At 49.1% G+C, this 71,427-nt stretch overlaps 1 protein-coding gene across 1 annotated transcript; it reads left to right on the top strand.

The window, feature by feature from the left end:
• Window positions 1-22,341: 22,341 nt before the first annotated feature.
• On the top strand, window positions 22,342-52,340 carry LOC141975324 (gametocyte-specific factor 1-like). Its single transcript, XM_074935614.1, has 8 exons — window positions 22,342-22,377; window positions 36,254-36,347; window positions 42,236-42,336; window positions 45,500-45,626; window positions 47,003-47,089; window positions 47,550-47,613; window positions 52,037-52,163; window positions 52,281-52,340. The coding sequence occupies exons 1-8, from the start codon at window positions 22,342-22,344 to the stop codon at window positions 52,338-52,340; spliced, it is 696 nt and encodes a 231-aa protein (XP_074791715.1).
• Window positions 52,341-71,427: the final 19,087 nt, after the last annotated feature.

The following is a 71,427-nucleotide window of genomic DNA, read 5'->3' as shown; positions in this document are numbered from 1 at the left end:
CAGTCGAGAAACTCTGCTTTTTCCCTGGGCATCATGCTTTCTACACCATAGTGCTCCACACATAGGGGATAGGCCGCACGTCATTTTGATTTTTGAAAGTGTTCAAAAAATGTGGAAAATACCCTTTGCACCCTTCAAACCCCATCACCTGCGGGAGCTTACCAAGCTTCATGGGCAAGAAGTTTAAAGAGTCTAGAAAACGAATGCCCAGAGCCTTAACTTCCACACACATTAGTTTACTACCCTGAGTGATCAGTTCTAGGCACATCTTTTCCTTCAGTAACTGTCTAATGATGAAGTATGCATCGTAACCTTTGGAATTGTGCGCCTGGAACGTGTAGACCCGGAACTCTTTGCCAATAAAGGTCTGAACAAACATAGAAAGACACTCATCACCCTTAAATTCCCAGGACTTTTCCGGCTTGAGGGACATAGCAAAAATGTAATTGGGAGTGTGCAACCCAGTCTCCTTTGTGTATTCGGAATCATAACAAATACACTTTTCTGAGGATTCGGGCTTTCTAAGGCTGTCTATAAAACCGAGGTGACCGTCTACATCACCAGCGATCAAACCCTGACCCTGCTTACAGCGCCTCCCTTTACACCTGTGCCGCTTGTCCACGTAAGACTGACCCTTATCGCACAATGTTTTAGACAGGCATTCAGCTTGTTCTGTCGATTCCCAGTCGATGTGTCTGTCTAAACGCTCTCTGGACTGACAATACAGTCTACGGCGAGGACACCTCAGCTGCACGTCCACGCTGTCTGAGCATGTTACGCTCAAGCAGAGGCAGCAGCTGGACCTGCAAGAGTGGCCGTGACTGTGCACTGTGGGGCAAAACTCACCATAATTTTTTGCTCCGAACAACTTTTTCACAACCAGAATCCCATAGTAATGCTCATCATGCAACAGGATGAAATAAGTCTTGGGGTAAACTGCCCCCCCGTTTAAAAAAAGCCCCTTTCGCCGCATACAGCACCACCTGTATGTTGACTCCTAAATGCTGTTCAGACATTGCTACGTCACTGAGCATAATCTTTTTTTGATCTGACCAGCCCAGTTTCTCATGCAACTTTCTCGCCCCCACTAACGATTCCGTGTCCGTAGGTTTATGGTCGGACATGACGGCCAAGAGCCCACGCGCAAAACACAGATTGGTAGCCGTGTAAGTCAGGTCTACTAAACATTGTCTCTTTTTTATGGATGATTTGACTACTGAGGATAGAATTTAAAACTCTACGAGCGGCCCCCACCCCTGCTTTTTTACAACTGTCACAACGAGGTGCAATGTCCCATTGACATGCAACTCTATTGCTCTGTGGCAGCTTTGAGGTCTGATTGAAGAAATCCTCAGCAGACAGCTCATCCCTAGTTCTTCAGACCGAAAATAATGGGTTAGTTAAATTACGGCTCTCTAAATGTAACTGAACATAATCATCAGTGCCTACCCTACCATTAACGTCATGGAGAACTAACTGTATCCCCCTGTGTATGGCTTCAACAACCTGCTGAGCTGAATTTATTCGCTCAAGATTGACAAAATGAAATTCCTCACAATACACCGACCCCCCCCAAATCTAGGTAATTCACGTTGCCAACTTCTCACTCTCTCCATACACACCTGTGCATTTTCAGGGTTACTTGGGGGTTCCTCTACGGGACCATCTACATCAGATGCTATTTGAGAGTCAGACTGTGAGGCGCTTCCGTGAGGGTCATCGGGAGGAGATGGGGACCCATCATTCTAGAGAGCCCTCTGGGGAATTTTCGAAACCAGACTCTGTGTGAGAGTCTGATTCCACCTCCCCATTTTCAGACATGCCAGTTTGTGAGCCTCCAGTCGAGGGCATCTCTTTTTGTCCCCCCTCTCCATTACCTCTTTAGCCCTTTTTAAAATTTTTACAACGACCCTGGCCTGGAACTTTTTGGCAGCCATTTGTTTGTCCCCCCTTTTGTTTACACCTGAGCTGATGTGTATCCTTGAGGGTGCCCCTTTTACCCAGGCCCCTTTCCACGACTAGTCACGCCTGCGCAGAGCCAAAAATTGAAGTATTTTTCAAAAAGTCACCCACCAAAGCTTTTGCTTTGTTGATGTGCTTTCCAGCCCTCCTTTCTTTTAGACCCCCTGAAGATACACCGTTCACCGGTATTCTGAACGAAGCATCATATTTTCCCCAAACCTTTTTAGAATACCGTTCTTTTAGAACCCCCGAGGATACAGCGTCCCTCAGTCTTCTGAAGGAAGCATCGTAGGTGGGCGTTTTCACTCACGGTTTTCTCAGGGCTTGGTGTGGAGGTGGCCGCTGAGGAACTGGAGTTGTGTTTGCGTGGTTGGTTTTTACCAGAGTCTTTGGTTTTGTCCTTGGGTTTGACGTATTTGAGGTTTGGACTGCCCTGATGCTTCATCTGCACTCTTGGGCTGTTTTGAGTTGTTAAAGGTCTCAAAGCAGATTTCTGGTTCTTTGGCTGGTCTGGTGGAGGTGTCCCTGTAGCTCTGACTACAGCATTGTCAGGAGAACTGCACATACCCGATTAGGGGGGAAGGAACATATAACAAAACTTAACTTTACCATCTTTCTCACCCACACCGATGTATTTACTTAAAATACAAAACCTCATAACCTCACAAACACAGTATATTTACTGGGCTTCATCCATCCATCTGGTGAATTTTTCTTTTCAGCTGTCTCTTTTCTTTTTCTTTTAAGCTTGTTTACCCTCTGGTCTAAGGGTCTCTCATGTTTTGACCTTACTCTGGAGCAGACAATATTATTATTATTATTATTATTATTGTAAATTACATGAAACTGTCTTGTAAACTTAAAAATAAAATATTCATTAGGGTGTTTTTCTATTTAAAAAGTCAGAGCTTTAAAACAAAATAATCCATTTCAGGCTGTACAACAAAGAGGAGTTTTGAGTTTATTTCTACCACTTTAAAACAAAAAACAACAAACCTGCAAACATTTTTTTAAATACACCTCATTTTGCAAAATAAAAACCAAACTGCTTTTAAAATCAACTTTTAAAATCCAGTTTAAAACACATTTTGCACAGTAAAAAAACACCCTGTTAGTTTGAAATACACCATTACCATCAGTTTGCAGCCATATACTTTAAAAAAAAACCACCTATGTTTTTTTACAGAGAGAGAGAGAGAGAGAGTTTAAAACACAGTTTGCAACAAAATACTTTTCAATAAACCCACATGCATTTAAAAGCCAATTGCAGAAAGTTACGCCCCCCCCCCACCCCACCCCCATGTGTGTTTGGGCCTTTGGATTAAAGAACAAGCAAAAATGTTAGTTAGTATTACCCCCAAATCCCTATCCAACCTGTGTAATACCTGAAGTTATTAAGCAAAACTCCAGTTAAAATAGTTTTTACCTTGGCCCGGTGATGAAATGCAGTTTAAAGTGACTGGTTCCATGCAAAACAGATCACACTGCAAGAAACATAGGCACCATTATTTACTAAGACAGCATGGCCAACGAGTGATAGAATAGAATATATATTTTCAGAGTTAAAAACAGGGAGCATGGCTCCTTTTGCAGTCCAGCAGCCATTCAAGAGAGTTTCTGTTGAAAGAGTCTCCAAAATACCTGAGGTTTTTACACCATCCTAAGCCTTTGTTTCAAACAGACTTGAAAATAGGAGCTAGCAGGTTGATTTGATCGCTACAACTCTCAAATAATAGCTACTTCAGGACGTTAGGCACCCCTCCCTAACATTCCCTTTTGTGATCTGGGGTGGGGGAATTTGTTATACCAATAAAATAAAAACCAGCAGGATCTTATTAAAAGGGAAAAGGCAAAATGCCACATTTATTGTGAATACAGAAAGAATCATAGTAAGCAGTTAGTTATAGCTATAACATTCCATTCAATTTCATATTTATTCACACATTCATTCATACACACACACACACACACACACAGAGAGGTTCTGCAAGGTTGTTATCAGAGTTACCAGCCTTAGAGTTGCTCATGCCAAGCCACTGGCCAGGTGGCCTGGAGACGAGGAGGGAGCAGGGCCTTTTCAGATGCACATCTGACGCTCCTGGAAGTTGGTTTGCAGAATCAGACCCCAAAGTTTTCCGTTTCTAGAGTCCATTTTTATAGGAATTTATTCCTATGCCAGCCTATGGGAATTGCTTCATCATGCTGTTGCTGAATCAATCAGCAGATGGCACATTCCTGACGGCTCCATCTTGTTCTTCGGTTCTCCCATCCTTGAGGCTGTTGGGTGGATTCCAGTCTGCCCTCCGGGGGTCCTCTGGTTGACGCCTTCTTTGGCCGACGGACACTGGATTCTTAGGCTGGCACCTCCCTGATCATTCAGTTATTATCCACACCAAGCATCCATCCACATACATCCTCTATCTCTATTTTAAAGCACAATCGTTAACAAAGCCAGATAAATACAACAAAAGGGCGGGGAGTCTCTGTGTGCTGTTTCTGTTGTTACAAAGTATTGCTTTGAGAACAGACTCCGTCTAGGATGTACTAACACAATTAGCAGCTTGCAACTTTCACCCGGCGAGGGAGAGAAACAGTACCAAAACCCAAGAGACCTCTTAATTAGTAATACCCTGGAATTTAAACTATGGGGAATCAAACTCATTTGTGATTTTAATACAGAACTTCTTTAGTATGATCCAACAAATTAAGCTGTCTGCACAACCGAGCTGCTTTTGGCCACATTTTTTTCCTTTTAGTTAAAATGCATTTTTCTGTAGGGCCTTCTTACAGTATTAAACAGTAAATCACCAATCCGTAATGTAACTGTACCCATTTCCAAGTGGGGACCCTTTGCAGATCTCAGTAAATGTCTTTGGGGCTTGTTTTTTAAACATGTTTCTTTCATGCTTAAAGTTTAGGGTGGGGGGTTGAAATAAAATGGTTGTATCACAACCATAATAAGCACCCACAGCTTTTAAAAATTTGTCTTTCGAGCAAATGATTGTTCTAAAGCATGGTGAAGATTTGTGAACCCTTCAAACATTTCAGTTTGGGGTTAGACCCGTGTGTGTGTGTGTGTGTGTGTGTGGTGGGATTTTTTGGTTGGTTGTTTTGGGTTTTTTGGGTAAATATAGTATTTTAAACTTTTAATGGCTTTGAATTGCTAGAAAGAGTGACCCATAGCATTCAAACAACTCCTGGGTCATATTTAAACTGTCCAGTAGAGTTCTGCCAGTTCCTGGGTCATTTTCACTGTCCAGTAGTGCTCTACCAACTCCAGGGATTATATTTAAACTGCCCAATAGCATCTGCGAATTCCTGAGGTTTTATTTCATTTCATATTAATCCGAACTCACCCACCCACCTCCCTTACTATGGGTGCACACCCATCAAATTTATCCCTATAGCAACAAGGGTAAGGAATCACAGTTACCTTCGCTATTCAGTGGGGGTGTGGTTAAAACCATTCAGTTCAACAGGATGAGTCAACTCTATTGTACTCAAACACATGTCTGAACCATCCCTGTTTTGTTTTCGTGTTGTAAGCAGAGGCAGGATGAGCTCTACCCTGACATCTGGTGGTGAGTTGTGGAAAAGGACTTCAGGAGCTGATCTCCTTTGCACAGGACACTCACCCCACCTAGCATGAGCCCACAGGAGCCCAAATGGTCACTTTGGCTGCTGTGGGATCCCCAGTTTCTCTGTTCTTGGGGCAGGAAGAATAAAGTGTTGTTATCCTGATGATGTGAATCAAGGACAGTGGAACTGTCCTTGGCCTTTTATGACGGAGGGACTCGCCATCAACTAAGTAGCACTCGCTAGGCAAGGGACAAGGATTCCAAAAGCCAGTGAATTGAGAGAGTTTGGAGGTTTGTGCCTAGTGGTGTGAGCTTTCTTCTGAGGGCTCCAAACACCAGTTACACTTTCTCTCCATTGTGTAATGTCAGAGGTAATTTTGATTCTATTAGGAGTTGGTTACAGACTGCAGAGCTGAATTCACTTTGGGTTCAAGGTGCCCCAGCTCTGAGGCCCCCCTACTACTTAACACAGTATTCAGTGATTTCAACTTGTTGTAGGGGAGCTTCAGTGCCCCACTGGTGGGGGCTTGACCCGGTTTTGCGTCATGTTACTGGAATGGAACTCCTAGATACTGAACCCAGCCCCTGTTGTGGCCAACTCTGATGGGCAGAAGGGTTACACTGTAAACACATTTTTAGGATTTGTTCCCCTCCCACTTCACAGCTTTTTGCTATAAATGGGTCTCTTTTACACAAAGACACAAGACCTAGGTTCTCACAAACCATTTTTTTAAATTTAAAAATCATACAGCTTCTTGAAAACAAACCCAGATGCTCCATTAAAACTTTTAGCTCACTTAAGGGCCAGAGACCTTCTAAGAGAAACACAGATAATCACAAAGCCCTTTTCATTCAATTTTTTAAAATGTACAGTGACCAAGTTTTATATTGCATGTTTGTCCCCTCATCATTCTCTCAATTAATCCTTTTAGATTTCTTACAAATAGTCTTTTTCTTAAGCAGGGTTCTGTCCCTTTTTGTGTGGACCAGGCAGTCAATGTAACGCTGTAAGCAGGCATCTTCCGGTTTGGACATTTTCTTTAAAACACGGTCAGGGTCTCCACTGAATTGCACAGCATTTCTCAAGGTCACCCCTTGCGCTAAATGTTCTTGGGTTAGGCACAGACGTTGCATAACATAACCTATGGCAATAATAGTCTTCAATAAGCTTTCCAAACACAGCTCAGCACACAGGCCCCAGAACTTGCAGTTTCTAGCCATTGAAGTCCAAGTCACAGTCATGGTGCCATTGGGCTGGGGCATCTATGACACAGCCCTCACAATTTTCAAAAAGCTTTTCCCTAAGACAGTGATGAAGAACAGCATAAACAGCAACGCGTACAATAGTCCGCATAACATTTTTACGCTCGTGACGTGGCACTGGCTCAGCGAGTTCCATGCCAGGCCTCCTCCTAAACTCCTCCTAGCCGTCCTCCTCGGAGTCATCTTCCACAATTTCTAGCGGCGTTGAGCAAAAAGAAGACGGGCCTGGTTCACCTTTCCTGCTTGATGCAACGCCGTCCAGGGCCTCCGGGTCCTCTAGAAAGGCATCGTCAAGCTGTCGAGAGATTTTCAGACAAGAAACAAGCGTAAGTGCCCACTGCTTGTTTTTAGATTTACACAACCCCTGGTTCCTAACCCCATTACACCCAATCATCGACCGTCGCTTCTTAATCATTCATTTACCTGAGCTACGTCTTTTCCATTCACCTTGTCTGCCAGTGCCTCCCCCAAGCCATGATCGCCTTCCTCCTCCAGGGTGGCGGATGACGAGAGGCCACCATGCTCATCGGGGTGTCTCATGAGCGGTTGGGCTTCAGGGTCGGATTCTGGCATATCCATCAATGGCTGGGCCAAAGGAATCCCCTTGGCTTCTCTCTCATCCTCTTCAGAACTGTCGCTGCTGTAGCGCTTTCTCCACACAACTCCAAAGGTCCTCGGGGCTAAAACAAAGTCTGAAGTTCTCACAGGGGTGGTAAAGGAGTCCACGTTTCCTCTCAGCCTTTCCACAATTTCTAAACCACGTCTTCTTGGTAAGAGATGGCCTCCTCTTCCCAGCGCTCGGACTTATGAGGTGATGGTGCTGCACTCTGATTGGCAGAGGGTGTTGGAAGGAGTCCTTAGAGGGGTCACACGACCCTCTTCTGGGCGGTTGACCCCATCCCAGAACCCACCCTATTTTGGTTGAATCTCCTTTTGGGGCTGTCCAATGTGGCCAAAACCCATCGTGATTGGTAGAGGGTGGTGGGAGGAGCTCTTAGAGGGGTCACACAAGCCACTTCCTGACGGGTCACCCCGCCCCAGAATTCCCCCCAATTGGACAAATCTCCTCTCGGGGTGGTCCCCAGCGGCTGAAAACCCTCCTGATTGGTAGAGGGCAGTGGGAGGAGTTCTTAGAGGGGGTCACACAAACCCCGGAACTCCCCCTGATTGGTCAAATCTTCTCTCGAGGCGTTCCTGTGGGGGCAAAATCCATCCTGATCAGCAGAGGACAGTGGGAGGAGTTCTTACAGGGGTCACATGACACACCTTGCTTCCGGACATGTGTCCGCCTTGACCCTGGAAGTAATACTCCCATGAGGTGGGTCTTCCAGTGACCCGTGTGCAGGGCTTACGGGGCCAAGGGGTGGGGTTAACGTTCGATTGATGGTAGGGCCCTTATACTACTCGCTCCCGCTACCCAAAATTGGAACAAGAGAGACTATAATACTGGAGAGAAAGAAAGGAATGTTTTAAATGTTTTAAATTCTTGTACTGTGCTGTAAATTCTTTTCCCTAAATTAATTCAAAACATTAATTTGTATTTTTTATTTTTCTATTTTTTGTTGTTGTTTTATAACACAATACAGCAACTAGAATACTGGCCAGTATTATACTTTTATAAATAGAATAAAACAACCATAACGCTGGCCCATATTAGCCATTCTCCTACTGCTCAGATGCTGTAAGGGAGAGAAGGATCAGGCCCTGTAAAGTAGGCTGGGTTGATTTTTTATGACTCGAAGTGTTTTTATTACACATCAGGACATCTAGTCATTCTGATGGACGTGCAGCCTCTGGACACGCTCAGTGATAAGCATGTACATTACACTGCTTGCTCAGGGGTCATTACTATAGAAACAGCCAAGTACTGGCCCAGATCCTCAAATACACCTGAGCTTTAGACTCTGGGTTGTTCTAAATTACGCTGTCTTGTAACAGCCATTGCTGTACGGGAGATTGCTGTAGCACCGGGGTCAGCAACGTTTGGCATGCAGCCCCCCAGGGTTACCCCGGGGCGGGCCGGGCCAGTTTTTTTACCTGCCGTGTCCGCAGGTTTGGCCGATCGCGGATCCCACTGGCCGCGGTTCCCCACTGCAGGCCAACGGGGGCTGCAGGAAGCCGAGGCCAGCACATCCCTCGCCCCGCGCTGCTTCCCGCAGTAAAACAGAAGGTTTATTAGACGACAGGAACATGGTCTAATACAGAGCTTGTAGGTGCAGAGAACCGGACCCTTCAGCTGGGGGGGTTCCATTTTGGGGGGCAGTGAGCCAGACAACCACATCTGCCTTTCACTCCATGTCCCAGCCAGCCCCAAACTGAAACTCCCTCCAGCCCCTCCTCCTCTGGGCTTTGTCCCTTTCCCCGGCCAGGAGGGCACCTGATTCCTTTGTTCTCCAACCCTTTAGCTCTCACCTTGCAGGGGGGAGGGGCCCAGGCCATCAGTTGCCAGGAAACAGGGTGTCGGCCATTCTCTGTGTCCAGACCCCTGCACACACCTGCCCTCTAGGGCTCTGCAACGATCATACACCCTTACCCCACCACCTAGATCCTTAAGAACTGCCTGGGGAAACCGAGGCACCCCCACACTATTCAGAGGAAACATTAAGAACAGTCCCACTTCGTCACACTGGGTATGAGATTTTGCTGTTTGTGCAGGGAGCTGGGAGCCCCAGGGCGCCCTGTTTAACCCTGGGACTTGGTGCCTCACCAAGAGGCCCTGCAATGAGTGTTGGGCTGAAACCCAGCCAGCTTGGTTTACATCCGGCCCACAACAGCGTCAGGTGGAGCGAACAGGCCAAAGTGAAAGCAGAGCCACTCCCCAAGCCTCTGGGAAAGACTGACCTGCCTTGAGGGGCGGGTGTGCAATTCCTAGCTTCTCCCTCCCTCCCGCCTGCTGTTAACGGGAGGCAAACAGAGACTGCAATAAACCCCTCTGATAGGAACGAGCCTGCGCTGCTGGGGAACGGAGCCACTCGGAGCGGATTAAAAGCCCTAGTCCCAGAGCCAGGGCAAGCGCTCTCCTCTGGACAGCGGTTGGGGACGTCATACAGGGCGGCTTTCGGGCCCAGGGTTCATCCTGGCGCTTCAGCTGCTAGTGACCTAGGGCCTCCTGTTCTGCAGCGCTGAGTCCCACAGCTGCACTGAAGTCACTGGGGCAGATCCACTGCTCGTGTCAGTGACCACGGCTCCAGGAACGGGGCTGGAGAATGTGCTGTGCCCCTGAACAGGGCTGGGACAAACTGCCCCAGCCGAGGTCTGCCCCGATGGGAGCTGTGGGGAGCCCAGTGTACTGGAAGCTGCTGCTGCCCCGGGGTTTGTGATGGAGAATGTGGGGTGACGGGGGGGGAGCAATTCAGCACAAACAGCTCCTTTCGATTTCCTCCCAGCCACCCCAGCATGCCTGGGGACTCCCCTCCCCAATCAATCAAAGCCCAAGACGGGGATCTGAAGCTCGATATGAAGTTAATCCTCCGCCAGCTGACGTAACCCATGCGCCTTCTGGGTGTGGTGTTGTGTCCCATCGAGTGGCACCAAGACCATTCGAGAGAGAGAGAAGATGAGTCTGCTCTGCAGCCGTCGCTAACAGCCAGGGGGCTTTTAGCTCATGCAATAGAGGCTCATGCACTAAGCTCCAGAGGCCCCAGGTTGGATCCCCACCCACCGACGACCAGGGTCTGTGGGTGTGACGCTGGCGTGGCTGGCAAGGGGCAGCAGGAAGGGTTTCCACTGAGCGTTAAGGGAAAGGAACTTGCTGGCTGTGGCACGGTGCAGCCGTCTGGTTGGCACACCGGGAAAGGAACATGGAGAAGAGCTCCAGCCCTGGCTGCGTCCCCAGCTCTTGTCTTGGCCTTGTAAAAGGCTAACGCTAACAGTAGTGTGAGGTATGAAAGCGAACAGACTATGTTCTGGGCCTGGAGCAGCGGCTGGGAAGCGTTCCCAATAAAAAACTGCCCCAGGATTCCTGTAATCCGCACCAGAGTGCAGGGGGAGGGGAGGGAGCTGGAGGGCCTTTGAAAACACAGACAGCTTGATGCCAGCCTTCCCTGGCTGCATGAAGCTATCCTCCAGAACCATGCCACCAAGGGCCCAGTACTGCAGCGGGACAGCCGGAGGGTTGGTGTCGCTATCCTCCCGTTCTACAGAGTGGGAAACTGAGGCACAGAGCTGGGCCACGTCAGGGCGCAGCTGGGGATGGAGCCCGTCAGATCCTCATGAGCTGCTGTGCGGCGCTAGCGCTTGTGTCTGCACCAGGTATAAACACAGGCCCCCTTGTGCAGGCCCAGCCGTCCGTCCCCTGGCGGGCAGCAGTGCCCATGCAGGAGCACCCACGCAGCCCCCCACCGCCCTCGGCTGTAAAGCAGCCCCAGCCCCACGGCAGGGTTACGTTCTCCTCCCCTGCCCTGTGTTCTGGCTCCTCCAGGACCCTTCACGAGGCTGGCAGGGGAGCGCTGAGCTTGGAGCCTGGCCAGGCTGGAGCTGGCCCAAAGGAAACACCTCCACAGTCTTTCCAGGTGCCACCCAGTCCCCCAGCGCCTGCAGGAAGGTTTGGGGTAATCACACACACGCTGGGTCTCCCAGTCACCAACGCTTTGCCCGGAGCTTGGCTCGGAGGGAAGCGCAGACCCAGTCCAGCCAGCCTTGACGTCCCTCTCCGCGGAGCTGGGAGCGCGCCTGGAGCTGCCAGCCCAGTCCCGTCTAGTCAGCGAACGGCTTGCTGCTGCTCTTTCCCGGGTCTCCTCCTCCCTCCCCAGCCCTGGAGCCAGACGAACACCCACACACAGGCCTACTGTGCCCATGGCTGTACAGCGGCTGCAGGGCTGCAGCCATCGCGTCCTGGACATATTCACGGGGAGCCCGATGGGATTGGCCAGGCAAGGAGTGTTATACCAATAAATTAAAAACCAGCAGGATCTTATTAAAGGGAAAAAGGCAAAATACCACATTTATTGTGAATACAGAAAGAATCATAGTAAGCAGTTAGTTATAGCTATAACATTCCATTCAATCTCATATTTATTCACACACACACACACACACAGAGGTTCTGCAAGGTTGTCATCATAGTTACCAGCCTTAGAGTTGCTCATGCCAAGCCACTGGCCAGGTGGCCTGGACATGAGGAGGGAGCAGGGCCTTGTCAGATGCTCATCTGATGCTCCTGGAAGTTGGTTTGCAGAATCAGACCCCAAAGTTCTCACTTTTTAGAGTCTCTTTTTATAGGAATTTCTTCCTAGGCCAGTCTGTGGGAATTGCTTCATCATGCTGTTGCTGAATCAATCAGCAGATGGCACATTCCTGACGGCTCCGTGCTGCTAGATGTTATCTTGTTCTTTGGTTCTCCCATTCTTGAGGCTGTTGGGTGGATTCCAGTCTGCCCTCCGGGGGTCCTCTGGTTATTTCCACTTGACGCCTTCTTCAGCCGATGGACACTGGATTCTTAGGCTGGCACCTCCCTGATCATTCAGTTCTTATCCACACCAAGCATCCATCCACATCCATCCTCTATCTCTATTTTAATCACAGTTGTTAATACAACAAAAGGGCGGGGAGTCTCTGGGTGCTGTGTCTGTTGTTAGAGTATTGCTTTGAGTCTCTCTCTGTGAATTGCTTTGAGAACAGACTCTGTCTTAGAATGTACTAACGCAATTAGCAGCTTGCAAGTTTCACATACAGAGGGAGAGAAACAGTACCAAAAACCAAGAGACCTCTTAATTAGTAATACCCTGGAATTTAAACTATGGGGAATCAAACTCATTTGTGATTTTAATACAGAACTTCTTTAATATGATCCAACATAATCCCCCTTTTGACACTAAGATTTATAATCGTCAGTGTCACTTTCTATGTAGCCAATTCAAGAGAAGGTACTGTGAGGCAATTTGAGTTTGTGATTCCAATTCATGCCACATACACGATCCTAGTGATGTATCTTTACTACAAGGTTCTGGGGCAACAGGCAAGGTGAGGCACACCCACTTTTGAGGAGTCCATTCGGTACAACCTCTAGTGTCCAATAGCTTCCCTCCCTCCCCAGCCCACTGGCTCGAGGTCCAGGGTAGCCAGAAGGATCCCATGTGTAATATGGGGAGTGGGCTAACCTTCAATACCTTTGCCTCCAGGGACTGTTGGTGTGCAATTTTGACAACAATTTCTCCCATTAACAAGTCTGGTTTTACAATACTGGAAACATATTGAATCCATTCATATTGATAAGTGTCAAACAATGATCTCTTTCTTTTTTAACAAATGCATCAAACCCTTAATATTTCCCAATATGACCCAGAACATTTCGTGTTCCAAAGTAGCTAGTGCAAGTATCTGCATTTCAGTGCATCCCATAGCTATGGCTGTGTGGTTTCCTATTTCTAATATTTTTTTTTCTTATGCATAAGCCATGTGGTAGTATTAAGCCATTGCCAAAGATTCCATCGGGCTTTTAGGTTACCCAGACCAATTTGGACCAAGTCTACATTGGCATGTACTTGTTTTTGTGTCAGGCTGTCCTGTAGCTGGGTCAGAGAGCTTAATTTATTTTTAAGTACCTGCAGGTCTTTAGTATTTTTTTTTTTTTTTTAACACACAACAGTGCTAGCAACAAGACAAAACACAAGACAAAACATAGAACACAAAACACAATTTCTATTGTGACAGTAGATTCATGGTATTGGGTTACTTTTCAGCTGGCATCAGCTTTTCCTGATTTTTCTGAAAGACAAAAAGAACATGTTTCTACCCCTTTTGGGGTGGCAGATTATTGCTTAAAATATTTCTTTTACAAATACCCTTGCTGATTGCAGGCAAAACAGAGGAATTGCCCCCACATTTTCCTGTTTTTGTTCTATAGGTGGGCCAGGTTTCAATGGCTTTTATCTTTTAAGGGTTATGGGGAAATTATCCCACTGTTTAGTCATTAAATCCCTGAGTTTTCCTTCTTATACAGCAGACCAAGTTTATAATGTTTTTCCTGCTGTGTTAAGCTTTAAGTTTTATTTACAGGTAATAACTGAGAAGCATCATTACCATACGACCTTAAAGGGTTTTTCCAAAAATCATACACACTATACGTTGTTACAGGGATACTTATTATCATTAAATTTATTAAAATTATCTTGTTATCCCATGTCTTTTATTTAGACAATTTGTTTGCTGACCAGGTGTGTCCTTTATCTGCAGCTCCTTTGTGCTGCTAGTTCTTTCCTTCCTTTATCATTTAGGTAATTTGCATTTTCACAGACACTTCCTGCTTTTGGATTTAAAGCCATCAGCAGCTCAGAGACTCTATCTTAAAAGGGACACAATCAACTTTCACCAGAGTTTTGATTACTTTTAACTTCTGCTTCCAAAACACACAGCAATCTGAAAAAGAAAACCCAACCTATTGTGGCTCCCTTTGGAGCCCTAATAGCATTTTAATTAAGTAGCATGGTACGTTTGCATTTCTTTTGCCCCTTCTACAATATACCCTGCGCATGTTCTGGGGCAAATGCACATTCCTTCCATAGTTTAACTTCTATAACATTATCCATATCAATTTTTACATAAGGTGTAACTATTTCTTTTTTTTTGCTTACAGAGTTTTCATGTACCTTTATCAAAGTGACAGTCTGATTACTCAGAGCCATTTTAAGACTCAGTGTTTCTCACATTGCTTCTTTTTGTTTTGTGCACCTCACCCCTGCTGTTGCTTCAGAGAGGCACTGTTTTTTTTTAATTTTTTTTTCTACAACTCTCATCTGTTATTTTGTTACAAAAAACAAAACAAACAAACAAAAAGAATCGAGAAAATTTTTTTTTTTTATATTCTCCTGATTTTGACTGCCCAGCTGCAGCCACAACTTAAAAACATTTTAAATTTTGTAAAGCATTGAGTTACCTTTTAAGGGTTGAATGCCAAATCCCAAAGCCAAACAGCACTAATTACCTGTGTCTAGCAAAAAGGTCTGTCAGTTTTGCAACTTTGAATTAAAGAGTCAAATGGATTTTTAGTGGCATTATTTAAAACAAAAACAAAACCAACTGGTCCTTAGAACTTTACATATTTACACACACACAGATAGATACATACACATTTTCTTTTCTTTAACATCCCTTCCACGTTGCTCTGTTTTTTTACATCTTACATTCCCTTTATACATTTGAGGCAGTTAAGTTCCAATAGAACCCCCTTATGTTCTTTTAGCAAATTTGACTAAATTGTCCAGTCAAATGATTTTAATCAGTTTCTTTTGCCTGGCTAATTTACAGACATTCCTTTGGAAAAGGGCCCATTTTTCCCTCAGAATGGCTGCAAAGAAACCAAGAATGCTCTTTCTCTAACACTTTTTTTTCCTTTTTAACATTTTCACAAAGTTTAGCTGCTTAATTCCCTCCAGCCTCTGCAGAGTTAACTTTTTTTTTTTACTCTTTCTCTTTGTAATTATGCCTGGGGGTGCCATACATAGGACCTTCTCCCCCTTTACCTGCCTCCCTCCAGCCTCTGCAGAGTTAACTTTTTCACTCTTTTTGTATTCCTGGAGTGCCTCTTTCACTATTTTCAGCTGGCTTTGGGTATTTGTAGCCAGCACCTTCCAATTGTCTGCTCCCTTTTCCGTTTGTGCCTTTTCCTCTTTACATGAAGACAAGCGGAGGGAAGAATCCTTACATGCCTCCCACAACAACCAAATTGCTGCTGCATCTCTTTTGGCAGCACTAGAAGGTTTGTATATGAGGATATACTGAGCCAATCTATCCTCTAGGTCCGAAATAGTGCAGAGATCAGCTAGGGCTTGTTTAGTCCAAGGACTGTGCCCAAATTTTTGAAGGTTTTGTTTAAAAGGTGTAATTTCTTTAACAAAAGGTGAGGTTGGAGTTCCTTCTGACTCCATTCCTCCCTCTGGTACTGGCTTACCCTGTTTTCTTTTAAACATCTTAACATGGATATTTCAATCTCTTTGTCACTGCTGGTATTACTTAGCAAGTGACACAGCCTAGATTCTGAAATCATAGCTTAATCTATGCGTTTTTCCCCTGCTACCTTCCCGGAGGCCAGCAGGTCCCCTGCTACCTTCCCGGAGGCCAGCAGGTCTGGTTAACCTATTTCTCCCTGCTACCTTCTCGGAGGCCAGCCGGTCCGGTTAACCTGTTCTTCCCTGCTACCTTCTCGGAGGCCAGCAGGTCCCCTGCTACCTTCTCGGAGGCCAGCAGGTCTGGTTTAATCTGTTTTTCCTGCTACCTTCTCGGAGGCCAGCAGGTCTAGTTTAATCTGTTCTTCCCTGCTACCTTCTCGGAGGCCAGCAGGTCCCCTGCTACCTTCTCGGAGGCCAGCAGGTCTGGTTTAATCTGTTTTTCCTGCTACCTTCTCGGAGGCCAGCAGGTCCCCTGCTACCTTCTCGGAGGCCAGCAGGTCTGGTTTAATCTGTTTTTCCTGCTACCTTCTCGGAGGCCAGCAGGTCCCCTGCTACCTTCTCGGAGGCCAGCAGGTCTGGTTAACCTAATAGAAATGCCTAGCTCACTAGAGCTGGCGGTGTGCACACCAATATTTACAATAACTGAGGTTTTTTACCAATATTCCCCCTTTCGCAATTCTCCACCAAAATGTTATACCAATAAATTAAAAACCAGCAGGATCTTATTAAAGGGAAAAAGGCAAAATACCACATTTATTGTGAATACAGAAAGAATCATAGTAAGCAGTTAGTTATAGCTATAACATTCCATTCAATCTCATATTTATTCACACACACACACACACACAGAGGTTCTGCAAGGTTGTCATCATAGTTACCAGCCTTAGAGTTGCTCATGCCAAGCCACTGGCCAGGTGGCCTGGACATGAGGAGGGAGCAGGGCCTTGTCAGATGCTCATCTGATGCTCCTGGAAGTTGGTTTGCAGAATCAGACCCCAAAGTTCTCACTTTTTAGAGTCTCTTTTTATAGGAATTTCTTCCTAGGCCAGTCTGTGGGAATTGCTTCATCATGCTGTTGCTGAATCAATCAGCAGATGGCACATTCCTGACGGCTCCGTGCTGCTAGATGTTATCTTGTTCTTTGGTTCTCCCATTCTTGAGGCTGTTGGGTGGATTCCAGTCTGCCCTCCGGGGGTCCTCTGGTTATTTCCACTTGACGCCTTCTTCAGCCGATGGACACTGGATTCTTAGGCTGGCACCTCCCTGATCATTCAGTTCTTATCCACACCAAGCATCCATCCACATCCATCCTCTATCTCTATTTTAATCACAGTTGTTAATACAACAAAAGGGCGGGGAGTCTCTGGGTGCTGTGTCTGTTGTTAGAGTATTGCTTTGAGTCTCTCTCTGTGAATTGCTTTGAGAACAGACTCTGTCTTAGAATGTACTAACGCAATTAGCAGCTTGCAAGTTTCACATACAGAGGGAGAGAAACAGTACCAAAAACCAAGAGACCTCTTAATTAGTAATACCCTGGAATTTAAACTATGGGGAATCAAACTCATTTGTGATTTTAATACAGAACTTCTTTAATAAGATCCTGCTGGTTTTTAATTTTATTGGTACAACAAGGAGGGCATGAGCCCTGCCCAGCTAGGATGGGGCACCGTCCCCAGGCTGCTGCATCAAAGCCAGCCCTGGCTAGGAGCGATTCTGCAACCCAGGAGAGATTCTGCAACCATCCGCCTGCTGGAGAAAGACATCAAGGTGAACTTGTCCCAGCTTGGAACTCCTTGTAGCCAATGGGATACATTTGGGTTAGGAAAAAGAAAAGAAGTACTTGTGGCACCTTAGAGACTAACCAATTTATTTGAGCATAAGCTCCCAGTGTCAGCTGTGCCAGGGCCCCCAAGACCTTTGGGCCTGGATTGGGGGGATCATGACTAGGGTGGAGCTGGGACCCAGGGACAGGTGAAGCTGCACCAGGCTTGCAGAAGAGCTCATCCTGCAGAGACCTGCATGCAGACCCTGCTGGAGGGAGATTGTTTGGGGCAGAGCAGGGTGACTTGGGGGGCTTACAGGAGGGCTGGGGGGAGGCAATGGGGGTAGCAGGGAGGGGGAGAGGTTTACAGTAACTGCAAGCTGTATACAGTGGATGGGTTGAGGGGCCAACCCTGATATTCTATGATTCTATGATTCTATGATTTGGGGTGGGGAAGTGGGAGGCAGGAGGTGCGGGTGGGTGATACCCCCATGCAGCGGCAGTGCCCCCTGTAGGCAGCACGGGTGCATCCAATTGGCCCTAGAGGAAATATTGTCTAAAGATCAGAGTTCACCAAACCCAGGCTGAGCTAGCCCTGTCCCCAACCTGCCCATCCCTTGTGGGTATGGACTGCAGCCCGGTGTCCCCTGCCCTGGGCCTGGCCATGCTGGGGGCTGAGTGATCCCAGAATGATGCCCAGCGCACACCCCTTCTCCCAGGCAGGGACCCAGCATCTCGTCCCCCAGCCCTCCCCAGAGTCGGCCCCCAACCTCCAGGGATGGGTGGGGGGTGGGGAAGGCGACCGGCCTGAGCCAAGTTCACAATTATGCAACCAGCCCCTGTGATGCTGCTTATCATCTTACCACGCAGCCCAAAGCCGGCTCACCCGCCACTTTCCTGGCATTTCGTTGCCTGAAATTAAATCACATTTCCTAATTACTGGGTGGGCTCCAGCTGCTGGGCTGGGCTGGGCTTTAAGAAGGGGGCAGTGTAGTGTGATCAGCATCAGTCACAGAGACAGCCTGTTGGAGAGAACCCCCCCAAAGCCCGAGACCCCCCTCACCACAGCCAGCCCCCCAGGCTGCATCTAACGAGGCCCACTCACCTCCCTCTGCCCTGCAGGAAACTCAGCCTGGCTGGTTCCTACAGGGCCCATCCAGCCCAGTATCCCCTCTCCCTGCTGTGAGCAAACGTCAGGCCCTGCCCACTTGCTCGTTCCCAGCATCTGGCCAGCCCAGCGCTGATCGTGCAGAAACGCGCAGTCCTGGACAGTGCTCGGCACAAAGGACTCACACAAACACATTCCAGAAGCGTGGTACAAAAACCACAATATCAAGAATGGCACAAAAACATTCTCCAAGGATAACAGGAACACACTGAGCCCTCCTAAAAGATAAGGTCAAATAGCAACGTAATAAATACAAATGTTTTAATCAAACCAACATGTACAAAAAAGTGGACAATAACTAGCCAGGTCAGAGGGCAGTATCTAAGTCAGAGGGGCAGCTTGTTTGTATCAGGGTATCTCTGAGAGAATGTGTTTGTCCAGCCAAGGGGGAAATGGAAAGTCCCGCCATTCACTGAGCTGCGTCCATTGTCACAGGCATACATGTCTTAGTATCCTCGTAGAGTCTGCCAGGTGCTATTACCATGCCTTGTCAAAAATAAACCTGGCCGGGTGCCTTCGTCCCTTAACGGATCTTGTGGTCATTGGGCGGTTCACTCAAGGTCTGCTGTGCTGGCTGTCTGCGCAGAGCTGGGGCAGCACACAGGGAGAACACACACACACGCAGTGAAATATCTAACAACAGAGGCAATCAGTAAGGATGTTTCACAATGGCTCGTTTGGTTTCAAAGGGCAGGCCTAGCACTTTACACTAATTCATGCTTCTCCCCTGTTGGGGGAGTTACACAGGCCATGGCTACACTACAAAATCAAATCGCCCTGCGTGCAGCCGCCACAGTAGTTACAGCACTTGTGTGTGTGTACACCTGGCTCCTTGTGTCTGTGGTGTGTGGTATCGATTGTACTGTCAGTGTGGGGCATTGCGGGACAGTCGATGTAAGCAACGCAGTATGTACACTGACACTGCATTGACCTAACTACGCTGACTGGGGGCGGTGGCATGATTAAGTCAGCAAAGCAGGTGAGTTACATCAGCGGGAGCCAAATTTTAGTGTAGACGCAGTGTTAGGTGGACGTAAGCTGCCTTGCAAACTCAGTGGTGTAGAGCAGTTACAGAGGTTTACGATGCAAACATTCATTCTAACTTTATACCACGGGCTACAGAGGTTATGGGAGAGATCAATCCTGCAAGCAATTCCACAAGTCGAAACACTCCACACACGCTGATCAGCAGCTGTTTTCACACGGCTAACACACAGGCTGGGTCAAGCTCTGCATTTGTCCGTGTTCAGTGAGGCCTAAGGGCCTGGGCATGAGCTGGCACCTGGTCTGCTAGCGTCACAGGGCCCATCTAGCCCAGTACCCCGCCCTCTCCCTGCTGCCTCCTTCCCCAATTCAGATCAATGGGGCCAGCCACCCCAGCACCAGCTACTTCAGAGGAAGGTGCAAGAACCCCCTCCTAGTGGCTAATGATGACATAACCAGTCGTGGGAGGGGGGGAAGGGGGGCATATCCCCCTCATCCTGACAGTCAGCAGTGGCCTTGTGCCCTCTTTTCTAAATTCTGTCTTGACACCCTTGCTCCCCTACCCCCACCATCCTTGTCTGAATCCTGCCCGGCTCGCAATGTCATTGACATCTAGTGGCAGTGAGTTCCCCTGGCTAATTATGTAACTTCCCTTGACATTTGCTTTCACAGAGCGTCCCATTGCTCTTGCAACACTGGGGCAGGTGAAGGGGGGGCAAATAGGAGCACCCCCATCCTTTCATTATATTCTGTACCTATTTCAACCCTGCTTCTTTCGCTCCTCTTTAAACAAAAGCCTGAGCTTTTTTGTTGGTAAATTGGCCTTTTTCTTGACAGTGTTGTAGAAAAAATTTGCTTCTTTCTAAACATTTCAGGTTTTTGATGAGCAATTTAAAAACAGCCTTCGAAAAGTTACCCCTCCCTCCCCCATTTCTCTGCCCTTTGTCCTTTTCTCATTTGCCACTGGAAAGTGGATGGGAGGGGATGAAAAAAACCACACACACACACACGTACATTTTTGGCTTTTGAAAATTTTTTGCAAGGGGTGAAAACATAAGGGTTCCACACACACCCCCAAATTTCCAAGGCAGCTCAATTGTGGGGCTGCTGCTCTTCCTGCTGCCCTTCTAGTGCCAGGGTAGACCAACACCCTGTCACACTTTAACCCTTAAACGGCCAGCGTTGCCAACGCCCATCATTGCATGGTGAGCCCAGCAGTGGGTGGGGGGGTGAGTTGGAATGGGATCAGTCACGAAGAATCTTCGCTTTCGTTAGATAAAGTGCCCACCCTCGGCGTGGAGGAGAAGCCCCAGACCTCGCACCCTCCCAAACACAGCCATGCCAGAATGCAAACAAATATTAAAATCTTGTGATTTTTTAAGCAAATCTCATGATTTTGAGGCCTGACTAGTGACTTCTGAATGTTGGGACACAAGAGGGGCACCAAAGCTGATGGGCCCGCTCGGCCTTCGTGCCACCTGGACAGAGGCACCTGTGTGGGACCCGGGGTGGCTCGTGCCTCCCCACACTTGGGACAGACAATACTAAACATCTCATGGCTCCCCCTGGCAGTGCATGGAGGGAAAGCCGCTCCCGAGCTATGGCCACAGAGTCAAGAGAGGCAGTGTGGCCTAGTGGGTAAAGCACTGAACTGGGATGCAGCAGACTGGAGGTCTATGGCTGGCTCTGCCACTGGGTGACCTTGAGCAAATCCCTTCCCTGCCCTCTGCCTCAGTTTCCCCATGTGTACAGTGGGGATGATGACACTGACCTCCTTTGGGAAGTGTTTTGCTGGACAGTGCTATGTAAGATGAATAATAATATTCTGGGCTGGCTAGGGGGCGTCTCTCCTCTCTGGGGCACGGGTTCGAATCTGTCCCAGGGAAGCAGTGTCTGACAGTGGGTGGTGGCTGTGGAGAGGGGCTCAGTCAAGTTCCTGTTGGGACAGCACCCGCGTTGCCTGCCGGCTGTGGGACTGGCACGCTGGGGCTACAGAGCCTGAGCTCCGCTCTGCCCCTAGATGGGTCCCTTCAGGGCAGGGCCGTTGGCGTGGGGGATGGGGGTGTGACGCAAGCCTTGGGCTCTGGGGCAGTCGAGCTGGCCCTTTCCCCAGTGCTGGAGTCCCCTCCACAAGGCCCAAAGCTCCCCAGGCCTGAATCCTGGCCCCACGGAGCCCGGCTCGAGGGGAGGGGGGGCATTTCCTGCAGCCGCACTGCCTCTCCGGTACAGCCAGTGGCCTTGGCACTCTGGGGCAAGGCAAGTCACTTTCCAGCCTCCACCCCTCGTGCCACGGGGCACAGGCCAGCCCAGGGCTCTGAGGAAGATGGGGCGTGCCCTCCGCCCCTCTGATTTAAACGTCTCTCTGTCCCTTCCCCCCGCTCCATGGCCCCGTGCACAGCTCTCCTCTTTCTGCATCTTCCCCTCCTGCTCTTTAGGATCTGGCCTCCTGGGGTACCCAGGTGTCAAGGAAACCTGCTCCTGGCTGGGGAGCCATGGTTGGCTTTTGGGCCCCAGGCTTCTGCATGGCCCTGGCTAATGAGCCCCCTGGGAGGGCAGCGCTGCCCTGCGTGGGCCCTGGGGCCTCGGCAGGAGCTGCCACAGAGAGCCAGCGGCAAAGCTGCCAGTGGAGGCTTCTCCAGTGCCCTGCAGAGTGGGGGAACTGGTCTGAACTGGGGCCAGCGTCAAGGCCATGGGAGGTAGCAGCCAGGTAAGGTGCTGGGTTCCCCACTGTTGGGCCCTATGGGGGTGCTGGCTGAGGGACCCTGTGCCCATGGCGTTAGAGGGATTGCAGGGACGAGGCCCTGGGGGCTGCTGGGCGTTTGGAGAGGGGTCTGTGTTCAGCTCCCATCTCCCCACACACGCTTCTGATCCAGAATGGCCTGGGTGCGAGACTTTCCCCTGGCTGGTGCCAAATGGCCAGTGTTTGCTGGGATGCTTTGGACCCGGCAGCTGCTCCCTGCCCCTGGGGGAGGTTCATCGCTGGGGCAGTGCTGCCAGCCCAAGAGACTGAGGGCCTGGGCCCCACAGCAGATCACTCTGTACTCCACCCCTTGCCCTGCCCGAGAAGGCGGGGAGGGCACTCTTGGCCAGTCCTTGGCTGTCAGCTAATGCCCGTCAGAGCATGGACCCATCCCCCTAGGGACGGGGTTGAGACCCCCAAACTCATGTCACACATAGGCCTGCTGGGCGCTGGCAGTGGGGCAATCCCTTCCCTGCCAGGGACTGCGGGGGGAGGCTCTTGGGGCAGAGATGGGACCAGCGGGGCATCCCTGGCACAGCGAGGGAGCAGGTCTGTAGTCCTGGCCTGGAGAATCCGTTATCCACCGCTCATTACCCGCTGCCCAGTCGAGGCACCGAAAAGAAACCGTGTGATTTTAGGTGACCTATCGAGTGGCACCTAGTGCGACTCAGAGCGACATGGCTGGCACGAAGGGCTCGGTGAATGGGGGGGCTGGCTGGGAGCGGGGCACTGACTGAATCACTGGGCTCCCACGGCCAGAAGAATCTCGGCCCCAGCCTTGCACCACCCCAGGGCCCCAATCTCTGCTGAGGCCTTGCCCACCTCCCTGGCAAGAGGCCCAGCAGCTCTGCTCACTCCCAGGACTAGAGTCACTTGTATTCCAGTCACTCAGTTCATCCCTGGGGTTGAGAAGTAGCCACCTCTGGGGTGGGGTGCAGGGGCTATTTATACAGGGATCCTTTGCCCAGCACTGAGATGCAGCCACCTCTGGGGTGGGACGGAGCAGCTGTTTAACAGCCACACAGCACAGTAGATTAGGACAAGTGAAGAATCCCACATCTAGTTGCACTGCGCTGCACAGAGCATGGGGAGCTGGGCCAGGGAGCCAGGGGGGAGGGACAGCTCAGTGGTTTGAGCATTAGCCTGCTAAACCCAGGGTTGTGAGTTCAATCCTTGAGGGGGCCATTTAGGGATCTGGGGCAAAAATTGGGGATTGGCCCTGCTTTGAGCAGGGGGTTGGACTCGATGACCTCCTGAGGTCCCTTCCAACCCTGATATTCTATGATTCTATGACCAGGCTGCACTGCACATGGGCTCCTTAGTGACAAGCGCTCAGGAGCTTAGATTTACAACCCCCAAAATAGCACAAATTGAGCACTATGCTGGGGCCGGCACAGACTAGAAGGGGCGAGTGCCCCCTACTGGGTCCTCCCACCCCACTCACTGCAGCCCCTAGCACCCCATAAGCTCCATCCATGCATAGTAAGGGGACTGGCACATGGAATTGCAAGCCCAATAGCAAGGATTTCTGATGACTGTAAACTCGGGGCGGGGGAGTGGAGAATTGCTAATATAGTTCCTATTTTTAAGAAATGGAAAAAAACGTGGTCCAGGTATCTACAGGCCTTTTAATTTGACCTCAGCTCTCTGCCAGGTCTGGGGACAAATTCTGAGAGAGAAAGTAACGAAGGACAAAGGGGTGAACGGTAACTGGGATAAAATACAACCTGGTTTAACAATCGGTAGGTCCTGCCAGGCCAACCTGAGCGGTGTCTCTGCGAAGATAACTGAGGTTTCAGACAAAGGAAACGCAGTAGATCTAATCCAGTGGTTCTCAAACTTTTTGTATTGGTGACCCCTTTCGAACACCCAGCCTCTGAGTGCGACCCCCCCTTAAAAATTAAAACCACATTTTTGATATTTAACACCATGTTAAATACTAAATTTAAACCCTATTGCTTAAAATGAATTGACCTTTACTCACTGCTTTTAAATTAAGACTAAAACACAGCGGGTGGCGGGGCTCGGGGCTGACAACCCTGTGCGTGCTCCCGGCTGATAACCCTCAGCATGGCCGGGCTCCGCCTGAAACCCCATTACAGGGGTCGGGGCTCCCAGCGTCCTGGATGCCCCAGCTCAGGGCTCACAGCCCCGCTCCTGGTTGGGGTCAGGACTTGCAACCCCATGTGGCAGTCAGACTCAGGGATCACAGCCCCGCTCCTGGCCAGGGTTGGGGTCTGGGCTTGCAGCCCTGTGTGGGGGTTGGAGTCGGGGCTCGCAACCACAATTCCCTGTCGGGGTCGGGGCTCACAGCCCGGCGCAGGGGTTGGGGTCAGGACTCACAGCTGCACACCGGGGTCGGGGCTCACAGCCTGGCGCAGCGGTCGGGACTCACAGCCATGTGCGCGGGTTGGGGCTCGTAGCCCAGCAGCTCCACACAGGGGTCGGGGCTCACAGACTGGCACAGGGGTCAGGGCTCGCAACTTACAGCCACGCGCTGGGGTCGGGGCTCGTGACCTCCCCACTTAACTGGGTTGTGACCACCCAAGGGGTCATGGCCCCCAGTTTGAGAACCAACGATCTAATCTACCTGGTTGTCAGTGAGGCATTTGACACAATTGGGAAATTATTAGTTCAATTGGAGAAGATGGGGTTTAATATGAGAACTGAAAGGTGGATAAGGAACTGGTGAAAAGGACCTGCAGAAAAGGACCTGGGGTTACAGCAGATGAGAAGCTGGAGATGAGTCAGCAGTGTGCCCGTGTTGCCAGAAAGGCTAACAGCATATTGGGCTGCATTAATAGGAGCATTGCCCACAGATCGAGGGAAGTGATTATTCCCCTCTATTCAGCACTGGTGAGGGCCTCATCTGGAGCATTGCGTCCAGTTTTGGGCCCCCACTACAGAAAGGATGCGGACAAATTGGAGAGAGTCCAGCGGAGGGCAATGAAAATGAGTAGGGAGCTGGGGCACGTGACTTATGGGGAGAGGCTGAGGGAACTGTGGTTATTTTGTCTGCAGAAGAGAAGAGTGAGGGGGGATTTGATCGCTGTCATGGAGTCCCCGGGCGATGCTCTGGAACTGCTCCCCATGAAGCCAGTCAGGACTCTGGGGAAGTCTCCTGTCTGTGAGCAGACTGTCTGCAGGACACACGGCTCACACAGCTTCCTGGGTCTGACCTCGGAGCATTCAGCATCCTCTGCCCCTCCGTGCGCTTCCCACAGCGAGTCCGCTCAGGCAGGGCTCCTGGGGAAGCCAGAGGGTCCTGCCCCCCAACTTCACAGTCAGATGTGACTCTCAGCCAGCCAGTAAAACAGAGGTTTATTAAATGACAGGAACATGGTCTAAAACAGAGCTTGTAGGTGCAGAGAACAGGACCCCTCAGCTGGGTCCATTTTGGGGGGCAGTGAGCCAGACAACCACGTCTGCCCTTCACTCCATGTCCCAGCCAGCCCCAAATTGAAACTCCCTCCAGCCCCTCCTCCTCTGGGCTTTGTCCCTTTCCCCGGCCAGGAGGTCACCTGATTCCCTTGTTCTCCAACCCTTTAGCTCTCACCTTGCAGGGGGGAAGGGGCCAGGCCATCAGTGGCCAGGAAACAGGGTGTCGGCCATTCTCTGTGTCCAGACTCCTGCACACACCTGCCCTCTAGGGCTCTGCAGTGATCAGACACCCTTATCCCACCACCTAGATCCTTAAGAACTGCATAGGTGAAACTGAGGCACCCCCACACTATTCAGAGGAAACATTAAGAACAGTCCCACTTCGTCACATCAGCGCCCCCACAACTTGTCTAGGATTTTATCGGTGGTAGGCATCGGACACGGTGATGGCACTGAACTTCCCATATCCACACAGAACCGGATCAACCCATCCTTCTTGGGGACCAGCACCATGGAAGAGGCCCAGGGGCTGGAGGATGGCTGGATCACCCCTAAAGCCCGCATGTCTCCAACCTCTCTCTCCAGGTCCTGGGCTGTTTTTCTAGTGACCCTGAATGGGGAACACCTGATGGGAAGATTGGCTCCTGTTTCCACCCGGTGAACAGCCAGGTTAGTGAGCCCAGGCCGGCTGGAGAACAGCTGCCGGTGTGAAGGCAGCACCTCTCTGATCTCTGCCTGCTGGGCAGGGGTTAGCTGGTCTGAGAGGAGAATTGATTCCAGCGAGGGGTCAGCCCCCCCCTCAGGGAGGAGTCCCACCAGGGGATCCTCTCCCTTCTCCTCCCACTGCCCACACCCAGCCAGCCCCAACTTCTCCCTGTCCCAGTATGGCTTCATCATGTTGACATGGTGCACCCGGTGGCGGTGTGCCCGGATGGACAGTTCCACGACATATTTCACTTCATTTTCCTGTCTGATGACCTTGAAGGGGCCGTCCCAGGCAGCTTGCAGCTTGTGCTTCCTCATGGGGATGAGAAGCATCCCCTGATCCCTGGTAGCCTAGAAGCAGGCACGTGCTGAGCGGTCGTACCAGACCTTCTGCTTCCTCTGTGCCCTTGCTAGGTTTCCCCTGGCCAAGCCCATGAGCTCCGCGAGCTTTTCCAGAAAGGTCAGAACATACTCCATCGGGGGAGGCCTTCCCCCCGCACTCGTCCCTCATCAAGTCGAGGGGTCCCCTCACCCTCCTCCTATACAACAACTCGAAACGGGAAAACCCTGTGGATTCCTGGGGCACTTCCCTGTATGGGAACAGCAGGTGGGGTAAATACTTCTCCCACTCCTGTGGGTGCTGGTCCAGAAAGGTTTTCAGCATCATCTTTAGGGTCCCATTGAACCTCTCCCCCAGCCTGTTGGACTGAGGGTGAGACGCTGAGGCCCAGGTGTGTCAGACCCCACACTTCTCCCACAAGCACTGGAGCAGTGTTGACATGAAGTTGGACCTCTGGTCTGTAAGGACCTCCTTGGGGAACCCACTCTGCTAAAAATGGTGAGCAGCGCGTCTGCCACGGTGTCTGCCTCCATAGAGGACATGGCCACTGCCTCGGGGTAGCGCACAGCGAAATCTACCACCACCAGAATGTATTTCTTCCCCGACTGGGTTGCCCTGCTGAGGGGCCCCACTATGTCCATGGCCACCCTCTGGAAAGGCTCCTCTATGATGGGCAGAGGTCTCAGAGCTGCTTTACACTTATCCTGGGCCTTCCCCCCCCCACTCTGGCAGGAGTCCCAGGCCCTCAATACTGTTGGACGGCATCAAAGGCCCCGGGCCACTAAAAGTGCTGCAGCAGCCTCTGCCTGGTGCACCAGATGCCCTGAAAGGGGAATATTGTGGGCCAAATACAACAGTCTGTGGTGGTCCCTCTGGGGGAGGACCACCAATTGCCTCCTGGCTTTCCAAGGTTCAGTTGGCCCTGAACCAGCCTGTCATAAATATAAAGGGAAGGGTAAACCCCTTTAAAATCCCTCCTGGCCAGAGGAAAAATCCTCTCACCCGTAAAGGGTTAAGAAGCTAAAGGTAACCTCGCTGGCACCTGACCAAAATGACCAATGAGGAGACAAGATACTTTCAAAAGCTGGGAGGAGGGAGAGAAACAAAGGGTCTGTGTCTGTCTGTATGCTGCTTTTGCCGGGGACAGAACAGGAATGGAGTCTTAGAACTTTTAGTAAGTAATCTAGCTAGGTATGTGTTAGATTATGATTTCTTTAAATGGCTGAGAAGAGTTGTGCTGAATAGAATGACTATTCCTGTCTGTGTGTCTTTTTTGTAACTTGAGGTTTTGCCTAGAGGGATTCTCTTTGTTTTGAATCTAATTACCCTGTAAGGTATCTACCATCCTGATTTTACAGAGGTGATTCCTTTACTTCTATTAAAAGTCTTCTTGTAAGAAAATTGAATGCTTTTTCATTGTTCTAAGATCCAAGGGTTTGGGTCTGTGGTCACCTATGCAAATTGGTGAGGATTTTTACCAAACCTTCCCCAGGAAGTGGGGTGCAAGGGTTGGGAGGATTTTGGGGGGAAAGATGTGTCCAAACTACATTTTCCCAGTAAACCCAGTTAAAGTTTGGTGGTGGCAGTAGAAATCCAAGAGTAAAATAATTTTGTACCTTGGGGAAGTTTTAACCTAAGCTGGTAAAAGTAAGCTTATGAGGTTTTCATGCAGGTCCCCACATCTGTACCCTAGAGTTCAGAATGGGGAAGGAACCTTGACACAGCCCATTCCCGGTACAGGAATCCCTTCTCCCACAGAAATCTCTCCCGGCAGTCCTCCCCCTGGGATCCTGCACCACTGTGGCCAGCAAGGGCCCTCAGTTTCTCTAAGGAGGGATCCTCCTGCAGCTCCATCTGGAATTCGGCTGCTGGGTTTGAGGGTACAGCCCTGGTTTGCAGTGCCTCAGTTTCCCCACCTTGGGACAGAGGCTCTGGCCCAACACTGTCAAGCCCTACCCTCGGTGCTTCGGTATCTCCCCCCCGCCCACCCCCAGCATAGCCCTATCGACTGCGGCCTCCTGGACCTGCGGTGCCCCCTCTTGGTGGGCTTCGGTTGACCCCCCCCCGCCGGGTTCTGCTCGGCTGCCATTTCCTCCATCTTCAGGCATTGAGCCACCTTGTGTCCTTTTTGGCCACAGTAATTACATTTCAGGTCCCTCAAGTCCCACGGGGGATTGGCCCACCCCGACCTTCAGGGGCACCCATGAGTTGGGCTACCTGGAGTCCCACCCTGGAGAGGTCTCTGTGTGACTCCCCTTCTGAGTCATAGAATCATAGAATATCAGGGTTGGAAGGGACCTCAGGAGGTCATCTAGTCCAACCCCCTGCTCAAAGCAGGACCAATCCCCAACTAAATCATCCCAGCCAGGGCTTTGTCAAGCCTGACCTTAAAAATATCTAAGGAAGGAGAGTCCACCACCTCCCTAGGTAACGCATTCCAGTGCTTCACCACCCTCCTAGTGAAAAAGTTTTTCCTAATATCCAACCTAAACCTCCCCCACTGCATCTTGAGACCATTACTCCTCGTTCTGTCATCTACCACCACTGAGAACAGTCTAGATCCATCCTCTTTGGAACACCCTTTCAGGTAGTTGAAAGCAGCTATCAAATCCCCCCTCCTTCTTCTCTTCCGCAGACTAAACAATCCCAGTTCCCTCAGCCTCTCCTCTCCTCATAAGTCATGTGTTCCAGTCCCTTAATCATTTTTGTTGCCCTCTGCTGGACTCTTTCCAATTTGCCACATCCTTCTTGTAGTGTGGGGCCCAAAACTGGACACAGTACTCCAGATGAGGCCTCACCAATGTCGAGTAGAGGGGAACGACCACATCCCTCGATCTGCTGGCAATGCCCCTACTTATACATCCCAAAATGCCATTGGCCTTCTTGGCAACAAGGGCACACTGTTGACTCACATCCAGCTTCTCGTCCACTGTCACCCATAGGTCCTTTTCTGCAGAACTGCTGCCGAGCCATTCGGTCCCTAGTCTGTAGCGGTGCATGGGATTCTTCCCTCCGAAGTGCAGGACTCTGCACTTGTCCTTGTTGAACCTCATCAGATTTCTTTTGGCACAATCCTCCAACTTGTCTAGGTCCCTCTGTATCCTATCCCTACCCTCCAGCGTATCTACCTCTCCTCCCAGATTAGTGTCATCTGCAAACTTGCTGAGGGTGCAATCCACACCATCCTCCAGATTATTTATGAAGACATTGAACAAAACCGGCCCCAGGACCGACCCTTGGGGCACTCCACTTGATACTGGCTGCCACCTAGACATGGAGCCATTGATCACTACCCGTTGAGCCCGACAATCTAGCCAGCTTTCTATCCACCTTATAGTCCATTCATCCAGCCCATACTTCTTTAACTTGCTGGCAAGAACACTGTGGGAGACCGTGTCAGAAGCTTTGCTAAAGTCAAGGAACAACACGTCCACCGCTTTCCCTTCATCCACAGAGCCAGTTATCTCGTCATAGAAGGCAATTAGATTAGTCAGGCATGACTTGCCCTGGGTGAATCCATGCTGACTGTTCCTGATCACTTTCCTCTCCTGTAAGTGCTTCAGAATTGATTCCTTGAGGACCTGCTCCATGATTTTTCCAGGGACTGAGGTGAGGCTGACTGGCCTGTAGTTCCCAGGATCCTCCTTCTTCCCTTTTTTAAAGATGGGCACTACATTAGCCTTTTTCCAGTCGTCCGGGACTTCCCCCGATCGCCATGAGTTTTCAAAGAGAATGGCCAATGGCTCTGCAATCATGTCCGCCAACTCCTTTAGCACTCTTGGATGCAGCGCATCCGGCCCCATGGACTTGTGCTCGCCCAGCTTTTCTAAATAGTCCCGAACCACTTCTTTCTCCACAGAGGGCTGGTCACCTCCTCCCCATGCTGTGCTGCCCAGTGCCGTAGTCTGGGAGCTGACCTTGTTCGTGAAGACAGAGGCGCAAAAAAAGCATTGAGTACATTCGCTTTTTCCACATCCTCTGCCAGTAGGTTGCCTCCCTCATTCAGTAAGGGGCCCACACTTTCCTTTACTTTCTTCTTGTTGCTAACATACCTGAAGAAACCCTTCTTGTTACTCTTAACATCTCTTGCTAGCTGCAACTCCAGGTGTGGTTTGGCCTTCCTGATTTCACTCCTGCATGCCCGAACAATATTTTTATACTCTTCCCTGGTCATTTGTCCAGTCTTCCACTTCTTGTAAGCTTCTTTTTTGTGTTTTAAGATCAGCAAGGATTTCACTGTTAAGCCAAGCTGGTCGCCTGCCATATTTACTATTCTTTCTACACATCGGGATGGTTTGTCCCTGTAACCTCAATAAGGATTCTTTAAAATACAGCCAGCTCTCCTGGACTCCTTTCCCCCTCATGTTATTCTCCCAGGGGATCCTGCCCATCAGTTCCCTGAGGGAGTCAAAGTCTGCTTTTCTGAAGTCCAGGGTCCGTATTCTGCTGCTCTCCTTTCTTCCCTGTGTCAGGATCCTGAACTCAACCATCTCATGGTCACTGCCTCCCAGGTTCCCATCCACTTTACCTTCCCCTACTAATTCTTCCCGGTTTGTGAGCAGCAGGTCAAAAAGAGCTCTGCCCTTAGTTGGTTCCTCCAGCACTTGCACCAGGAAATTGTCCCCTACACTTTCCAAAAACTTCCTGGATTGTCTGTGCACCACTGTATTGCTCTCCCAGCAGATATGGGAGACTTCAGTCACCCTGATGAGAACCAGGGCCTGCGATCTAGTAACTTCTGTGAGTTGCCGGAAGAAAGCCTCGTCCACCTCATCCCCCTGGTCCGGTGGTCTATAGCAGACTCCCACCACGACATCACCCTTGTTGCTCACGCTTCTAAACTTTAATCCAGAAACACTCAGGTTTTTCTGCAGTTTCAATCTTGAGCTCTGAGCAGTCATACTGCTCCCTTACATACAGTGCAACTCTCCCACCTTTTCTGCTCTGCCTGTCCTTCCTGAACAGTTTATATCCATCCATGACAGTACTCCAGTCATGTGAGTTATCCCACCAAGTCTCTGTTATTCCAATCACATCATAATTCCTGATGTGGAACTCCCTCCTGCCCCCTATCTGCTGTTCACAAACTCATCCAATAGTGCCCCTGCACTGCGCAGATCTTTAGGCTTCCAGTCCACTAACCACATCCTAAGGTCTGGAGGGCAGATGTCATACAGCTGCCCCAACCCCACCAGGTTACACCCCTCCTCTGTGGTAGTGGCCCCTGTGCCCTTCCCACACCTACAGGGATATTCCCCCAGCAGATTGGCGACCTCCTTGTAAGTGACACCTGGGGTCTTGCGTACACCCCGGAATCGTTTCCTGTACGCCTTGGGGGTCAGTTCATACTTCAGCAGCAAAGCCTCTTTGAACAGGTCATAGTCCCCCATCTCAATACCATCCATTTGGCTGAATGGCTCTATGGCCTTGGGACCCAGTAGGGGGGTCAGACAGTGTCATAACCATACAGCTAAGGGTAGCCTAGAATTCCTCCTTACCTAGTGTTGGCCCATTCCCAGCTTCTGGCAAACAGAGGCTAGGTACACTTCAGAGCTTGGGTTTGCATCCCTGCTCATCCTGACTAATTCATGAATTAATCTAGTTCTTTTTTAAACCCTGTTATAGTCTTGGCCTTCACAACTTCCTCTGGCAAGGAGTTCCACAGGTTGACTGTGCATTGTGTGAAGAAATACTTCCTTTTGTTTGTTTAATAGGCAACAGGCTTAAATTTCATTTGGTGATCTCTGGTTCTTGTGTTATGAGAAGCAGAAATAGCACTTCCTTATTTAGTTTCTCCACACCAGTCATGATTTTATAGACCTCAATCATATCCCCCCTTAGTCGTTTCTTTTCCATGCTGAAAAGTCCTAGTCTTCTCTCTCCTTATAAGGAAGCTGTTCCATACCCCTAATCATTTTTGTTGCCCCTTTCTGTATCTTTTCCATTTTCAATATATCTTTTTGAGATGGGGCGACCACATCTGCACACAGTATTCAAGATATGGATGTAGTGTGGATTTATATAGCGGCAATATGATATTAATTCTGTTAATGTTGCATTTGTTTAATCACTATAGAGTGCCTAGCACAACAGATCTTTGTCCATGACTAGGGCTCCTGGGCACTATGCTAATACAAATAAATAATAACAATGATGATGCAGAATAGACCTGAGCTCTCCCTCCTGTAGCTGGGCTGGCTCTGCTGAGTTAAAACGAGCAAAATGCAACAAATCCTCCCCCTTCTCATTTTTGTCACTACCATCACAGCTCTGATTCCAACACACACACACACACACACACACACACACACACACACACACACACACACACACACACACACACACACACACGCCAGCTAAGGAGATGCCATTTTTAGCCAGTCACGTTTCAGAGCAAAAGCACATCATGGTACTGAAGTGACAACTTCCAGAGGCCCCAGCATGGGCCGGGCAGCTTAGTCTAAGCAGGGCAGCCCATACTCATGAGCAGACACCCCTCCCTACTTGCCCACACTCCCAGCATACATAGGGTTGCCAGGTGTCTGGTTTTTGACTGGAACGCCCAGTTGGAAAGGGACCCTGAAAAGGGTCCCGTTAAAAGTCCGGTCGGCGGTGCTTCAGGGCTAAGGCAGGCTGGTCCCAACCTGTCCTGGCACTGCGTTGCGCCCCAGAAGCGGCCAGCAGGTCCAGCTCCTAGGCGCGGGAGCCATGGGGCTCTGTGTGCTGCCCCCACCCTGAGCACCAGCTCCACACTCCCATTGGTTGGGAACTGCAGCCAATGGGAGCGGGCGGTGGGGGGGGGGGGTGTCAGTGCTTGTGGGTGAGAGCAGCGCACCGAGCCTCCTGGCCCCCAGCCTAGGAGCTGGACCTGCTGCTGGCCACTTCCAAGTCAAGCGCAGAGCCAGGACAGGCAGGGAGCCTGCCTTAGCTCCGCTGACTGAGGTAAGCATGTGCCCCAACCCCCTGCTCCAGCCCTGAGCCACTCCCCCAAACCCAGAGCTCCGTCCTGCACCCCCAGCCCCACCCCAGAGCCTGCACCGCCAGCTGGAGTCCATACCCAATCCTGCACCCCAACCCCCTACCTCAACCCACAGCCCCCTCCCGTACTCTGAATTCCTCAGCCCCAGCCTGGAGCCCCTCCTGCACCCCAAACCCCTCATCCCCGGCCACACCCCAGAGACTTCAGCCCCAGCCCCAGCCCCAGCCCTCACTCTCTCCCACACCCCAACCCCTTGCCTGAACCCACAGCCTCCTCCCACACTCTGAATCCCTCGGCCTCACCCCCCAGCCCGGAGCCCCCTCCTACAGCCCAAACCCCTCATCCCTAGCCCCACCCCAGAGCCCGCACTCCAGCTGGAACCCTCACCTCCTCCAGCACTCCAGCTCCCTGCCCCAGCCCAGAGCTCCCTCCTGCCTGAACCCCTCATTTCTGGCCCCACCCCAGAGTCTGCACCCCCAGTTAGAGCCCTCACCCCTCCCATACTCCAATCCCCTGCCCCAGCCCAGCGAAAGTGATTGAGGGCAGGGGAGAGCGAGCCACCGAGGGAGGGGGAATGTAGCGAGAGGGGGGCAGGGGCAGGCGCAGGGGCAGGGTGTTTGGTTTTGTGCAATTAGAAAGTTGGTAACCCTAAGCATAAACAGCTCCCAGACCCTCAAGCTGCACTCCCAGAGTGCACTGCTCCCCTCTCAGCTGATGTCCCAGCCTGCACCGCTCCACCTCGGACCCACGTTCCCAGCATGCACTGCTCCTGCCCCTCACCTGCTGTCCCAGCCTGCACCGCTCCACCTCTGACCCACGTTCCCAGCATGCACTGCTCTACCATCCAGGCTGCGCTCCATCCCCTGCCACCACTGCTGTCCCAGCCTGCACCATGGCCCCTTAGCCGCACTCCCCCATTCGCCCCGCCCTCCCAACACGGCCTGCTCCAATCCAAGCCCGACCCTGGGGGGCGCCAGCTAACCCCTGCGCCGAGTGCCCAGGCCCCTCCCGCTCCGCCCCTTCCGCGGGCGGGCTGACTTGAGCAGCCTCGCTGGGGTGCCCGAGGGGAGGGGGCGGTTGGAGCCTCGCTGGGGTGCCCGAGGGGAGGGGAGGGGAGGGGAGGGGAGGGGGCGTGAGCACCTCGCTGTGGTCTCACGGCGCAGGACAAGGGAGCTTCGCGGTGCCTGCTCCGGAGCTCCAGGAGCCGCCTTCGCACTGAGACCACGCGCCCCTGGTTCGGCGCAAAGTCTGCTGGGTAACGCCTCCTGCCGGGTTCCCCTCCCCTCCCCTGGGCCGGTAACCTATTCCCTCTTCCCTCCCCCCGGCCGGGTAGCCCTTGTCCCTCCCCCTCCCCCCAGCCGGGTAGCCCTTCCCCCTCCCTCCCCCTTCCCCTTTCCCCGGCTGGGCCGGCGGGGTAGCAAACATATTTTCTGATGAGCAACCAAATCTGAGATTCAGGTTGTCTCTAGACTGTGCAGTCCTTTAAATTCTCTCTTATTTAGACTTATAATCTTGGGGGGAAGGATTTTTTTTAGAGGACTGATGCATTCAAATTGTATGAATTGCAGTGAAGACAGGAGAGAATCTAACTCTTTGTGTTGTTTGTGTTGTTTGTTTGTTTGTTTGTTTTAACTAAAACATCAGGAACCAAGTTCTTCATACAGATCATGAGCCACAAGGTAGGTGTAAAAGTGTTGACCTCTCAGGAAGGTGGAGGGGCTCAGGATGGAGTATTACTTTAAGTGTGTATAAGAAAAGATAACTGAGCTCCCCAAATACATGGCTTAATTTTTCTTGGGAACTGGTTCTTTGAATCCTCTTAAATGTATTGGGAAAAGAGGATGTTTCTGACAAAAATCTGTGGATTTTAGCATCTTGGAGGAAACCTTTTCTCTGTGGAGCACAAGAATACGTGGTTCCCGGTACCCTACATTATACGTGGGCCCCCAAGAATAAGCTTGTATCCTATGCCTGCACAGCGTAGTTGTAAAGTCTACCACTTGCTGTAGTGCAGTTGATCTTTGACACTTAATAGCTGTGATGGATAAATTGAAATGACTTTAAAGTTATTTCCAGTGCCTGGAAGTTGAAGCTAGAAAAATGCAGAATGGAAATAAGGTTTATTTTTAACAGTGAGGATAATTAACCATTGGAAAAATTACCAACTGTTGTAGATTCTCCATCAAATTTTCAAAAGACATCCAATTTTGATTTCAAAAAGATCTGCTCTAGGTCAAATGGGAATTAATTCCTGGCAGTCCTATGCCTTGTGTTCTACAGAAGGTCAGCCTAGATCAGTAGTTTTCAACTTTTTTTCATTTGAGGACTCCTAAAAAATTTTGAATGGAGGAGCAGGACCCCTTTGGAAATCCTAGACATAATCTGTGAACCCCCAGGGGTCTGCCAGTGGCAGGTTAAAAACCACTCCTAGATTATCATAATTCTCTTCTGGCCTTAGAAATCTGTGAATCTCCTCATTTTTCGTCTGTAGGGTTGATATTTTTAGGAGGAGAGTGACACTCAGAGACTGGCTCAAAGCGTCCTCCAACAAAGCTTCAGTTCTTTCAGCATCAGTCAAATGGATTTAGAAGGCAACTATGGTAAGTGTTTCTTTGCTGGCTTCTAATATTCATGCAGGGAACTGGCCTAGATGACCTCTCGAGGTCCCTTCCAGTCCTGCAATTCTCTGTTTCTATTCATGGTTCCTGCAAAGATACAGTGAGAGATCGCTTCGATCTTTGAAAGTATCTTAAACTTGGTTAAAGGAGGGAGTGGAGTAACTTTCCGCTATAGGCATTAAGTTTGGTGAATATATGCTTCTGTGTATTAGAGCAGCAGTTCACAACTTCTTTCATTCTGGGACCCAAAACCAGGTGCAGCGGTGGTCTTGCAATTCAAAACCACACAAACGTTAGAGGCAATAAAGGATGATGTGGGTCAATATCACAGCAAGAAACAATACCTAGGTTTTTCAAGGTGGGTGTGAGACCGGCTGGGTAATATGTAGTTGTTGGGTCGGGGCCTGGGTGTTCTGAGACAAATGCTTCTAGGCAGTGTATTGGGTGCAGATACTCTACATCATGCCCCAACCTTTGTGAGCCAGGAAGGCTGGAGTGGGGGCGTAACTCAGCTGTGTGTGGTTCGTTTTATTAATTTAGTGTATGCAATCCGGCCAAGCCGCAGCGTTCTTATCAGTGATGTTCAAGGCATGAAGAGCTCCAGGAAGTTGCCATTTTGCAGTCCTCCACAGTGTGCATCATGGTTTGTGAGTTCCCACATTGACCTAGAGGACTATGTCCCCCAGCTGCAGCATGTCTGTGGTCTGGAGAAATGGATGATCCAACTAGCAGATCAAATTTGCTGTGTGGGGTACAAACTGGTTATAAAGCTACAGTCATGTCTTGTGCAGCCAGGGCCTAAATCAATTTCCTGGGGATCATCCCAGTGAAGTGACGGTTCTTATTAAGGCCCTGTCCTTGCCATAATTCATAATAGACTTTATTCCCAGTGGCTGGCTCCAAAATGCGTTTTGCTACAGACGCAACATGGTTAATATCCTGTTAGTACTAGGGCTGTCAAGCAATTGAAAAATGTAATAGCGCACTTAAAAATAATAGAATACCATTTAAACATTTGTGGATGTTTTCTACATTTTCAAATATATTTATTTCAATTACAACACAGAATACAGAGTGTACAGTGCTCACTTATATTTATTTTTCATTACAAATATTTATACTGTACAAAAAAACAAAAGAAATAGTGTTTTTCACTTGACCTAATACAAGTAATATAGTGCAATCTCTTTATCATGAAAGTTGAACTCGCAAATGTAGAATTATGTACAAAAAAAATTGTTTTGTTTGAGAATGCAATGTAAAACTTTAGAGCCTACAAGTACACTCAGTCTTGCTTCTTGTTCAGCCAATTGCTAAGACAAACAAGTTTGTTTACATTTGCAGGAGAAAATGTGTCCACGCTGATGAGTTCTGCTCAATAACGATCCAAAGCAGTGTGGCCCACACATGTTCACTTTCATCATCTGAGTTAGATGCCACCAGCAGAAGGCTGATTTTTCTCTTTTGGTGGTTTAGATCTGTAGTTTCCACATTGGAGTATTGCTCTTTTAAGACTTCTGAAAGCATGCTCCACACCTCGTCCCTCTCAGATTTTGGAAGGCACTTCAGATTCTTAAACCTTGGGTCGAGTATTGTAGCTATCTTTAGAAATCTCAGATTGGTACCTTCTTTGTGTTTGGTCATATCTGCAGTGAAAGTGTTCTTAAAATGAACATCATTTGCTGGGTATTCATCTGCGACTGCTATAACAGAAAATCTGTGGCAGCATGCGGGTGAAACAGTGCAGGGGGCGCACCGCTCTCCCCCAAGGAATTCAGTCACATGTTATTTAACCCATTATTTTTTTAACAAGTGTCATCCTCATGGAAGCATGTCCTCTGGAACAGTGGCCGAGGCATGAAGGGGCATACGAATGTTCAGCACCTCTGGCATGTAAACACCTTGCAATGCCGGCTACAAAAGTGCCATACAAACGCCTGTTCTCACTTTCAGGTGACATTGTGAATAAGAAGTGGGCAGCATATCTCCCATAAATGTCAACAGACTTGTTTCTCTCAGTGACTGACTGAACAAGAGGTAGGAGTGAGGAGACTTGTAAGGTCTAAAGTTTTACATTGGGTTTGTTTTTGGGTGCAGTTATGTAACAGAAAAATCTATATTTGTAAGTTGCACTTTCACAATAAAGAGATTGCACGTCAGTACTTGTATGAGGTGAATTGAAAAATGAGATTTCTTTTGTTTATCATTTTTACAGTGCAAATATTTGTAATAAATAGAATAGAGTGAGCACTGTACATTTTGTATTCTGTGTTGTAATTGAAATCAATATATTTGAAAATGTGGAATACACCCGAAAATGTTTAATACACACACACAATAGAATACCAATTGAAATGTAACTGTGCGATTCATTTTTTTTTTTTTAATTTTTTTTGAGTTAATCGCGTGAGTTAACTGTGATTAATCGACAGCCCTAATTAGTACCATGGTCAGGTAAGGGTGCTGCCCTCTCCAGAGGCCTAGCCAGGTATATGGTGTTGGTTTGAGGCATTGGGGACTTTTTTCCCCCCATAGTAGTAGTTCATGGATGCACGGGCTTGGTGCTCTGGAACCATTGAATGAAGTTCAGGGCTTGTCTACGCTTCCGCTTAAGTTGATGTAACTTGTGTCAGTCACGGATATGAAAAAGCCACCCCCCTGAGCTGTCCGCACCGGCACTAAGTCAGTGGGACACACTCTCATTCTGTCATAGCTTCCACCTTTCACTGAGGTGGAGTAATTATGCTGACAGGAAAGCGCTCTCTGGTCTTCATAGTGCGTTTACACTACTGCCCTACATTAGCGCAGCTGCAGTGAGTCTGGTGAAGACTAGCCCCCAGACCAGGACCCTCTTGCAGTGTGACTGCCCCTTGGGGCACACTCTCACTAGGACAAGCCTCCTGGGCTTCAGCTCCTCCTTGGTCTGACCTCGGAGCATTCAGCATCCCTGTCGCACACCATAAGCTCCCTGCAGTGAGCCACCTGAATAGGACACCTGGGGAAACCTTACACGCCCTCCAAAGGGGCCATGCACCCCGACTTCAGCAGTCAGGAGTGACTCTCAGCCAGCGGTGTAAAACAGAAGGGTTTATTAGTCGTCTGGAACACAGCATAGAGCAGAATCTATTTAGCACAGAAAGCAGGAAGTTACAGCAAAGTTCATCTTGAGGAGCCCCAGAGCCATGGGTCTCTCCTCCTGAGTCCCAAACCAGGAGTCTGACCAGCCTCCAGCAGCCCACCTACAGTCACACCCAGTTGCCCCTCCTCCATCTTGTATGCTGTTCCCCAGGCAAACCGGTCACCTGGCCTCCACCTCCCTTTGTTCTCCAATTCCTCCAACTGGCTCGTGCAGAGGATGGGGCCCAGCAATCAGTTGCCAGGATACAACTATTGTCTGGGCCCAGGGAGCTAGACGGCACTTGCACCTTCCCTCTCGGGGTATCTGCAAAGGTCCCACACCCTTCTCCCCCCACCTAGATACTTGTGCAACGCATAGGGAAAACTGAGGCGCGCACAGTATTCATACAAACACTAGGACACTTTCCACTTAGGACAAATGGCTACTTGTGACGAAGTACCTGTGTCAGTCTTTCTCAATGGCCTGTCCCTCAGATCTCCCTGACACTGTTTAGAAAGGCTGCAAGCTTTGGATTCACCAAGGGCAAGTGATGCCTGACCAACCTGATTGCCTTCCGTGATGAGATAACTGGCTCTGTGGATATGGGGAAAGCAGTGCATGTGATATATCTTGACTTTAGCAAAACTTTTGATACGGTCTCCCACAATATTGTTGCCAGCAAGTTAAAGTAGCGTGGATTGGATGAATGGACTATAAGGTGGATAGAAAGCTGGCTAGATTGTCGGGCTCAACGGGTAGTGATCAATGGCTCCATGTCTAGTTGGCAGTTGGTATCATTCGGAGTGCCCCAGGGATCAGTCCTGGGGCTGGTTTTGTTCAACATCTTTATTAATGATCTGGATGATGGGATTAATTGCATCCTCAGCAAGTTTGCAGATGACACTAAACTGGGAGGAGAAGTAGATACGCTGGAAGGTAGGGAAGGGTCCAGAGTGACCTAGACAAATTGGAGGATTGGGCCAAGAGAAATCTGATAAGGTTCAACAAGGACAAGTGCAGAACTCTGCACTTGGGAAGGAAGGAAGGAAATCCCATGCACTGCTACAGTGTAGAAAAGGACCTGAGGATTAGAGTGGATGAGAAGCTGGATATGAGTCAGCAGTGTGCCCTTGTTCTCAAGAAGGCCAATGGTATATTGGGCTGTATTAGTAGGAGCATTGCCAGCAGATCGAGGGAAGTGGTTATTCCCCTCCATTTGGCACTGGTGAGGCCACACCTGGAGCGTTGCGTCCAGTTTTGGTCCCCCCACTACAGAAGGGATGTGGACAAATTGGAGGGAGTCCAGCGGAGGGCAACAAAAATTATTAAGGAGCTGGGGCACATGACTTACAAGGAGAGGCTGAGGGAACTGGGGTTATTTAGTCTGCAGAAGTGAAGAGTGAGGGGGAATTTGATAGCAGTCTTTAACTACCTGAAGGGGGGTTCCAAAGAGGATAGAGCAAAGCTGTTTTCAGTGGTGGCAGATGACAGAACAAGAAACAATGGTCTCAAGTTGCAGTGAGGGAGGTCTAGGTTGGATATTAGGAAACACTATTTCACTAGGAGGGTGGTGAAGCACTGGAATGGGTTACCTAGGGAGATGGTGGAAACTCCATCCTTAGAGGTTTTCAAGGCCCAGCTTGAGAAAGCCTTGGCTTGGATGATTTAGTTGGTGTTGGTCTTGCTTTGAGCAGGGGGTTGGACTAGATGACCTCCTGAGGTCCCTTCCAACCCTGATATTCTATGATTCTAAGCTGGTCCCTGGTATCAAAAAGGTTGAAAAACACTGATCTTTGTAATCAGTCTGCCCCGTCCCCCTTACTTCCAGCTATCTAGAAAACCTCCCACAGTCCATTGGCCCATGTTCCTTTCTGTGCATGCCCTCTGTACTCTGATACAAACGTGGATAAATAGCATGGAAGGTGTGAGGGGAGACACATTTGTGATGGCAAGAAAGCTGCTGCATGGACACAAACTGAATCCTGAAGAAGAGGTCTATGTATGCTTGAAAGCTTGTGTGTCTCACTATGAGAAGTTGGTCCTCCCCTACCTTGTCCCTTCTGTGTAACTGTTAAGTGATTAAGGTGATTCATGCCTGTCTCTGGGTCATAGTATGGACTAGGAGGGAACATTTTCAAAAAGTGCCTGTGACTTAGGCCCTCACTATGTTCAGTGAGTGTTGGGCTCTTAAGCACCTGCCAACCTCTGCACTTTACAGGGCCAAGTGCACTGTAGTGCAAATTGCATCCTTTACTCCAGACATGTTTGTTTCAGTTTGATTTTTTTCTTAATCCAGCAGAGATGGCCTTGGAGTCTGAAGGTAAATGCAAAAGGATTTACTTCAGAGTGCCGTGCTTCTGCCAATCCTTAGCATGTCACTACTGTACAACTAGCTAATTTGGTAGCTTCAAGGGTTTTTATAGTAATGTTTATTTCCAGCTCACTGTTCTGCATAAGTATAGTCATTAATATGTACTGGCCACTCTGCACTACTGATTGCGCTTTCCTCATTTTTAATTGAATATTCCACTCACCCAAAATCCGAAGTGAATTTGGTTGGGTACACACAGCGAGTGCCAACTTAGCAGTTTAGCATTTTTGTCTCGGCTATTAAAAATTGATGGCTTAACCCCGTTAGAGGGCAGCTCCAGTACCTAGTATGCTTCCACTCTTGTTAATTGTGTTGATGATGAACTTAAATCTTGTTTTACAGAATGTTTTTTCTTTTGTCTTTTTATTCCTTCTCTTCCAGTTGATGCTTTGGATCCAGAGAGGTTAATACAATGTCCCTACGATAATGATCATCAAATCAGGGCCTGTCGGTTTCCCTATCATCTTATAAAGTGCAGGAAGGTAGGATGGGATGTTAAGGTCTCTAATGCACTTGGGAAATCATATTTTTGCAAATGCTAATGCATGGTGAGCTCAGTATGCTGTGCTGCCTTTTGCTAGAAGGATGCATTCACTTGCTATTGGGCTGGAAGAAGCCGTCTTTATTTCATATTTATATCGCTCATCCATTTACCACTTCGTAAAAGCATCCAGTTCATATTTAGTAATGCCCTTCGGATCAGTGCATTTACCCTGAAGAAAGGCGAAACAGGTTCTTCAGAATACCTAGCTCAGTGATGGGATCCTATTCTCTTCCAACAGTTCACTCATGGGACCAGGCTATTTACTTCCCACTCAGGCCATGGAGCAAATGCAGCCAGTGTTATATGGATGCCTTCTGGCTGGCCAAAGCAGAAGTGATCTGATGTTGCAGTTAATTCTTTACTTTGCAATCAGAGCAGGAGAGCTGCTAAGCCATCTTTTTTTTTATATTGCTAATAACTCTATTCAGTGTACATCTGTCTGCAAGTCCCTCTTCGCAGTCTTCTATCCTGGGCGAGAATGCTGTATATTTAAGAGGAGAATCTGCTCCTTTCTTTTGTCCTCTCAGTCTAGTATCTTATTTTAAGCTCTCCAGTGCTAGTGTATATCAGTTGTACTGGTATAAGCGCACTTATACCGGTATAACTGCATCCACGTGTAAAGATGATGTACTGGTCTGATTGTATTGGTTAGGAATCACACCCCTAGCCAACATAGCTCTAGTAATATAAAAGCCATGCAGAGCAAGCCTGAGCAGTGGGTTCTTCCTCTTTGTATTCTTGCTCTTTTCTAAGGGTAAAGGCTCTTCATTCAGTGGGGGCCAGTAGTGCTCTTCTATGTCCACACTAGTTTACCTATACTGGCAAAATGCTCCCAATATAGATGTGGCCTCAGCTGGAACATTGAGTAACTTCCCTCCTGTTTCAGGAGGGTTAAATTAACTGCAAAGACTTAAGCTCTAGCGCAGGCAGAGACTTATCATAGAATATCGGGGTTGGAAGGGACCTCAGGAGGTCATTTAGACCAACCCCCTGCTCAAAGCAGGACCAATCCCCAACTAAATCATCCCAGCCAGGGCTTTGTCAAGCCTGATCTTAAAAACTTCTCAGGAAGGAGATTCCACCACCTCCCTAGGTAACCCATTCCAGTGCTTCACCACCTTCCTAGTGAAAAAGTTTTTCCTAATATCCAACCTAAACCTCCCCCACTGCGACTTGAGACCATTACTCCTCGTTCGGTCATCTGGTACCACTGAGAACAGTCTAGATCCATCCTCTTTGGAACCCCCTTTCAGGTCGTTGAAAGCAGCTATCAAATCCCCCTCTCCTTCTCTTCCGCAGACTAAACAATCCCAGTTTCCTCAGCCTCTCCTCATAGGTCACGTGTTCCAGTCCCCTAATCATTCTTGTTGCCCTCCGCTGGACGTTTTCCAATTTTTTCACATCCTTCTTGTAGAGTGGGGCCCAAAACTGGACACAGTACTCCAGATGAGGCATCGCCAATGTCGAGTAGAGGGCAACGATCACGTCCCTAGCTCTGCTGGCAATGCCCCTACTTATACATCCCAAAATGCCATTGGCCTTCTTGGCAACAAGGGCACACTGTTGACTCATATCCAGCTTCTCGTCCACTGTCACCCCTAGGTCCTTTTCTACAGAACTGTTGCCGAGCCATTCGGTCCCTAGTCTGTAGCGGTGCATGGGATTCTTCGCTCCGAAGTGCAGGACTCTGCACTTGTCCCTGTTGAACCTCATCAGATTTCTTTTGGCACAATCCTGCAACTTGTCTAGGTCCCTCTGTATTCTATCCCTACCCTCCAGTGTATCTACCTCTCCTCCCAGTTTAGTGTCATCTGCAAACTTGCTGAGGGTGCAATCCACGCCATCCTCCAGATTATTTATGAAGACATTGAACAAAACCGGCCCCAGGACCGACCCTTGGGGCACTCCACTTGATACCGGCTGCCAGCTAGACATGGAGCCATTGATCGCTACCCGTTGAGCCCGACAATCTAACCAGCTTTCTATCCACCTTATAGTTCATTCATCCAGTCCATACTTCTTTAACTTGCTGGCAAGAATACTGTGGGAGACCATGTCAAAAGCTTTGCTAAAGTCAAGGAATAACATGTCCACTGCTTTCCTTTCATCCACAGAACCAGTTTTCTCGTCATAGAAGGCAATTAGATTAGTCAGGCATGACTTGCCCTGGGTGACTCCATGCTGACTGTTCCTGATCACTTTCCTCTCCTCTAAGTGCTTCGGAATTGATTCCTTGAGGACCTGCTCCACGATTTTTCCAGGGACTGAGGTGAGGCTGACTGGCCTGTAGTTCCCTGGATCCTCCTTCTTTCCTTTTTTAAAGATGGGCACTACATTAGCCTTTTTCCAGTCATCCGGGACCTCCCCCGATCACCATGAGTTTTCAAAGAGAATGGCCAGTGGCTCTGCAGTCGTATCCGCCAATTCCTTTAGGACTCTCGGATGCAGCACATCCAGCCCCATGGACTTGTGCTCGCCCAGCTTTTCTAAATAGTCCCGAACCACTTCTTTCTCCACAGAGGGCTGGTCACCTCCTCCGCACGCTGTGCTGCCCAGTGCAGTAGTCTGGGAGCTGACCTTGTTCGTGAAGACAGAGGCAAAAAAAGTACATTAGCTTTTTCCACATCCTCTGTCACTAGGTTGCCTCCATCATTCACACTTTCCTTGACTTTCTTCTTGTTCTCTAGTTTGTCGCTTACTTAATTTAAAAATAAAGTGGCTGAATTATTTAGGGTTTCAAAGCACTTACTCCCCAGGTCGGCTTCTTAGGGCAATTTCATCTGTGCATTGAACCATGCCAGTGCTGACACTGCAACAGTTTCACTGTGCTTGTTCTGGGGCTGATCTTCAGTCAGATAAATTCAGGGCGTAGTTTAAATGTAAAAATAAACAAACATAGGCTGTAGCATAAAGGATGCGTATGCTTTGCTGTTTTTCCACTGCTTTTGTGCTCAGGACCTGAACTAAGTTTGACTTTCCTTGTTTTAATTTTTTCAACCTATTTCAGGATGCAGATTGCACAAACCCTTCACTGGTGATTAGAAAACACAAGGGTTTGGGTGAATTCAGTGAGATAGCACATGCTTTTTCTGTTTCTCTAGAACCACCCTGAAATTGCAAAGCAGCTAGACACATGCCCCTTTAATGCCCGCCATCAGGTTCCCCGAGCTGAGATCAGCCATCATATATCAAGCTGTGATGACAAAAGCTGCATTGAGGAAGACATTGGTGAGAAAATAGTAGACTCCTTTGGCTCTGTAAACTCACTTTGGGAACTCTTGGGCTAACGGAGTTCTAACGTAACTTTTGCTGTTAATGTTAGATTGTTTTAATGCTCTATTATTCCATAAGCAACCCTTTACCTGTAGTGCTTCATGATCCTGAAGTAGCAGGAGTCCTTGAAGGCTTGAGTTTCATTCATTCTGTGTCCATGGAAATTCTCCTAAGCATCTGAGAGGCAACTGGCTTGCATTACATGTGTTATCTGCCAGAGATTTTAGCATTAAAATGGGAATTGTGCATTATGCCATAAACTGTGTGTGTTGAATGAGATCTAGTTGGGAATCTGGATGGCTTAGAGAGGAAAGATAGTGGCCATGAGAAAGGTGGGTCTCCAGTGCAGATCTGACCTGATAGTGACCAAAAATCTTTATAGCCTGTCTAGTGGCATATGTGAAATAAATTGGTCTCAGTCCAGTTCTTAATGGACAAGTGTCTAGATCATAACAATCCTCCCTTCTGTTACATCCTACTTGACTATCTTAGCAGAAAAGCCATGACTGAGCCAGGGAGGCTGAATAACTTTCCCAACAGGAGTTGGGTTCCTCCAGTTCAGAGTGGGGCAAGTTGGGGAGGGGACTATGGAGAAGCTTCCCTACCACTGCCCATGCTGTCTGCTCTGTGATGAGGAGTTCACTATCCAGGTCTGTCAGCCCAGCACCTAAATCACTTGGTTATGTGGGTCGTGTTCCAGTTCTTCCCCCCACTGATATCTATACGGCTATCACTACACTGGAAAACGTACCTATTCTCTGGCAAATGTAGAGTTGTACTGAAGATAGCAATGATGTGCATGTTAATGTAGACAGGGCTTAGAGCATGACAGTAGTGAAAAAACCCTGAGAAGATTTTTGTGACATGACAGTAGAAACACACCTGAACCCTCTCCCAATTCGTATGTTGGAGCAGCTGCACCATTGCTGAAAGATGTGTGCAGAATTGTTTAGCTTTAGAAAAGGCCTAAAACAGGCATTGGCAAATGGGGGCCACATCCACCCTGCCAGATCATTTGATTTGGCTTGCCAAACATTCGGTGTTGTAGCAAACCTTTCTGAGTTAGACAATATATAGCCTCTTAAGGTATGACCCACCAAAGGGTTCTCATGGATTTTGTATCCCTTTGCTACCTTCAAGATGCCCATCCCTGGCCTCAAGAGTTTTGCTCCTAAGACTAGGGGAGTACCTGATCAGCTTCCAGTGTATGCTGCTCCTCTCCAAGGCCTAGAGCTATTCTACAGCTAGGTCAAAAAATGATTAATGTACCTAAAATAGGATTTTATTTTATCCAAAAAGATTTTCTCACTAAGACTCTTCTTTGCTTTAAGTGAGTCACTCAAATAACTGCCAGGGAGAGAAGATGAACATTGTCAGCATGTGGCAGCCGCCCCCATGTGACGAAGATTGGGATAGAGGTAAGGAAGTAGGTTGAGGACACGGGCTGTCAGCGCCTGCTATTCCCTTCTTCTTGTCCCCAAAGAAGTCACATGGACTAGGAGAGAGAGGTCCCATAGATCCTTCTGCACAGATCATGTGTTGGGACACCCAATTATACTGTCCCTGAACAAATTAAGTTCTCCTGCTTCACAGGCTCTTCCACATGCCTTCTATTCTTTACAGAACTTCTGTTGTTTTCCATGTAGTCTGTTGCACCATCTGTGCTTTGATGAAAATGGAAATTGATGATAACCTTTACACTTTATATTTCTCAGTTAAATGTCTGCTCTGCTGTCACTTATGCCAAGCCGTAGAAAATTCTCATTCCGTTTTGTAAACCTAGCAGCGTCTCTGTCGTATTTCTTATTTGATGTTGCTATGACGCTTGCAGAAGTTACTCAGTACTGAGCCACAGTGATGTCTGTTTCCTTTTGGCAGATCTACAGGAGCAATCAAATTCTACTTTCGTTTGGGGCACGTTCAGTAGTGACGTAAACAACAGGTAGCAAAAGGTGTATTTCTTGTGACAGTGCTTTCCATAAATGATGTGCTTTCAGACTACTTTGAACTCATGCTGCTGTGTTGTTGGGAAGATGCAATTTACTTTATGAATCCTATTTTTGGGGTGATGGTGGGGGCGTTCCCACTGGCATGACTCAACAGTCCTGTGCCCCTGGGTCAATGTTTCCTGTCTCCTTTTAGTGGCAGATCCATATGAGAGTATAAGAACATACTGTTGCTACCAGATAATGGTTACTCCTCTAGTTCTACTGTAGTACTCTTAGTGCTGATGGTCGTGGGTTCAATCCCCACTGGTTCTGTATTTGTGGGGGGGGGGGTATTAAACACTAAACTGTTACGCTGGGCTTGATAGAAATGCAGACTGATGTCAGCTGTTTAAGCCTAAAACTTCTGACAGCTAATCTAATCTCTCATGGCCTGAGTCAGAAATAATCATTTTGTTGTTTGTGTAATCACAATGTGGGATTGGAAAATGAAGCACAATGTGTCTGGTCATTATCTCTGTCTCACCCCTGAACACCCAAATCATTGTACTGTGCCTTACCTGTCTAATCAGAGGTCATCAACATATGAACTTCTACAGCCTGTAACAGTGACATAGAATTGTAGGGCTGAAGGGACCTCGAGGTCCTCTAGTCCAGTCCCATGCACTCATGGCAGGACTAAGTATTATCTAGACCAGTGGTTTTCAAACTGCGGGTCGTGACCCAGAACTGGGTTGCGGAATGAAGGGCACTGGGTCGCAGCGGCTCTCGTCAGCACTGCTGACTGTTAAAAGTCCCGTCGGTGGTGCTGCCCAGCTAAGGCAGGCTAGTCCCTAGCTGTTCCGACACTGCACTGTGCCCTGGAAGTGGCCAGCAGCAGGTCCAGCTCCTAGGTGGAGGGTGAGCCCCAGGGCTCCATGCGCTGCCCCCGCCCCGAGCACAGGCTCTGCACTCCCATTGGCCAGTTCCCGGCCAGTGGGAGCTGGGTGGGGCAATGCCTGTGGGCGAGAGCCATGCGGAGCTACTTGCACCCCTGCGCCTAGGAGCCAGACATGCTGCTGGCCGCTTCCGGGGTGCAGTGTTGTCCGCGGTGCCAGGAAAGGCAGGAAGCCTGCCTCTGCACCCCAGCTGCACCGCTGACCAGGAGCCTCCCGAGATAACACCACACCCCTGCCCCAGCTCTGAACCCCCCCAACCCAGAGCCCCCTCCTGCAGCCCCAGCCCAGAGCCCTGACCCCCTCCCACACTCTGAGCCCCTCATTCCTGGCCGCAGCCCACACCCCAGACTCCTCATCCCCAGCTCCTTTGGATCGCGGGCATCAACAATTTTTTTTCAACTGGGTCACCAGAAAAAAAGTTTGAAAACCACTGATCTAGACCATCCCTCACAACTGTCTGTCTAACTTGCTCTTAAAAATCTCCAGTGATGGAGATTCTGCAGCCTCCCTAAGCAATTTATTCCAGTGCTCAACCACTTGGACAAAAGGAAAAACTTCCTGTCAAACCTAAACCGCCCTTGCTGAAATTTAAGCCCATTGTTTCTTGTCCTATTCTCAGTGGTTAAAGAGAACAGTTTTTCTCCCTTTTCCTTGTAGCAACCTTTTCTCTACTTGAAAACCGTTATGTCCCTCCTCAGTCTTCTCTTCTCCAGGCTAAACAAACCCAATTTTTTTTCAATCTTCCCCCATAGGTCATGTTTTCTAGACCTTTAATCAGTTTTGTTGCTCTTCTCTGAACTTCCTTCAATTTGTCCACATCTTTCCTGAAATGTGGCACCAATCATTGGACACAATACTCCAGATGACATTTAATCAGCATGGAGTAGAGCAGAAGAATTACTTCTCATGTCTTGCTTACAACACTTCTGCTAATGCATCTCAGAATGATGTTGACTCCTATTTAGCTTGTGATCCAGTATGACCCTCAGATCCTTTTCTTCAGTACTCCATCCTAGGCAGTCATTTCCCATTTTGTATGTGTGCAACTGATAGTGGAGTACTCTGAATTTGTTCTTATTGAATTTCATCCTGTGACGGGTTCCCCCAGGGGTGCCACCTGGGACTAGGGTTCCACTGACTCACCAGCCTGGGCTCCCTCTCAGCACTGTGCTGCTGTGACAGGCTATAGACTGCTCCTGGACCTACACTCCCAGCAGCATTCACACAGGCAGGGACACACCCAGCTGCAGTTTCATGCAGGCTTTGGACAGCCACTGCATGATCCAGCAATAGAGAGGCTACAGCCAAAATAACCCCCAGTCTGGGACCCCAGAGCTGTACCATCCCGCCCTGATCAAAACCCCAATCAGTATGAATTTATTACCCAGTTCGCCATTCCTTCAATGTGGAGAGGACAATGCATACTTGTGTTAACCAGGCTGAGATTTTTCCCCAGACGCTTTGGTCACAGGCATACCAGTTTAGATAAAGCAAAAAAGTTTAACTACAAAAGAGAGATTATAAATGATAGAAAACAGACCAAAGCAGATTACCTCGTAAATAAACAGAACTGCAAACTATAAGCCGAAAATACTAGAAAGATTGGATATGAATTAACAAATTCTCACCCTGGCTGATGATAGTCAGGCTTGCAGATTCTTAAGGGACAAGCTGCATTTGTTTTGCAGCTTGGGATCTCCTACCCTGTTCCAAGACTTTTTCTTTTAGAGCTTCTCTCTGTTGAGTTGTGGGGAAGTGAAGAACAACCAATGATGTCACTCCTTGCCTTATATAGCTTTTTCATATGGCAGGAGCTCTGTTTCAAACTTGGTTCCCAGACCAGTTTGTGGAAAAATTCAGGTACCCCAAATGGAGTCCAGAAGCATGGTCTGGTCACGTGCCCTTGCAGAGTCATAGCAGCCATAACTTACAGAGTGGCCTTCCACAGGAAGGCTAAGCTATTCCACAGTCCATTGTCTTTGTTGATGAGCCATTAGCACTGTTTGGCTTCTTCACTGTTGTACCTGAAAGGCTGGCTGTGGGTGTTTTCCAGAGTAAGCCCCTTTGAAATACAGATACCTAGTCAATATTCATAACTTCAAATACAAAAATGATACATGCATACAAATAGGATAATCATATTCAGCAAATCATAATTTTTCCAATGACACCTTACATGACCGATCTTGTACAAAACATCATAATTATGCCATAATCAATGATCCTAATAATAACACTATGATGAATACGGAGTGTTACACATCCTATTTACTTCAGACCATTTCTCCAGTTTGTCCAGATCATTTTGAATTTTAATCCTATCCCCCAAAGTACTTGTAACCCCTTGCAGCTTGGTATTGTCTGCAAACTTTATAAATGTGCTCTCTATGCCATTATCTAAATTGCTGATGAAGATACTGAACAGAAGCGGACCCAGAACTGATCCCTGTGGGACCCCACTCAATATGCCCTTCCAGCTTGACTGTGAGCCACCTACTCTCTGGGAACGATTTTCCAACCAGTTATTCACCCACCTTGTAGGAGCTCCATCTAGGTTGTATTTCCCTAGTTTGTTTATGAGGAGGTCATGCGAGACCATATCAAAAGCCTTATTAAACTTAAGATACACCACATCTACCATTACCCTCCCCCATCCACAAGGCTTGTTACACTGTCAAAGAAAGCTATTAGGTTGGTTTTGCCACGATTTGTTCTTGGCAAATCCATGCTGACTGTTCCTTATCGCCTTATTATTTTCTAGGATTCGGCAATTTGATTGCTTAATTATTTGCTCCATTATCTTCTCGGGTACTGATGTTAAGCTGACTGGTCTGTAATTCCCCAAGTTGTCCTTATTCCCCTTTTTATAGATTTGGCGCTATATTTGCCCCTTTTCCAGTCCTCTGGAATCTCCTGTCTTCCATGACTTTTCAAAGATAATTGCTTATGGCTCAGATATCTCCTCAGACAGCACCTTGAATATTTTAGGATGTATTTCATCAGGCCCTGCTGACTTGAAGACATCTAACTTGTCTAAGTAATTTTTAACTTGTTCTTTCCCTATTTTAGCCTCTGATCCTATCTCATTTTCACTGGCATTCACTGTTAGACGTCTGCATGAAGTCTGCATGTATAGAGATGACTAGGGCATGTGTGCTGAGATGCCATTTACAGTTGAGGGCAGTGCAATACTGATGATCAAGCTTTAACTCTGGTTTTTCTTGCTGTCTTTGGCTTATTTCTTTCTTGTCTGGATGACTGATTCTGGGGATTTTAGTCAAAGTAGATGGCATCAACATGTTGCACACTTTTCTCTAGCCTTTGCGAGGAGAAGTAACTGTTCTGATTGCATGAAGGTTTGTTTAAATTAACATACTCTGTTGTCTTCAGTTTTAGAAAAATACTTGAATATTTATAGTAAAAGGTACTTGGCTAAAAGAAGTACACATGTGTAGGATAATTCGTATTTGATCTCTTTCAGCCCTGGGTCCAGCGTAATAATGGAACAAAAGAATAACCTAACGTCAGGCATGAGAGCACCCAAGTCCTTGCCATATAGCCTATCCTGGAAAAGCAGTAAGTACAATGGCTGGTGGTCTCCTCATGCTGTAAGCTGGGACCTACATGTTAGCTCAAAGTGGAACGGGATAACTTTTCTCTGTATTTTTATTCCGTGTGTCAGCATTCTCCTCCATAAACTGAAATGCTTTTATTACCACCATCAGCAAGTGGAGATGGAGAGCTCTGTAACACAGTCCTCCCTAGAAGCAGCTGCATTTCTGTAGTGGATGGAGTGTCTTCTGTATCCAGGTTTTATTTTGCTGTAGGTGGCATTGTGTCAAAGGTTGTCAGGCTCCATGTATTGCCCCCATTACTGTAGCATCTGACATTTAAATTGTTCACCGCTCTTGGTTGAACAAAAGTCGAGGCTTACAAACAGGGCTGAGTTTGGCACAGTGGAGCTCAGCACAGTTGTAGCTCTTCGGGTTCAGCTGCTACTGAAGTCAGTGGACGCTGTACACGTGTGCAGCAGCTGTAGCATTTGGTTGGTTTTGCAAAACTTGATTGAAATCTCAGAGCTAGGGTGTGTCTATCCAGGAAAACCTACCAGTGTTACTTCCAAGGGGATGTAATCTAAACGAAAAAGGCCATTGTTTGGAATAAGTGTTCACGTAGGAAGTCACCCACTTAGTGGTGTAGTAATGTGTATTCCTTAGGGAATTCTGCACTAAAAAATTAAACATTCTGCACACAATATTTTAAAATTCTGTATATTTTATTTGTCAAAATAATAATATAATCACACCAGTTTCAATTATTTTGGTATCTTCTTTCAAACTACCTGTCAGCCAGTATGTCTGTAACAATACAGACAGCAAAAAAGATTCCCCCAGGAGTAGAGAGTCAAAGAAACTCCTACAGCAACCCAGTTCCTGTTTCTCTGTTATGCTTTTGTTGGGCACCTCTCTGAGTGTGTCACACACATCAGCTGGGCCCATCTTTGGGAGAAATCTCTGTCCCTCCAGTCTTAGGCATCCACACCCCCTACCCTCCCAGAGTCCAGCTGTGGGGGACTAAGGGGGTGCCCCAGACACCTGCACCCCCTACCACCCAGAACCCAGGGATCCAGAGGGAGAAACAGCCTGATGCTGGGTCCCAGGCTTGTACAGAGTTTCCTGCATGCCACTTTCTTCCTTCAGGACATGCTGGGAACTGCACCTGCATGGAAAAGTCCAGCTCCCCCTCGCCCTGGCAGTGTCATGTATTTGCAAGCTGGAGAGCCAGGCTCTGCTAGGTCCCGCATCTGCTACTGACAGCCAGCAGCTTTGCAGCACTAATTCTGCTCTGGGGGGAGGGGGGAAATGAAATTATGTGCAAATTCTGCACTGTGTTGTGGCACAAAATTCCCCCTGGAGTAAATGTTGGTAATTTCCCCTATATACAAGCCTGGGTCTGTTCCCAATGGTGTCTATGGATGAGTCTATTGTAGTTGTTGGGGAGTGTGGGCTCAAGACTTGGCATTTTTCTCAGTCATCTGAGTCCATCCCTGATGAGCTGAAATGGCTGTTATCCCTCCCAAAGTCAGATCCTGAGCTTCAGCTCCATGCCTTACTCTGAATGCCCTGTCTCAGCCCTTTGCTGCATGGCTGCCGTGCTTTCCTGTCCACCACATGTCCTGCTAGTGGAGGGGACGTGGATCTCCGATCCGCAGATGTCAGGCTGTGGGGACTGGAAACGGCTCAGAAAAGAGAAGCAAAAATTACCCAGGGTCTGGAATGGCTTCCATACAAGGAGAGACTAAAAAGATGACTAAGCGGGATGTGATAGAGGCCTATAAAATCATGATTGTTGTAGAAAAAGTGAATAGAGAAGCATTATTTACCATTTCACACAATACAAAAACCAGGGGGTCACCTGATCAAATGAATAGGCAGTAGATTTAATACAAACAAAAGGAAGTACTTTTTCACACCGTGCACAACTAACCTGTGGAACTCATTGACATGGGATGTTGTGGTGACCAAAAGTGTAACTGGGCTTAAGCAAGAAGTGGATAAGTTCATGGAGGATAGCTCCATCAATAGCTATTAGCCAAGATGATAAGGGATGTTACCCCATGCTTTAGGTGACTCTAAATCTGTAACTGCTAGAAGCTGGGAGTGGAAGAGAGGGATGGATCACTCCATAATTGCTCTGTTGTGTTTACTCCCCTTGAAGCTCTGGTAGGGGCTACTGTTGGAGACAGGATACTGAGCAAGATGGAATATGATCTGACCCAGTATTGCAGCTCTTATGAGCTCTTGCCACATATGACTCTTCACAAGGTTTTGTTCTTTAAAAACTGATTCAGTTGCCCAGTGTCCCAAGAACCCGATTCCCAAAGCATTGAGTTCAGGGTAACTATTATTAAACAGCCTGGTGGTATTCCATGCCATTTGGATCTTAGGGAGGGAGTTTCATGTACTTACACTATACTTAATTGAAAATCTTTTACCCCTTAAACAGCAACAAGCATTAACTGGAAGGAGGTGTGACCCATTGAGTGTTTTTCTTGGTCCCCTTGTCAAACTGTAGCCGTGACGGACTGGCCATAAAGCTGTCCTGTTCCGGGGATGCCTGTGGCTTGAAAGAAAGCAAGATTTTGCAAGAGAATTCCTTTGAAGTAGCCATTACTTTAAACATTGGGGAGGATTATGGTCTTTTACTTCTGAGTATATGACAGAGTTTCTGTGATCTGAGCATCTGTTCCCAGTGTGAGCCCCACTTGCTACAGAGACTGTCTCCTTGATCTTGGGCAAGTTACTTAAGCTCCCCGTGCCTCAGTTTCCCCATCTACAGAATGGAGGGATGGTAATACTTACCCTGCAAGTTAAGTATTACTAGTTAGCTGAGAAGATAAACATGCAACTTATAACGCATCCTCAGATGAAAGGTGATGGAGAAGCACAAAATAGCATTTTTGCGGTTTACACTTTGGGTAGGAATTTGCCAGTTTAAAAAAAAAGGCCTCCACTTTTGCAGGAGATCCCCATTGAAATACACACGTTACTTGACGCCTGCTGTAAATTGCCAGGCAAAAGCGTGAATGAACTGAGAATGCAGCATCGTGGACACAGTTATTTGCAGTACAAAACACACTCCACATAAATGGGGGCTTGGTGTGAAGCTTATTTCTGTAGTTTATTTTTATCACTGTATTTTGAGCTAGTAGGTCAGGATTCATGTAACTGTAACTCTGAGGTGCTGAGCGATGAATACATTTCAAAAGCATAACGTCTAATAGTCTGGTTGCAATCTGATTTAAGAAAAATCTGAAAATTGTAATACATTATGCTAATCGACTCCTTCTTTGCACCAAGCAGGGTATTTTTTTTTTACCCTTTAAGTGCAGTTGTCCTGTCAAAAGCAGCCTTACATAAAACACATGGGCGGGGGAACAAGAGAGATGATTAATTCCCAAGTTTTCCTCAGGTGTTAGGCCAGAAAATTCATGATGATATTATTTATATCATTGTTACAACCAGGATCTCATGGTGCTAAGGGCTGTACAAACAGAGAACAAAAAGACAGTCCCTTCCCCAAAGAGCTTAGAATCCAAGTAAGAATCTGAAAGTCACGCTGGCTTGTGCATTGCCAAGAATTAGAGATTCTGCAGCTGGAACTCAGTTTGACTAATCTGGCTATACGCAAGCCAGCTCTCCCTCTCAGCTTTGCTGGCTTTGCAGTGCTAGCAGAAGTAGTTTGGTCAGTAAAGTAAGCAGAAAGATAACAAACAAATGCACATAAGTGGCAGGTCAGAGTAAAGGGAACTGTCTAATATCCTCGCTTTTCAAGCCAGAGCTAAACTTTAAAAATGTTCCAGTACTTACAGCAGCAGTGAAGCTTGCATTTTGCCTTGAAAACACCTCTTTTGGACTCCTTTTTAAGCAGACCGATTAGGTACAACCAGATGCTTAATCACCTCCCATGATTAAAAAGCCAGGCAGCCCAGGATATTGTACCAATTTCACAATAAAATCTGCTGGGTGCATGTGTCTAGGGAGTACAGGGTGTGTTGTCGGCAGCCCTCTGCTTTTTTTTTATGCTGAGGTGCATGGATGGGAAATTGGTACTTGAAAAATGACTGCTCATCAGCTTTTGCTACGGTCATCACTATGGGCTGGCTGGCTGTGGTATGGAATAGTCGACCATTTCCAGATACTGGACAGTAGGTGTCCTGATTTCAGGTGGAGAGTCCACAGGTATCATTGGACAGGTACTGGAACATTTCACAGACAAAACCTGCAATCAGTCTTGTCGCTGTATGGGCAGGCCACCTTGGGATTGTGTGCACCTGTATCTGATTAGATTTTCTAGTATATTAATCTTGTGAGATGAGGTTTTCTAAGGAGGATACTTGGGTGAAAGGGGGAATGGCTTAGCTCAGTGCCTGAAGGTCACAGCATTGATAAACACACACTGGAGATGAGTTCAGATGTGTCTGTGTACATTTGGATTGGTTGAGAGTGAGCTAAAGCAGAAGGACTTACTCCAAGTCTGTGGTAACGACCCTTAACGTGCCCAAATAGAGCAGCTGGTCATATAAAGCTTTAGCCAGCTTTCTAGCCAAGGTGTGGTGAGGATCCAGTCTAGCAGGGCTTCCTGGAGACCTACAGAACGTACCTGTGCTTCATATTTGACCTTTCTTAATGAATCATTGCACTATGGGCTGATGCATGGCATCAGCCTTGTTCTGCTGGGTCGGCTCCCAAAGACACAGCAGTAAGGACGGTTGCTTGGTTTTCATTCCACTGAAGGTGTTGGAGCTCCAGCCAGACAGGCTGGGTCTATTTTTGGGAAGGAACTAATGCTGAGCTCTGGGCTCAGGTTGGGCACTAGTCCTGATCTTGCATGAGCACAACCAAAGGGGCAGGAATAAGAGCATCGTCACCATACACTGGGACTCTATATAGAGCAGTCAGACATCTGCTTCCCCCAGTTAAGGAGCTTTTCCTGCATGTTGCTTGTAAACAGAGAACAGTTTGTCTAATAAACTGCCCCCTTCTCTGTGTATATGAAAGGGCCCCTAAGCCCTTATCCAGGCCTCCAGTCCCATTCCCCTACTCCCTGGTGTGCTGACCAAGGAGCAAAACGCTAGCTCCCTGTGCTAGTACAGGAGTTGCTTGTGCTCTGGTGGTGGTAGCATGAGGAGTGCTGCGTCGCTGCTTTGGGGAGACCGCAAACTGCCTGGCTGTGAGCACGAGTGTGCAAGAACAGTCCAAGTGTCTGCGTTTCAACACAGTGATTGACTTTGGTGAGGGGGTAGCTTGTGGACCTAGACTGAGTCCAAAGCAGCTTGTCTGTTGCTTACAACTGGGGGATGATGTTAGAGCTGCTATTGTTGACTATCTAAAATGTCTTGCTTTTTAATCTAATTGCAGGAGCCGGTAACTGAAGACCAGAGAAGAGGCTGCTATTGAGTGCTCATCATCTGTTTCCTTTAGAAATGTGAGGTGCTGGTTAGGAGACTCAGACTTATAAATTCCCTCTGTGTTGGCTAAGCACTCGCAGCCCTAACCTTCCTGCAGAACTGTTCTTCACATATCGGCTGCTGTCCCAAAATTATCCCGACCAAGGTAATTAGACAGAATGCTGTTAACCCTTGATATCAGAGATCAAACCCTCAAAAACTAACTCCACACACGCTGATGCCAAGGAGCTAGCAGAGTTCAAACTGTCTGGATCAGCATGCTCTACAAGTTACCTCCTGTAGGGTGTTTGTGTAAATCATTGCTCAAGCCCTGCATGTCTTTGGATTTAAATGCGTTGCAGCTGTTTACCACTGCATGGTGCTGATGGTACGTCCCTCTCATAGGGATTGCTGTGCCAGGTCAGACCATTGCTCCATGTGAGCTCACACTGGGGGTAAGCTCTCGGTGGTACATCTCTCCCCGATGGGGAGTTAGGCACCTGAATGTTTGGTTCCCTCTGTTTCCCTCCAGAGACCTTGAATGTGTTTGTGTGTCCCAGGATCAGATCAGCTGTAGCTCTAAGGCCTGCCTGTTATGCGCACCCACCTAGATGTGAAAAAGGAGCTGCCATTCAGACTGTAGATGGTGTATGGGGGAGTCAAAGCAAAAAGTCTTAAAACAAAATATTCTCATTGCTGTTTAGATTAGGCCTAAAAGTTCATCTGTAAGAGAGCTGGGATGGGGGATTCTGCTGAAAAGTGGCTGCCTTATCAATAAAACAGTTGCACTGTGCCCTCCCACCGTGGCAGCCCTAACACCACACTTCACATATGTGATGCCCAGTGCATGCCGCTGCTTGAGCACCTCTGGCCTGGTGCCCCTCTCTAGTCTCGCTCAGACTCTCTTGGGCTGTGGGGACTTGCAAATGATTTTTGTACTCCGTCACAGGGAGCGCCATTTAGTTCTGAGCAGGGGCATGTGTGGGTGTCCTTGTGCTTCATGGAGAAGGTGAGGGAATGTTAATTGTTGTAAGAACAGGGCTGGGGTGGCAGGAACATTACGCATCCTGGAACATCCACCCAGTCTAACACCTGGTGTCACGTGATCTGGACAACATTAAAGCGTGAGAATATCCAGCCAGATCCTGGTCTGTAGCTCTGTCCCATCTGTGTCTGTCCAGCAGAGCAAAGGGAACAGAGGGCAGCCAGGAATTTCCCTGACATCATAACGAGTTTCATGCTACCTGCTCCCTTCTCCTGGGCAGAGAAGTGCTGGAGTGGGCCTCCCTAAAGCAACATACGCTCCAGCCATTCTTGGCCCAAAGAGCAGTCTCGGGAGAACTGTGGTAGTCAGCATAATTTCAAGTAGTCCTTAGCCGGCATTAATTACACTAGAAGATATTTCTATCCCCAGCTGGCTCCAGCATCTGCATGTCAGCCAGACATAGGATCTGGCCATCACATTCTAGTCAAACCTGTCTTGTCCTGTTCCCCTCCACCGCACAAAAGAGAAGATTTGATATTCTGAGTAAAGAGCAAAGGCCCCTCCTTGCTCTTAGCCGAGCATCACTGCTTGATCCTGTACAGGAAGAATAATCCTGCGCTTGACATCCGCTTGTCACCGTGGAAACAACTATAGGGCTGGCCCTTTGAGGGAGTGAAGTGTGTTTGGTCAAAAGGCAAGTGTAGCAAAATCCGCTTTTGCCACCCTGCCATTCTGACAAGAAATAAATATGTGCTCTGGTTAGTGAGCTCTTCATACACCCATTGTTGTATCCACGAGATACTCTCTTGGGAGGGATTTCAGTGTTCCACTCCTGGCATTGTGGTTTAGTAGGTCCCACTTGCAAACCTGATGAGAGCAATGTCTAAAAAGTTGTGATAACGGGTAATAGCACCTTCCCCTCCATTAGCAGCAGCTCTGTGATAAAACTTGTTGCGTAGTTTTTTTAAGTCTTTGCAACTTGAACATATTTCTCTTGAGGGCAGAGTTAAGTAGTCAACTTCTTAGCAGCAAAGCAAACTATACATCTTTAGTTTGGCCATTAAAACTAGTCTGTGGAGATCCCAGTGTATGCAGAATAACTCTCCCTAACAATTGTACATAGTGGCAGCATGTCACTAACCTCCGCACTCCAGATTGGCGCAGTCTGTAGCGCCTCCATAGAATACATTCTGCGTGTCCTGTTAGGTCAGCATGTTCACCTCCAGAGGACAGATGTCATGGGACTTCTTTTAGGCTAGCTATTCTGATTCATTGCCTCAAAGATTTGTGGAGGCAGGAAGGTGCACAGACCTCAGACACTGAGCGTGCCCATCAGCACCAGGGCAGGAACTGAAACAGCGTTGCGTGGAGCTATCTCTGGGATTTCCCAAAGGGCTTGGTGTTGGCCTTCAAGCTTGTCTACAGTGGGAAAGTTATTGAAATAGCTGTTCTGGATTAACTCCCTGTGTGGACATTTACTGCTGAATAAGAGTATCGTTTTCTAATTTAGTTTAAAACTTAATCCACCTCCAAAGTGGATTAAGCTAAATGAGAAAAAGGCACTCGTATTCTAGAACAGTATGTCTGCACGGGGCCTGAGACAGATGTCGCTATTCTGGGAGACTTCCGTGTGTAGAGACCCTGACTGCTCCTGGTGACGCTAGTGGAAGGCGCTGGCTTCAGTGGAGCAGTTAGGCCAAAGCTGCATGTTTCTCAAACTCCCACTCTCCAGGATTAAAGGGCAAGAAAATTCTCAGCTGGGTTTAGGGCAGAGTACCCCTTCCCCCACTGTGTGATCATGGAAATAATCCCCTGTTGTCAGTCAATGCTGTGTCTTGTCCCAGCCTGTCACCTGCAGCACTCATACTGACAAGCTCTGACCTTACCCTGCCTGCCCCACCTTAGTAGGGCGTTAACATAATGTACATGTGACCTTACAGCTAACTTGTTATCAGAAGCTGGGTTGAGTTTTGATCTAAAAGATCCATGCAATAAATAACCAACATACACACACACACCCCTCCCCCTTTCAAAGCATACCCAAAAGGGGTCTGGCAGTTTGGGGGAGCCTAACTGCAATAGAAGCAAGCTGTTTATAACCTTTTATCTAGTAGATTGCAGATAAGGTACTGCAACTGCAAGGGGACATCTTAGAGAAAAGGAAACCTACTCTGATGTCCCCTCTGCTCTGGCAGAGTTAGGCAAAGCGCTCCTGAACTCTGCACTCAGCTGCTCTTGTCTCTTGAGGTTACAAGCTCTCTGCTGCTCTAACACCCGCACATTTTTCATTTGTGGGTTTGGATTGTGAGGAATCAATCCTATTGATTCTTTTCAACCCTCTCTCCATGTTAGTTATCCTGGGTTAGTTAGGATTAGTTAGGACCCACCAAAGGCACTTGTACCTGAGCTGGAAACCAGGGCTATGCTGTCAGAGACTGCCCAGCACCATCTGCCTTGTGTAGAAATATAGCCCTTTTCCAAAATCGGAGCCAGATCTGGTGTTTGGAGAGTGCCTCCTGCAGAGAGAGACGGGGCCCAGTTCCTTGGTGCCCTTGCACTTGTGGTAGCATGTCGCAGCAGCTTTGCGGTGGTGGGAGTGACTGTCTCAAGGCACAGGACAGCAGTGAGCTGGGGCAGAATGTCTGTATGCAGGATAAATCAGTGGTGGTCTTCCTTACAAAAAAGCTTCACCTGACCACCCAGCAACTTGATGCTCCTCCAGGGTTAGAAACAAGGGGAAGTTTGAGAAGCCCGTTGGCAAAAGTTACTCTCTGGTTTCCTTTATTGAAAAAAAAAAAAAAAACAAGTGCGTTGAGCTAAAGTTTTATTTGTGGAAGTGTTCAGGATGGGCTGAAAACCTACAACTTGCTAGTCTGATTATGGGTACATAGGGCCATTAGCAACAGTGGTACTAGCTAATAGCCGCTGGGCCACCATTCCTGCGCTGGTTAGATGCACTTGTGAAAATGGGGTCCCACAACTTGGTAGCAGATTTTCAAGATTACCCAGGAGCGCCCCTGAAGAAGAATGGAGGCTACCGGGAAACCTGGCCAAACGCACTCAAATCAGCATTGTGGAGGGAGCTGCTTTGGCTGCACTTAAGTGCTTTTGGGGACATCACTGTGCGTTTGTTTGCGTGTTGCACAGCGCCGTAATGTTACACTGCATAAAGCTAAAACAATGAGCCATGTAGAGAAAAGAGACACTGTTAAGAGTTTAGTTCATTTCTCAGGGGTGAAAATAACCTGAGTTTGAGCTTTTGTTTTGTTCCCCATGTTTTGGAAATGCTGTTCCTAAAAGCTGTCCATGGCTGTAATTTTGTTTGTATTTCAATAAAACCTGCTTTTTGGATTGCTCACACTGCCTTGTCATCTTACACCACTTTAGCAGGCCATTTTATTTCCTTTTCCTTTGTCTTCTGACAAAAATGAAGAGAAAAATAACCTGTTTATAGCATCTCTCTAATCCTATAAGCAGCCCTATCTGCTCTCAAGAATTCCATCGTCTCAGAATGGTAGATTACATTACCTCCAGCACCGACCGGTGAATTCTAGATTGTAGTGAGATTGGTGTGAATGAGCTGTGTATGCCTTTAACAAGGTGGTGCATTGAAGAATAAATCTGATTTTAAGGAGGCAATTGATCCAGTCTAGCAAGAGGAAAATGAGCCCCCACTAGTGGCAACCTAGAACAGCACAAATAGAGTTTAGGCTGTAGGTAACATTTCCAGTGCTTCAATTACTTAAGAGCCTTTGGCCTTGTTGGTGTGGGAAAATATTTTTTGGTTTAAGTGAATGGTTAAAATTCAGACTTTCTAGCTGCATGGGTCTGATGCTCGTGGACACTGAGTTCAGTATCCAAAGGGCCTTGGTTTGGTTTATATCAATTGAGGAAGGGGTTTAAGCTAAACCACCCCCAGTAACCCACTCTTCTACTGGAATAAGAGTGCCCCTGCAGGCGGGTTACACCACTGGCATCACTATTTCCAAACAGCTGCATTGACCTGAGTTCCAGTCATGCCCATCACTCATTTCTCAGTTTCCAATGCAAACAATATTAGGAAATACAAAATTAAGATTTCAACATAAATTCCATTGTCTCGTAAAACAGCAAGACTCCTAATTTATTCTGTCACAAAACCAACCCCACCCCCCCAGCCTTAGCTTGAACCAAATTACCAATTCTAATGAACGTAATGTTGAGTCTGAAGTGCACTAGCTACTGCATCTGTCAGTATCTTCCTCAGTTTGTATAACTTGTGGTAAAGTAATAACATAGACACTGACCTTACATGTCAACAAAATACCAATCACAATGACTAACCTAATCTTCAGCCTTGGCAGTCTGCAAAACATATCAGTCAGTTTCATGGGATTCCCTTGATAGCCAAGACCTAAATCCCATTTTCAAAAGTGAATGAGAAACTTGAGTCTAAGCTCATTGAAAATCAAAGGAGTTCACCATCCTAAGTCAGTTATTGAAAATATGAACCTGTTACCAGTTTAGTGTAAACAGAGATTGTTCCTTGAACACTTGTCTGTAATTCTTCACACTTTTCTTTTGGAAGCTATTTCTAAAATCTTTCATGAATGAAAGAAAAAATCCCCATAGTTTTGAAGCCTGTGACACACAATTTAAAACAGAAGGACATCATCAGCTAGGGGAAACTGTCAGAACTCTACATTGGAGCGATGGCAATCTATGCCAGCAGCCAGCTGTGGCCCAGAGCTAACAAAGAAGGTGACTTAAACCTGGTTGTATAAAGGCTTATCTAAATGTGCTTCTCTGTAGTCACCTGTGGTCCCATTGAATACATTAAATACATGTTTGCAGGACCCAGGCTTACAAGTCAGCCATGCATGTCACACGAGTTTGGCTTTCAGAAGCAGAGAACTTTTACGTTGGGATAGGTTTGTTCTGTTGCTGTTTGGTGCTGTGCCCTTAGAACTTGAGCTGAAGCGAGAGCTCACCGTTTGAATAGTCCCTAGGACAATTCCGCTTTGGGAAGGTTCTTTAAGAAAGTGTTAAGTTCCCTGGTGCTGCGGTGCATCAGCTCTGCTACCTTTGCTTTGATCACATTTTTTAGCTATCAGTTTAAAATAGTCTCAAAATTGTGTTTTGGGTACTGCAAAAGGAAACAAACACTTCAAGCACCTGCCAGAATTAATCCAGGTAAAAATGTCTGATTTGGGGAGGTGGGGGAATAAACTTTTAAATAACCCCTCCCTGCAGAGCTGGGGTTCTCATAACGCGCGTGACTCCTTGTTTATCTTTGCTGCCTGTGACTACATTTTTTAAAGCACAAACGGCTCCAAGGCCTGCAGCTGTGCTTGTCAGACAGGAGTTTGAAATCCCCTTTATTTATGTGCGGAGCATTTAGAGCAGCCTGGAAGCTGAGCATCCATCCCACCAGGCTGGAGAAGCATCTCAAACACTGTTGACCCCTTTATGGCACCTTAAGAAGCAGCATATTTCTGTCAATAGCTTCAGCGAATTGTCTATTTCATGTTGGCTGTGAAATACAGACCGCCTGATGGAAACCTTATTTCAGAATGTCAATGCTGGGACTTTTGAAGGGCAGGCAGCCCTTGCAGCCCTTGCATTCACTCCTCTCACATGCGGCGGGCACCCCACGGGGCCGAGAGTTGCTTTTCTTTCTTTCCACGCTTTCCGAGGCGCTGTGTGGCTGGAAGGCTGCAATTGAGGCTTTGCCTGTGCAATCTCCTTCTGGGCTTTGCTTCCAGACTTGTTTAAGTCGGGTTCTTTGCAGACCTGCTTTTCTCAGCCTCATGTTTGTGTTTCAGCCTGAGAGGATAAAAGCATTTAGCCACTACCCACTCCACTGTGGAGTGAATAATCCCCATGAAGCCCTGCAGGCTGCAGGTGCGGGGAGGGTGGCAGGTATACTTCTTAATTGCAAAAATAAAGCATCGACCCAACTGTTAATTTGGCATTTTATCTGTAACCAGCGAGCGCTGGGGCAGGCCTGTTCCTGAGGTAAGCTGCAGCTGATGGGGGAAGGGCAAGCTAGAGGCCTTATCCTGTTACTGCGGATACGACGAGCCGGGGGGGAACAGATTAAACTCTGGGGTGGATGTTGCCCAGTGAGCTGAGCCAAGGTCGGATTCCAAGGCGGGGTGGCTGGCTGGAGTCACTAGGTTTGGGGATGGCAGGATGAGTTTTAGAGTGCCTGGTTTGTTTCTGGGTCCCTGGGGGACTCCCCATTCGCTTTGGCTTGGGAGGGTGGCGAGGTGGCAATTGCCCCTCAAGATGCTGTCCTGGTAGGCATGGCCCTGTGGCATTGTGGGAGACAGGACAGGAGTGACCTCTGGAGGGAGGGTTTGAGTCCGCCCCTTACACCAGCAACCCCTCCCCAGCCACAGCAGAGTGCAGCCCACCCTGTGGGCGTGAGGGGGAGCTGGGATCTGCGTGCCCCTGCGCAGCAGCCTCCCTCAGGGCAAAGCACCCCTGGCTCCTGACGAAATGGCCTGGCTCCTCAGCCTCAGGCACTGTGCAGCCTGTCCCACCCCAGCCCTTGAACACCAGCCCTGGCTATTGGCCATGGTCCTTGCCCCAAGGACAGCACAGTCTGGCATGGCCAGGAGAGGGGGGAGGGGAGAAGAGGAAGAGCCCCCTGCTCTTCCTCCCCCCTCCCAGTCTCAGGGCTAGTCTACACTGGCACTGCTGTGGCAGCGCTTTTATGTGGCTTGTGTGGTCACGGCACAGCGCTGGGACTCCCAGCGCTCTAAAAAACCCACCTCCACGAGGGGAATAGCTCCCAGCCTGGGGCCTTGTCTACACGGGCACTTTGCAGCGCTGAAACTTGCTGTGCTCAGGGGGGTGTTTTTTCACACCCCTGAGTGAGCAAGTTGCCGCGCTGTAAAGTGCCCGTGTAGACCAGCCCTCACCCTCTTCTGCCGAGCAGCAGGGCCCCACGCCGGCTGAGCCTTTCTGGAAACCAGGAGGATGGTGGCGTAGTTCATCTTAACCTCTGAGGATGGGACAAGAAGCCATGGGCTTAAATTGCAGCAAGGGAGGTTTAGGTTGGACGTTAGGAAAAACTTCCTACCTGTCAGGGTGGTGAAGCACTGGAATAAAGTGCCGAGGGAGGTGGTGGAATCTCCATCACTGGGGATTTTTAAGAGCAGGTTGGACAAACCCCTGTCAGGGATGGTCTAGATAATACTTAGTCCTGCCTTGAGAAAGAAAAGAGACTCAAACATTTTGCCTCCAAAAAAGGCTACAATAAGTTATAATGCCATTTGTTTTGCGGAATCACTCTGTTTTAATATAAACACTTGTTTTGATTTTGTTCTTGTGTTTCATCAAAAAAATTTCATCTTGAAAATAAATGCTTAAGCCAGGGCCTCTGTAAAACAAACCGGGCTCCTGGGGCAGCAGATGGCACTGGAGAGCTGGTATAGGGAATCCCTTTGTCAAGTCTCCCTTGCCTTCTTCACGGGTGGGAGGGCAGGTGGTCAAGTGGTTAGAGCAGAGGGACAGCGAATCAGGTCTCCAGGACTGTGTTCCCAACTCTGGGGTGGAAGTGGGGTCTAGTGATTACAGCAGGAAGGGGGAGGGGCTGAGAGCCAGGACTCCTGGGTTCTATTTCCTGGCTCTGTTGCCTGGGGAGGTGAACACGGCTTCCCACATCAATAACAACATGGCTCTACAGAGTGCACTGAGCACCCCACCACCAGCACCATGCTGGGACGGGTGCCCGAGGGATTGTCTGCCAGGCTCAGGGGGGCTCCATTCCCCAGTGCCCCACCACCACCAGAACCTGCATTTCCAGGTGCCAGGCATGCCTGGAAACCTAACTCTCCCTGGGCCAGGAGCCTCGGAAACTGCCAGCAAGTGATGGCACCCAGGCCAGCTGGGAGAGGCTGGAAAAACTGGCTGACTCAGAGAGGAGATGGATGAAATGGGACCTGCACTGACCCAGCCCCTACCTTGTTCTGCCCCCACCGCCATCCTGCTTTGGCAGGGCAGCACAGGGAATGGGGCTGGCAGTGCAAGGGGACAGCAGTGGGTTGGGGGTAGCAGTAGCAGCGAGGAGGGGCTGCAGTGCAGCAGTGACTCCGGGACCAGCCCACGTCCTGGGCTGGCTCCCGATGGGGGTGGATCTAAGGAGTTCTCTCCAGGCTGCAGGCCATGGGGCTGGGCATCCTGCTGGAGAGGGAGAGGGGGGTTCCCTTGGCATCGCTCAGGGTCTCTCCCAGCCCTGCAGGTCTGGGCCATTGTTAGGCAGGCAGCCCAGGGGACCCGCTCCCAGTGGCTGGGCTTTGGTGAAGCATGTAGGAGGGCAGGGCTGGGGGCTTTCTCTGGGGCAGAGCAGTCACATAAACACCTGCCCCAGGGGATGCTTGGAGGCTGCTATCTCATCGGGGGAGTGGGAAGGGGCTGTCCCTGCCCCAGTGCCCTGGAGCTGCTAGTCACTACAGCTATTACTGATCCCCTAGAGATGAGGTGGGAGCCCATCCCCCACAAGCTGCAGACTTAACTAAAAACTGCTTAAGAAGTGCTCCTGTCTCCAGCACTCAGATACCCAGCTCCCAATGGGGTCCAAACCCCAAATAAATCTGTTTTACCCTATATAAAGCTTATACAGGGTAAACTCATAAATTGTTCGCCCTCTATAACACTGATAGAGAGATACGCACAGCTCTTTGCCCCCCAGGTATGAATACTTACTCTGGGTTAATAAGTAAAAAGTGATTCTATTAAATAAAAAAAGTAGGATTTAAGTGGTTCCAAGTAATAACAGGCAGAACAAAGTAAATTCCCAAGCAAAATAAAATGAAACACACAAGTCTAAGCCTAATACAGTAGAAAACTGAATATAGATAAAATCTCACCCTCAGAGATGTTTCAATAAGCTTCTTTCACAGACTGGACGCCTTCCTAGTCTGGGCACAATCCTTTCCCCTGGTACAGCCCTTGTTCCAGCTCAGGTGGTAGCTAGGGGATTTCTCATGACTGCAGCCCCCTTTGTTCTGTTCCACCCCCTTATACATCTTTTGCACAAGGCAGGAATCCTCTGTCCCTTTCTGGGTTTCTAAATGGAAAAGCACCAGGTTAAAGATGGATTCCAGTTCAGGTGACATGATCACATGTCACTGTAAGACTTCATTACCCACTTGCTAGCACACGTATACAGGAAGACTTACAAGTAAACAGAGCCATTTACAACCAATTGTCCTGGTTAATGGGAGCCATCAAGATTCCAAGCCACCATTAATGGCCCACACTTTGCGTAATTACAAATAGGACCTCAGAGTTATATTTCATATTTCTAGTTTCAGATACAAGAGTGATACATTTATACACATTGGATGAACACACACGGTAGATTATAAGCTTTGTAATGATACCTTACAAGAGACCTTTTGCATGAAGCATATTCCAGTTACATCATATTCACGCTCATTCGCATATTTTCATAACATCATATGAGTGCACCGTCACAGTTAGCAAATGGTGGAAGGGGCCAGGTGCGGTAGAGTGGCCTGTTAACATAGGACAAAAAGGGGGGCTAGTGGTTAAGGCTCAATTCCTAACGGCTAGACACTGAAAATCATGGGCTGAACAGACACTGGCTCTCCGACTTATTACAACCACCTGTAACCCACCAGCCCCCTTGTTCTCCTGCCCCTGCAGCGATGTTAACGCACCACCACACCTCACAGGTCACTTACAACATGTGCTGACTCCTTACGCTGAGCAATCTGTGCACTTGCCCCTTGCTGTGAGCTGGGAGAACTTCACACCCGAAGAAGGGCTTGGTGTGGCTCTGAAGCTCTCTCTCTCCAGCAGAAGTTGGTCCAATGAAAGAGATCCCCCCTGCCCCTTTTCTGTATGCTGGGCCCCACTTGGCTACAGCTACACTGCCAACACTAAGACCCCCGGGCATAGACAGCTGCCCCTTGCCCACTGGCTGTCTGTGAGGGCGCCATGGGGGGAGAGGTAGTCTCCTCCCACCCATTGGGTTCCACTGCACCATGCACCTATCTGGCCTGGACTGGGGACATCAGCTGTAAGTTCAGCCCTGTGCTTCCCCAGCCAAGCTGGTTGCAGCACCATGGAGGCAGGTAGCTTGGTACTGCCAACCCAGTCACCTCTACTGCCCACCTCATTCTTCCACACGAGCCCACAGCACCAACTGCCTACAAGACAATCCTTGAGCAACACCGTGAAGACAACCTCTCTCCTCGACTACAACCCCCAGCTTTGTAGCTCCACTACAGCCGAGCATCCCTCCCAGCTCAGCCCAGCCCAACCCTCTGTTGCCCCCCGACCATCCCTCCCAGCCCGACCCTCCATCACCCTCCCAGCATCCTCCCAGCTCAGCCCAGCCCGACCCTCCATCACCCTCCCAGCATCCTCCCAGCTCAGCCCAGCCCGACCCTCCATCACCCTCCCAGCATCCTCCCAGCTCAGCCCAGCCCGACCCTCCATCACCCTCCCAGCATCCTCCCAGCTCAGCCCAGCCCGACCCTCCATCACCCTCCCAGCATCCTCCCAGCTCAGCCCAGCCCGACCCTCCATCACCCTCCCAGCATCCTCCCAGCTCAGCCCAGCCCGACCCTCCATCACCCTCCCAGCATCCTCCCAGCTCAGCCCAGCCCGACCCTCCATCACCCTCCCAGCATCCTCCCAGCTCAGCCCAGCCCGACCCTCCAACACCCCCCAACCATCCCTCCCAGCCCGACCCTCCATCACCCTCCCAGCATCCTCCCAGCTCAGCCCAGCCCGACCCTCCATCACCCTCCAACCATCCCTCCCAGCTCAGCCCAGCCCGACCCTCCATCACCCTCCAACCATCCCTCCCAGCTCAGCCCAGCCCAACCCTCCATCACCCTCCCAGCATCCTCCCAGCTCAGCCCAGCCCAACCCTCCATCACCCTCCCAGCATCCTCCCAGCTCAGCCCAGCCCGACCCTCCATCACCCTCCCAGCATCCTCCCAGCTCAGCCCAGCCCGACCCTCCATCACCCTCCCAGCATCCTCCCAGCTCAGCCCAGCCCGACCCTCCATCACCCTCCCAGCATCCTCCCAGCTCAGCCCAGCCCGACCCTCCATCACCCTCCCAGCATCCTCCCAGCTCAGCCCAGCCCGACCCTCCATCACCCTCCCAGCATCCTCCCAGCTCAGCCCAGCCCGACCCTCCAACACCCCCCAACCATCCCTCCCAGCCCGACCCTCCATCACCCTCCCAGCATCCTCCCAGCTCAGCCCAGCCCGACCCTCCATCACCCCCCAACCATCCCTCCCAGCCTCACCCTCCATCACCCTCCCGGCATCCTCCCAGCTCAGCCCAGGCTGACCCCCTGTAGCCCCCGCAGCATCCCTCCCAGGCTGACCCCTCCACAGCCTGCCTACAAGCCCCACTCACAGGGCATCTGAATGCAGGAGGTGGCTTGAGAGCAGAGAGGTGCCTCCCCACTGGCACAGGCGCTGATCCCCCCAGGGGCTGATCCCCCCAGGGGCTGCCCCCCCCAGCCCAGTGCCCCTGGGGCCGAGGTGTCACTCAAAGCTGAGCAAAGTGCCAGGCCCAGATTCAGATTGTGCCTCCCCTGACCCAAACAGCTTCCCAGGGGGAAGGGCAGAGGGGCGACCCTGCCCCAGTGGAGAGTGACCCCGTTCCCCACAATCTGCTATCATGGCCACAGGCCGCGGCTCCTTCTCCCCATGGCTGTGGCTCTGCCCTTCTCGCCGTGACCCCGGGGCTCCCTGCTAACGCAGGGTCCTGGGGTGTCTGTCGTAGGAAAGGGGCACACAGGCCTTTCTGCGCCGGCAGTTTCAGGCCTCAGTAGCCCAGAGGCGCTGGTGCCCCAGCACAGACAGGCAGAGCTGCCCCAAGTTGCAGCTGGCACTGGGCCACGCCCCGCCGGCTGCAAAGGGCAGGTCCCCGCGGCACAGCTAGCTCAGCTGTGCACCAGGGAGTGGGCGGGTTGTTTTCCTGCACGGTGATGCCAGGGCGGTGCGTTGAACTGGATAAAACCCACAGCGACAACAGTCAGCTTGTGGGCTCTGGGGAGGAAGGCAGAGGTGGCTCTTTGAGCCCTGCTGTAGGGCGCACCCAAACCCAGCACCACTCCCATCCTGCCAGCTCTGGGTAAGGTGGCCCCCATACCTCCAGTGCCTGGGCCCCTCAGGGGCTTCAGTGCCTTTATCCTCACAACCCTCCCCCAACTGCAGGGCCACTACCCTCATCATGTGAGGGAAACTGGGGCACGGGAAACTAAGGGCTGGATTTAGGCACCAAAGTCCCACTGAACCCCAGCAGTTAGGCACCTACATACCTGTGGAAGCCTGGCCTGAAGGGCAGTGCAAGGGCACGGCTCCCCAGGGCCTGCACAGAGCTCAGCAGGGACAAGTTTCTCCCTGCCCCGTGGACTCACCAGCAAAGCTTTGGGGCAGGCTCTTGTATCTGCACTGGCCAGGTGAGCCCCATGGCTCCCTGATGGGGCAGGACCCCTGTGCAGCCAGCAGGAGGCAGTGCAGCACCTGAGGGCTGCACGTGGCTCTGTGGGCAGGGCCTGTGCGCTGCACGGGGGAACAATCCCCTCTGCAGCCAGCCAGAGCAGCCAGCGGCCTGGGCAGGGGGGATTCTGCACCCCTGGGGGCGGAGGGGCAGCTCATGGAGGGGGGGTAATCCGGGGGAAGGGGGGGGCTCTGGAGCCATGTTTGGCCCAGACAATGCCTCAGTAAGGAGATGAACTTGAGGGTTCCCCAGGCTAAACCGAGCCCTGCCATAGCTGTACCCTGTGACCCCCCCCTGCAGATGGGGCTGGCTGGTGCAGAGGGGCTGATCTCTCCTGGAGGGTGACACAGCATCAGTGATCTCCAGCGGCTGCCTCTCAGGGCCCCAGCACGGTGCCTGCTGCTCCCATCCTGGCCAGCTCCTGACGGCTGTCACAGGGTGAATCACGCCC

This window comes from Natator depressus, chromosome 20 (genome assembly GCF_965152275.1).
Source record: "Natator depressus isolate rNatDep1 chromosome 20, rNatDep2.hap1, whole genome shotgun sequence".
NCBI classification, from domain to species: Eukaryota; Metazoa; Chordata; order Testudines; family Cheloniidae; genus Natator; species Natator depressus.
This window is presented reverse-complemented; position numbering and strand designations above follow the sequence as displayed.

Excerpts from the sequence above, each read along its gene's own strand:
- LOC141975324 (XM_074935614.1), top strand. The coding sequence starts at position 22,342 with ATGGGGGTGCTGGCTGAGGGACCCTGTGCCCATGGC. Across the intron at positions 22,378-36,253 it reads AGGGACCCTGTGCCCATGGC|GAGGAGAGTGACACTCAGAG; the intron begins GTTAGAGGGATT and ends TGATATTTTTAG. Across the intron at positions 42,337-45,499 it reads ATCTTATAAAGTGCAGGAAG|AACCACCCTGAAATTGCAAA; the intron begins GTAGGATGGGAT and ends CTGTTTCTCTAG.